Source organism: Dendrobates tinctorius, unplaced genomic scaffold (genome assembly GCF_039654945.1).
Source record: "Dendrobates tinctorius isolate UK_male_01 unplaced genomic scaffold, ASM3965494v1 ptg000114l, whole genome shotgun sequence".
NCBI classification, from domain to species: Eukaryota; Metazoa; Chordata; class Amphibia; order Anura; family Dendrobatidae; genus Dendrobates; species Dendrobates tinctorius.
This window is the reverse complement of record NW_027361782.1, coordinates 9,776,568-9,848,656: the sequence shown is the minus strand read 5'-3', so window position 1 is coordinate 9,848,656 and position 72,089 is coordinate 9,776,568. Positions and strand designations below refer to the sequence as shown.

Below are 72,089 nucleotides of genomic sequence, written 5' to 3'. Positions count from 1 at the left end.
TACAGCCTGTTGACGCTTGGCTAAGGCAGTGCTGCAGTGCCTCCAGCTTGTGACTGATGTGGTCATTTCGGAGATGGAGGCTGAACCGGAGGAGGTGCAGGAGCCGTTGACTGTGAGGGCATCAGCGAGATGTACCATCCCTGCCCACAAGCACTTGTCCACGTGTCTGGTTAGGTGGACTTTCCCAGTAACAGCATTGTTGAGGGCACGGCTAGTGTTATGGGATATGTGCTTGTGTAATGCGGGAACGGCATATCAGGAGAAATACTGATGGCTGGGGGCCGAGTACTGAGGGACGTCTGCCACCATCAGGTTGCACAAAGCTTCCGTCTCCACAAGCCTAAAAGGCAACATTTTGAGCGTAAGCAGCTGAGAAATGTGTGAATTTAGTAGTATGGCCTGTGGGGCGTTGGCTGCGTATTTGCGCTTGCCTTTCAAGGACTGGGGTAAGGACAACTGAACGCTGTGCTGGGACAAGGACATGGACGTTCTTGCTGATGGTGCTAGTTGAGTGTGTGCAATGACAGATGCAGTGCAGGAGGCATCTTCGCATGGACAGGGGATTGGCTTGCATGCACAACAGTGGAAGAAGCAGTGGTGTCACACACAGACACTGTTCGTGGACCCTGTGGTTTGGCCCACAAAGTCGGGTGCTTTACTGCCATGTGCCTGATCATGTTGGTGGTGGTGAGGCTGGTAGTTTTGCCACCCCTGCTGATGCCGGTATGGCAGGTTGTGCAAATGGCCTTTTTGCGGTTATCGGTAGTGTCTTTAAAAAAACAACCAGTCTCAGGAAGATCTAATAGTTGGATAGGTAACTTACGTCCTGCCTTCTGTCTGTGGCCACCACATTGCTTCTTCCTGCCTGTTGGGGTGCTACTCCTCCCTCTCCATGTGTGCTGCTGTCTTCGCTCTGCATGTTCTCCTGCCAAGTTGGGTCCATTACTATATAATCCACAACCTCAGATTCCACTTACGCACCCTGGTCCTCCTCCTGACTTGCTGGCAATTGTGTCTCATCATCGTCCAAATCTTGTGACACTTTCCCACCGTCGCCTTCGTGTGACCGTTGCTGTTCAAATATTTGGGCATCGCTACATGTGAGCTACTCTTGCCCTGCTTGAAGTGGGCTGGGCACAAGGCCAGATTCTATAAATGTAAAAGTGAACAGCTCTTCGGAGTGTCCAAGTGTGGGATCAGTTGTTTCTGGGCACTCGGCATGGTGGTAGGAAGGAGGATCAGGTTGAGGAATATGCAGTCCAGACTCACGGCTACTGATACATGACCGTGTGGAAGACAGGGTGGTGGTGGTGTTGGCAGCAAAGTGACTGGAAGCATTATCCGCTATCCAACCAAACAACCTTATAACACTGCTCTTTGTTCAATAGCGGTGTGTTGCTGTGGTCTCCTAGCAATTGGGACAGGAATGTCGGGCGAGAAGATGTGGTTGTTTGTTGTGGCCCAATTTAAGCTTGCCCATGGCCTCGGCCTCTGCATGCACCATCACTATCACGTCCAATTCCCCGTCCCTTGCCCATTTTAAATGGAGTGAAATATTTTCCACGTTCAGTACAAATGGCTGAATTTGGAGCAAACTTATAGGTGATCCGTGTGCGGGAAAACCACAGTTTAAAATATCTGGCATGTAAGTGGCACTTTTTTTGGCAGCAAACTGGTGCCAATAAGTAGGCTAAGACACAGCAAAAACAGTTTTATGGAGCCCCAAAAAATGCCACAATTTTAAGCCCCCAGATAGGTGAGGTGTGTGGCAGAGATACCCGAATTTAAAATATCTGGCCTGTATTTTTTTTTCCACAGCAAAATACTGTCAATAACTAGGCTAAGACACAGCAAAAACAGTTCAATGGAGCCCAAAAAATGCCACAATTTTTAGTCCACAGATAGGTGAGGCGTGTGACGGAGATACCTTACTTTCAAATATGTGGCCTTTATTTTTTTAACAGCAAAATAGTGTCAATAACTAGGCTATGACACAGCAAAAACAGTTTAATGGAGCCCAAAAAATGCCAAAATTTTTAGTCCCACAGATAGGTGAGGCGTGTGACGGAGATCCCACACTTTTTAATATCTGGCCTGTATTTTTTTTTCACAGCAAAATACTATCAATAACTAGGCTAAGACACACAAAAACAGTTCAATGGAGTCCAAAAAATACCACAATTTTTAGCCCACAAATAGGTGAGGTGTGTGATGGAGATCCCCCACTTTTTAATATCTGGCCTGTATATTTTTCACAGCAAAATACTGTCAATATCTAGGCTAAGACACACCAAAAACAGTTCAATGGAGCCCAAAAAATGCCACAATTTTTAACCCACAGATAGGTGAAATGTGTGAAGGAGATCCCCCACTTTTTAATATCTGGCCTGTATTTTTCTTTCACAGCAAAATACTGTCACTATCTAGGCTAAGTAAGTTTTAAGTAAGTGGTGTGTGTTCATACAATAATATTTTGCACTTTCACCTACTTTATTTATGAGCTGTTTTTGTTCTCCTTCCCTTAGCTTTTGTGCATCTATTATTATTATTTTTGATTTGAATGCCTACATATTTGTTCCAACCTTTTTATGACACATGTGCCATGGTACTTGCATGCTATTCAATTGCCAGCATGCACTGTAGGTTTTTTTTGATTTATATATGTGGTCATTCTTACTAGACATCAATCTCTATTGCGCCAGCGCTATCTGAGTTTTGTCTATGGTCATGTCCTCAATGGACTGACCTTTACTGTGCCTTTGTTGCATAGTTCATGCCTCATTTGTTTTCTGTATGTTGCTACATAGGTTGTTCATTCTTCTACTTATTTATGGACATATTCACTAGGTTTAGATTTGCACTGCAACCGCGTCGCTTAGGGTCACATCACGCCTGCAAGACATCAATCTCTATTGCGCTAGCGCCATTTGAGTTTTGTTTATGGTCATGTCCTTAATGGACTGACCGTTACTGTGCCCTTGTCGCATAGTTCATGCATCATTTCTTTGTTGTATGTTGCTATATGGGGTGTTTATTCTTCTACCTATTTGTGGATATATTCACTAGGTTTAGATTTGTATTGCAACCGTGTCACTTATGACCTTATTTGTTTCAACATATATGGCGCATGCGCATCATCTAATTGTTATTTCATTACAAGGAGCCTATATTGCGGCCATATGTCCAGATTGATCCCTGCTGTATATATACATTCAATGCCTCTGTGGCTGTAAATCATAATGCAGGTTATTTGGGATTGCCTGCTATTCATTTTTACTGCGCCTGCATCATTTGTGTAGTGCTTGTGATCTTGTCCGTCATAGATTGGCTTCTACTGCGCTTGCGCTGCACACATTCTTTGATTGCAATCTACTATATAGGGTGTTTCCCTTTTCACTTGTATGCGTCTAAGATTGTCTGGTTGTAATGGGTCACCCTCCCAGGGCTGTGGGGTACTCCCGGGCCGGTGTCAGGGGGATGTGTCACAGCGGCGGTGACCCGGTCCGTGCCCCTGGGCGCCCAAATCAATGGTGGTTTATGATGTAGTTTATATGGATAGTTCATGACGCCACCTGTGGTGTTTGACAAGCAAGATGTTAGGTCAACGCTGCATGCAGATCCACTGGGACTGATGATATGGTGCAGCAAAGATGTAAAAGCTCCCCACAGGTGAAGCTATAGTCCCAGGGCAGTGTAGATGTGGTTGGCATGGGGATGTAGCAGTGCCGACAAGGTAGGAAGCAGACAAGACACAGCGGGGTGCAATTTCTGTACCTTTACTTGATAACTGCAGTCCAGGGTCCTGATTACAGATGGTATTGGAGCAGGCTAGCCTGGAAGCAACTCAGGGATTCTCTCTCACAGACGGGCTGTGCAGTCTCCTTCCTAGCGCTTTGTGGTGTGAAGCACTCCAGTCCTTAGTTACTCTAGAGTTCCTCCTGTAAGATGTTCCTAGAACCTCACTTGCATGGCAGACAGCTGTAGCCTATCTCGGGGACGCCTCGCTCTCGACTCTCTATCCACTTTGCTGTTGTGCCTCAAGTCTTAGATGGGAGCAGGGAATTTACAGCCTCCTACTCCTCTGGTATCTGTGGCAGGACCGTTAGTATCCGTACCACCGTGGAGACCAGGCTCCAGTTCTTGCGCTCTCAAGCTGATGGAGCTCACCTTCCGCAGCTCAACCTCCAACTCCACTCTCCACGTCTGCACACTTCACCCTCCGCAGACTAACTGACTAACCACTCCTCTTGGCCCTCAGAGGGCACTCCTCCCCCTCTTCCTGGTTCAGAGTTCCCCCTGCTGGCCTGGAGTGGAACTGTGTTGCATGTATGGATTGACTGTGAGAGAGACCCTTCATTGCCTCGAAGTCTGGCATTACCCTCCCCTGGAGGAAAGCAAAGCCAGTGTGGCGACCATACAACTGGGGGTGCCACATTCCCCCCTAGTGCAAGTCAGCACTCCTGGGCTGAACAAAAAGAAACACAAATAACATACAAACATTTGAACAATAATAATTTGTACAAGATTTAAAAGGAAAAATTTACAAAAACCAAGAGCTCAAAAATGGTCCTGTGATGATAAGTCCAGTATCAATGTCCATGGTCCATTCCTGGCAGATGGTGAATTATATACAAAGAAAGTTTTTGACCACACACAAGTCCTGTGGTTCAGTGTCCATGGAACAAAACTGGTAACTTTCAAAGGGAACTCTTACAGGTTACCTGTAGGTACAAAACTTGGAAAACAGTTAAATATTTATATTCAATTTCAATATTCACATTTACTTTATTTGCAGAACCTAACTGGTAGTATTCCCTGTGTGGTACTAGTAGATCTATGTAACACTGGTGTTGTAGTGGTCCCTTCCGATTGTCTGGTTCTAACTACCGGTGTAGTGTGTGAGGTATTGGGTACACTACTGGGGATTCTACATGGCACAGGGGTACGTGATTGTCTAGTAACTCTTGGACTCACCAGGGGCACAACAGGTTCACCTCTGGCAGGGTGAGGGTTCTCTGGCTCCACTGCTGGTGTGGCTTCTGCTACCCGATTTTCCTGATCCTCTCGAGTCACGTCCTCCTGTGCTTCCACTTGGGGAAATAACAACACTGGCACCACTATTGCATCATTAACTCTAGTACAATTCGCAGTGAACTCCCCAAGCACTGTGCTGACCTTCTCTTCTGCCTCTATGGGTTGGATGTTATCTGACTCTTCCGCTCTTTCTCTCAACTGTTCAGGGCATAACTTCAAATGATCCCTGGATACCGCTGTTGAGGTCTCTCCTCCATCTTTACTAACAAGGCATACTTTAGTATTATCAAAGTTGGAGGGCAGAATGGTATAAGGTTCAGCCTCCCATTGATCATCCAGCTTGTGCAACCTCCTCTTCCTTTTGAGGACTTGTTCTCCCAGCGAAAAGGGGGCAGCAGGTGCATTCTGATTGTAAAGCTTCTCCTGCTTTTGTCTTGCCTGGGCCAGACTCTTTTCCACACACTCCTGTACTCTTCTGTACTGCTGCTGCCTCTCCTTGTCCCAGTCAGCATCTGGCGACGTTACTTCAAGCACTAGGACTCCCATGTCGAAATCCACAGGCAGCCTACCTGGCCTTGCTCTCATCAGGTATGCTGGAGTACAGTTGGTAGAGTTCACTGGAATATGGTTGCAGAGGTCTACCAGATCTGGCAACTTTTCAGGCCACAGATTCCTCTCCTCCAAGGGCAGTGTCTTCAGTAGGTCAATCACTACGTGGTTCATCTTCTCGCACATGCCATTGGTCTGTGGGTGATAAGGTGTTGTCCGGATCTTCTTACAACCATGCAAGTTGCAGAACTCATGGAACACTTCTGCCTCGAAAGCTGGACCTTGATCTGTGAGTACTCTTTCAGGATACCCATGTGGCCTACAGAAGTGCTGTTTGAAGGCTCTGGCTGCTGTCCTGGCAGTTAGATCTTTGACAGGCACAACCACCAGGAATCTTGAGTAGTGGTCCACAATGGTAAGAACATAGATGTAGCCCGACCGGCTTGGAACCAGCTTCACATGGTCCAGGGCTACCAACTCGAGGGGGTGTTTGGTGATGATTGGTTGCAGGGGAGCTCTCTGGCTGTCTCGATCCTTTCTGCGCAGGTTACATTGTCCACACTCTCGGCACCACCTCTCAAGGGTTTTCCTCATACCAGCCCAATAGACTCTCTCTCGGAGCAATGCTTCCAACTTCTTCCATACGAAGTGTCCAGCTCCATTGTGGCATGCTTCCAGGTCCATTGATGCCTCTCTCTTTGGGACTATTACCTGCCAGACCAGCTCATGTGTGCGGGCATTGATACTCCTCCGACACAGCTTCCTTTCGTAGATAAACAGCCGGCCTCTCTCCTTCCACAACTGCTGGGTTTCCTCAGGAGCATCTGACTCTGGACGTGAGTCAGCTCATATCAACAGCTCCTTCACCAGGCGGACCGCAGGGTCACTATCTTGCGTTTCTGCCCAGTCATGATGGGGCAATGGGTTCAGGGTGACCTCCTTCAAGCCAGACCATTTGTTTCTCACTCCTTGAGCACGTTGGGCTGCAAGTGGCCGGTGGAAGGGAGGTAGCTCTATCTCTTCAAGAGCTTCAGGGTCTTCTTCTGCATCTGGTAGGTTCGGCATTCTTGTGCCCTGCACGGTACTTGATAGTAAACTCATAGTTAGATAACCGAGCCATCCATCGCTGTTCCAGTGCACCAAGCTTTGCAGTGTCCAAGTCGGTCAACGTATAGTTGTCCGTGAAGATAGTAAACTTGGCGGAAGCCAGGTAATGTTTGAATCTTTCGGTGACAGCCCAGACTATGGCAAGGAACTCCAACTTGAAAGAACTGTAGTTGTCAGGGTTCCTTTCAGTGGGGCGCAGCTTCCTGCTGGCGTAGGAGATCACTCTCTCTTTTCCATTCTGTACCTGCGACAGTACCGCTCCTAGTCCCACATTGCTGGCATCTGTGTACAGCACAAAGGGTTTCTCATAATCTGGGTAGGCCAGAACGTCGTCACCTGTGAGAGCCATCTTCAATATGGTGAAGGACCTCTCCAACTCTTCAGTCCATTCAAAGGTGGAATTTTTCTGCTTGTTCTTCTTGGACTGCCCCACCAGAAGGTTTTGCATAGGGGTGGCTATCTCAGTAAAGCCCTTGATGAATCTTCGGTAGTAGCCTACCAGTCCAAGGAATTGGCGGACTTCATGGAGGTTGCTGGGCTTCGGCCAGTCCCAGATGACTGTAACCTTATCAGGATCTGGTACCACACCTTCTGCACTGACCACATGACCGAGGTACTGTACCTTGGGCTTCAGGAGGTGGCATTTGAAGGGCTTCACCTTCAGGCCAAAATTGGACAAAGCTTCAAACACTTCAGCCAGATGTTCCAGATGATCTTCATAGGTTTTGGACAAAATAATGACATCATCCAGATACAACAGGACTGTTTCAAAGTTCATGTGTCCCAGGCAGCACTCCATCAGCTGTTGAAATGTTCCTGGAGCAGTGCAGAGCCCAAATGGCATATAATTGAATTCACAGAGACCCACTGGAGTGGTAAATGCGGTTTTCTCCTTATCTGCTTCTGCCACGGGAACCTGCCAATACCCACTGGTGAGATCCAAGGTGGAAAAGTAATTAGCAGTTTTAAGTGCAGCTAATGATTCCTCAATCCTAGGTAAGGGGTAGGCATCTTTATGTGTAATGCTGTTAATTTTCCTGTAATCAACACACATTCTCATGGTACCATCCTTTTTCTTTACAAAAACTATTAGAGCTGCCCAGGGGCTACAACTGTCTCTGATAAACCCAGCCTCCTTCATCTCTCTCAACATACTCTTAGCATGCTGGTACTGTGTTGGGGGTATAGGTCTGTACCTCTCCTTTATGGGTGGATGGTCTCCAGTGGGGATATGATGTTGTACCCCTTTTGCCTGCCCAAAATCTAGTGGGTGTTTGCTGAATAAACGCTCATACTCTTGTGTCACTCTGTAGACCCCATTTCTCTGGTATGAAGGTGTAGAGTCAGTTCCCACCTGCAGTTGCTGACACCACTCCTCTGGCTGTTTCACAGAGCCATTGTCCTCCACCTGATCAGATGAGACCAAGAGTTCTGCTGCCTGCAAAGAGTTGTTATTAACTGTGAGCAGCTTAGCAACTGTGGCATACCGAGGTATTGTGGCCTCCTCTTCCCCACAATTCAAAAGACGTACAGGTACTCTCCCTTTTCTGACATCAACCACCCCTCTGGCTGTCAGGACAGTGGGACTGCTTTCGGAGTATACTGGTTCTACCAATGCCTGGTAATCTCTCCCTCTAAGGCCTATAGCTGCCCGACACCATACCAACATTTCACATCTGGGGGGTATTGCAATGGGGAAAGCATCACTCACTCTGACGCTGTCAATCTCTCCGCCAGAGAGTTCTACCTGTTGCCTTTGCATCAGGGCTCGGATCTCCTTCTGCAGGACTCGTTGTTTTCCGGAACCAGCAGTCTCAGCCACCTGTTGCAACAAGACAATAACCTCGGACAGACAGATTTCAATTACATTTGTGCCAAGAGTCATCATGGGATTGCATTCATATCGATCAATATCAACAATTATCAGACCTTGAGACTAACTCCACCCGCCCCACTTTAACAGTAATCTCCTTACATCCAATCTGCGATAAGGTCTGACCATTACTAGCAACTACTGTCAGTTCATCAGTGAAACCACGGGTGAGTTCAGAATCAGTCCAATACCTCTTGTAAAGAATATAGGGCATGGTGGTCACCTGGGAGCCAGTGTCCAGCAAAGCGTTCATGGGGATACCGTCAATCACCACTGGAAGGATCGGTCTCCCTCCAACATACTTGGCTCTCCAGTTTCTTGGGCCTGGGGATCCTACTCCTGGGGGTTGGCCCTATGCCCCAGGGGTTGCTCGTTTAAAGGACAGTACCTTGCAAGATGACCTGCCTTGTAGCAGCGCTGACAGAAGCGACGCCCGTCCTGGTCATAGCGATCGTTGTTCCTTCCTCGAAGCGGCGGGGTTCTCCTCCTCCGGAGCCACGGGACATCCTCTGGACTGGAAGCAAGCTGGATCTTTTCTTTGGAGGACACCTGCAGGGACTGCACGGCTTTGGTAAGTGCAGCCATCCCTTTGGTCAACTCCTGGACCTGAAGACGCAGCTCCTCAGTTGGGTCTTTATCCAGAGTCTGTGCATCAGCCTCCACAGGGATGGAAGGAAAGGATGTTGCTTCCTGATGATAGGTGATCGCTGGGCGCCTAGGGGGCGCTGGACGGCTGTCAATGGATTCCTGCAGTACCCGAATAGCCCTGTCCTTGAAATTAGCGAAGTCCAGATCAGGGTCTTGCAGGGTTATGATGCGCAACTGTCCCCTGTGGGTACTGGACAGGAGCCCTTCGATGAACGGCTCCTTTAACAGCTTATCTTCCTCCTTCACACTGTCAGGGTCAATTTATTTAACTGCTTGCAGCACCTCCTGCAGGTTGAGAGCATAATCCCTGATACTGTCCTGTGCTCTCTGCTTACAGCCAAAGAACCTCATCTTGATTTCAGCTGCAGGCGGGTGTCAAAGGTGCCTCTGAGCTTGGCCAGGATCTTTGCAACAGTCTCTTTATCAGTGTCCTGCCAGGCTTTCACCTCTCTCTGCGCTGCACCCGTTAGCTGTCCAATCAAGATATTCACTTTCTGGCTTTCAGACAGGGGGTAAACTTTAAACAAGCTGCAGTCTCTCTTTAAATTCACTCAGGGTATGTGACTCACCCAAGTACTGCGGTAGCCAGGCCGCTCCCAGTATGTAGGGCCTAGACAGCGGAATGATGGGGACCACTGCGGCGGGTGCTCCTCCTGGCGGGGTCACGGACATTCTCTCTCCCCCCTAGTTAACGTTAGCTAGGGCCGGGGGTTATGGGAGCTCGCCGGCAGCCGCTTCACAGGCCCGACGCTCCGGGCTGTAGGCCTCAGCTCCTCTTCCTCTCACGTGCTGTCCTCTCTTCCTGTGCGGCACTTCACTGCTTCGTGCTCTGTGGCAGGCTCCGCCCACGAAGGCCCGGCCTCTTTCTTCCCGCGCATGCCAAGCAGCGCGGCAATGGCGGCAACTGGCGCCAAATTCACACAGTCTTTTTCACATACACAGTCTATGGCACACAGGATCCGGGGATACCGGGCTCCGTAATCCTGTTTGTGACGCCAAATTGGGTCGCCCTCCCAGGGCTGTGGGGTACTCGGTACCGGGCCGGTGTCAGGGGGATGTGTCACAGCGGCGGTGACCCGGTCCGTGCCCCTGGGCGCCCAAATCAATGGTGGTTTATGATGTAGTTTATATGGATAGTTCGTGACGCCACCTGTGGTGATTGGCAAGCAAGATGTTAGGCCAACGCTGCATGCAGATCCACTGGGACTGATGATATGGTGCAGCAAAGATGTAAAAGCTCCCCACAGGTGAAGCTATAGTCCCAGGGCAGTGTAGATGTGGTTGGCACGGGGATGTAGTAGTGCCGACAGGGTAGGAAGCAGACAAGACACAGCGGGGTGCAATTTCTGTACCTTTACTTGATAACTGCAGTCCAGGGTCATGATTACAAATGGTATTGGAGCAGGCTAGCCTGGAAGCAACTCAGGGATTCTCTCTCACAGATGGGCTGTTGTTATGATGAGTCACCGAAGGAGGAAAAAACAAAATACCAGCTAAGTCCAGAAAAACCAGAGAGGTTGGCAGCTATCGGATTGCAGACCCCTGAACCTATCCACAACAACTAGCAGTAGCCGTGGGGGGGTTCCTACGGTGCCCTAGACCCCTCGATCACAGCCGGAGAACTGTATAGCCTAAAGACAGAAAGGGGAAAAACTAAACTGCCCCAGAGCAGACCCCAAAGCAATAGGCAGCCCCAACATATAATGACGGTGAAGCAAGATGAAAACACTAACACAGATAGAAAGATAGGTTGAGCAAATGATGGGGCCCAAGCTAACTATATAGGACAGGATAGGAAAGCTGCTGTCTGCCATCCGCAAAAACCCTATCAAAATGAGCCAACCGACTGATAGGAAAAACAGGCCCTGAAGTCGCTAGGCTTCAAAAGACTATATCAGCACTCAGGTATATTCTGAAGACAGAGCAAAATATCAACAGATCAGAGGCAAAAAATGGAATTCAGCTCACCCCCGGCCGGGGATGGCAGAACTCCCCAAAAAACAAGGCAAAACAAAAACAAAACTGAAGAGTACAAAGCAGAGCAGAAAAACTTAGCTTTGAGATGCAGGAATCAGACTGGTCTCCAAGAATCCAGCAGGAAAATCACCAGCCAGGAAGAAGGGCGTCGGCAGCCTTATATCCAGTCCTCGATTCCAGCCACCCAGTCATCATCTAGCTGCCCATGTGTTTGGTAATCAGCCTCACTACCTTCCTTCACCAGAGGAGGGAGTTCATCAGACCTCAATGGTGAAGGGAAAAATGAACTCACAACAGTACCTCCCCCTTGTGGAGGGATCAATAAACCCTCATCCATGCCACCAGGGCGATCCGGGTGAGCCCGATGAAAGGCGTGCACCAATCTTTCGGCATGAATATCCTGACCATAACCCTTCCACTTAACCAAATACTGGAGTCTCCGTCTAGCCAGACGGAATCCAGTATCTTCTCTACCTCATTTTCCATGTTACCTTCAACCAATATAGGGTCAGGAGGTGCCACCACAGGAACTACCATCAGAGCACGCTAGGGTTGTAAATCCAAAAGTTAGGAAAGAAAAATTAAAAGAGGTAGGAAGTAACCAACTTTAACGACCTTCTGACAAAAGATGAAGAACAAAAGCAATATGTCCTGCAAGTTGTAAGCAAATGCAGAGCATTATATTCTGACGTTTCAAAAACTACTTTAACAAAAGCTCTAGAATAGATTAGATAACTATGTAAAATTATCAACTCATGTAGGATAGCGTGCTCTGATGGTTCATCTGTGCTACTGAGCAATTTATTAGCCATTAACAACTTTTCATTGTCTGTAATGGTGGGATCAAAAAACGATAATCCCACCAACTCTGCATTCAAATACCACAAATGGTTCGAAAATGTGGTCAGGGCTATTTCTGCAATGTTGTTGTCACATTCTTTATAGTCTAACAGACTATGCAAAATACCTAAATCTTAAAATACCTCAATTTGAATTTTTTTAAACTTTGAGCGACGAGCGGCACGGGTTAACGTCGTTTGATCGAGCTCAAATTTTGGCTCTCTCAATATCTGGAAAGGGGAATCGTTTTGTGGGGTCCAGACGAACAAGATTCTGACATTTTTTCCCCCCCATATGAGATCCGGTCACCCTAATGACCAGCCAACGCGGAGCAATGAATTTCAGACATTATTCTTTTCCTCCACTGGTCAGGGACATACAATTTTCCCAAAGGGCAACATTCAGGTTTGTCCTCCTGAAATTCCTCCAGGGCACGTCTCAAATCGGGTGAAATGGCGGAAAGAACTACACCCTCATTTAGAATGGTAGTAGGCTTGGTCACATCAAGAGAATCCGCAAAGAAACTCCTAGAAAGGACGTCCGCCTTAACATTCTTAGTGCCCGGAAGAAAAGAGACCACAAAATTAAAACGCGTGAAAAACAAGACCCACCTAGCCTGTATAGGATTCAAGCGTTTGGCTGATTCAAGATAAATCAAATTCTTGTGGTCGGTGAGGACCACAACTTGATGTCTAGCTCCCTCCAACCAATGATTCCACTCTTCAAATGCCCATTTCATGGCCAACAATTCCCGATTTCCTACGTCATAATTACGTTCAGATGGGGAGAATTTTTGAGAAAAGAAGGCACAGGGATTCATCTTAGAAGTCATCGGATCTCTTTGGGACAAAACGGCTCCTGCACCAATCTCAGAAGCATCTACCTCCACCTGAAATGGGAGTGAGGCATCATCGTTTTTCCGTAGAACGGGAGCAAAAGTGAATCTCCGCTTAAGCTCCAGAAATGCCAAAACTGCCTCTGGAGACCAATTCACCACATCAGCACCCTTTTTGGTCAAATCAGTCAGTGGTTTAACTATACCAGAAAAATTACTTATAAATTTTCGGTAGAAATTAGCAAAACCCAAAAACTTCTGCAGAGCCTTCAAAGAAGTGGGCTGAACCCAATCATAAATGGCCTGTATCTTGGCCCGGTCCATTTCAATAGCAGATGGGGACAAAATGAATTCCAAAAATGAAATCGTCTGTACACCAAAGAGGCATTTTGATCCCTTAACAAACAGGGAATTCTCCCTCAAAATCCGGAACACAGTCCGGACGTGTTCCACATGAGAATCCCAATCACTAGAAAAGATCAAAATATCATCCAGATAGATGATCAAAAACTTATCCACAAAGTCACGGAAAATATCATTCATAAAGGACTGGAAGACAGAAGGGGCATTAGTGAGCCCAAAAGGCATCACCAGGTACTCAAAATGTCCCTCTGGAGTATTAAACGCCGTCTTCCATTCATCCCCGTGCTTGATGCGAATAAGATTATACGCCCCCCTGAGGTCAAGCTTAGTAAACCAGCAGGCACTCTTAACTCTGGAGAATAAATCAGACATCAGATGTAACGGGTACTGATAATTAACCGTCATCTTGTTAAGGGAATGATAATCAATAGACGGTCTTAATGAACCATCTTTCTTGGCCACAAAAAAAAAAAAACAGCACCTAAAGGTGACGAGGATGGTCTAATATGACCCTTCTCCAACGACTCCTTAATATAGGATCGCATAGCATCATGTTCGGGTACTGATAAGTTGAAAAGCCGACCCTTGGGAAATTTACACCCAGGCATCAACTCAATTGCACAGTCATAAGTCCTATGAGGAGGCAAAGACGCAGACTTGCTCTCACTAAATACATCAGAAAAATCGGCTAGATAATCAGGAATATCATGAGACTGAGGAGAGGTGGAGAAAACAGGAGCGTCCCTAAGAACACACTGACAACCCCAACTCACCACAGACCCAGATTTCCAATCCAAAACTGGATTATGAGTTTGCAGCCAAGGAAAACCCAGAACAATAGTATCATGCAAATTATGCAGCACCAAAAATTTACAATTTTCTTGGTGGTCTGGGGCAACTCGCATTGTCACCTGGGTCCAAAACTGAGGTTTATTCTCCGCCAAAGGAGTAGCATCAATACCCCTCAAAGGAATAGGCGTCCGCAGATGCGTCATGGAAAAACCACAACATTTAGCAAAGTCCAAATCCATCAGATTCAACGCTGCTCCTGAATCCACAAAAGCCTTCGTGGAAAACGTGGATAAGGAGCAGATCAGAGTAATTGCCAAAAGAAACTTAGGTTGTATACTGCCCACAGCAAACGTGTGTGCAAAGCGTTTCTCTCGTTTAGGACAGACAGAAATAATATGCAAGGCATCTCCACAGAAAAAACACAGCTTATTACGCCTTCTGAACTCCTGACGTTGCGCCTTAGACAAAACACCATCACATTGCATAGGTTCAGACGTTTGTTCAAAAGGTGGCAGCGCCTCCCGTGTAGTTTTACGCTCACGTAAACGCCGATCAACTTGAATGGCTAATGACATAGAATCATCCAGACCAGAGGGAACAGGAAATCCCACCATAACATCTTTTATAGTCTCTGATAAACCCTTCAGAAAGAGAGCTGCCAATGCACTATCATTCAATGTAGTAAGGACCGCCCACTTTCAGAATTTTTGACAGTATAACTCTGCAGAATCCTGACCCTGGTTTAATGCCAACAGGGTTCTCTCAGCTTGATCAACAGCATTAGGTTCATCATACAACAACCCCAAGGCTTGAAAAAATACATCCACTTTAGTCAGAATACGATTTTCAGGTGTCAGAGAAAAAGCCCAATCCTGGGGATCGGCGCGCAGCAAGGAGATGACAATTTTAACCTGCTGCACAGAGCTCCCCGATGAGTTAGGCTTCAAGGCCTATTATCGACCATTTAAATACAAATAAGAAAGGAGGGGAGTGGGAGGGGGAAGGGGGAAAAAGGGGGGAGGAAGGGGGAAGGGTAATAACAAGGAGAGGACCACAAGGTCAGAACAGGCTCTATATAGTGTCTACATTAAACATATAGTCATATAGTCATACAATCAGACAAGCATGTAATCAGATGGTTTGAAATTACCCATGACTATTTCAACAAATATGCCAAGAAATGGGCGAAGTGGCTGGAAACTTATCCAACGCACTGAACTAGTTTATTAATGTGCACCAAACTAATTTCTTCTTTTTTTTAACAACTTTTTCCTGCTTTTGAGTACCCTAGAATCTGCGGTATGGCTGGTGATTCTGTTATGAATGGGTGATAGAGGAGAAAAAAGTAAAACAAGCTAAGTCACAGAAAACCAGAGAGGTTGGTAACTATGCAGATTGCAGATCCCTAATCCTACCACACAACTAGCAGCAGCCGTGGAGCGTACCTACGATGTTCCTAGACGCTTCGTCACAGCCGGAGGACTAAATAAGCCTGAAGCATGAAAAGGGGAAAACTAACTGCCCCAGAGCAGACCCCAAAGGAATAGATAGCCCCCACACATGTATTGACGGTGAAACAAGATGAACACACAAACACAGGCAGGAAAATAGGCTGAGCAAATGATGGGGCCCAAACTAACTAGAGAGGAAAGGAAAGACACTGTCTGCAAAAAACCCTACAAAAATAATGTCCAACACTTCTGATAGCAAAATTAACCCTGAAGTCACTAGGCTTCTCCCACTATATCAGCACTCTGAAATATTCTGAGACAGAGCAAAAAGAGACAAAACTAGTAAGGGACAAAAAGCAAATTGGCAAAATACTGATAAATAAGAGTGGAAATTCATAACAGCCCCCAGCCGGGGCTGGCTGACCACACCAAAAAACTGAATAGACCAACAAAATTAAGTGTGAACATTAGCAGAAAAACTTAGCTTTAGATGACTGGAACAGAGCTGAAAACCAAGAGCTGAAAAGCCAGAAGGAATCATGTTGTGAGTTCATTTTCCCCTCCGTCTCTGAGGTCTGGTGAACTCCCTATTCTGGTAAAGGAAGGTAATGAGCCTGATTATCAGGCACCTGAGACTAATGAGGATGACTGGCTGAGTGGAGTCACTGACTGGATGTAAGGCTGCAGACGCCTTTCTGCCCTGCGGGTGATTTCTCTGTGGACTTCTAGGACACCAGTCTGATTCCTGCTCCTCTAAAGCTAAGTTTCTGTTTTGCCTGTTAGCTTTTTGTTTTGTTTTTTGTTTTCCTTGCTTTTCAGTATTCTGCCATTCCCTGCTGGGGTGAGCTGAATCTCCTTTTGCCTGTAGCTCTGACTTCAGTATATTCCTGAGTACTGACATAGCTTTTTTGAAGCCTAGCGTCTTCAGGGCCTTTTTCAATGTCAGTCTGTTGGCTCTTATTTTCATAGGGTTTTTCACGGATTGCAGACAGCAGCCTTCCTGTCCTTTTCTACTTAGTTAACTTGGGCCCCTCTTTGCTCAGTCTATCTTTCTGTCTGTGTTAGTATTTTCATCTTGCTTCACCGTCATTATATGTTGGGGGCTGCCTATTGCTTTGGGGTCTGCTCTGGGGCAGTTTAGATTTCCCCTTTCTTTCTTTAGGCCTATTTACTTCTCCGGCTGTGATCGAGGGGTCTAGGGCATCGTAGGATCCCCCCACGGCTACTGTTAGTTGTGTTGATAGGTTCAGGGGTCTGCAATCCGATAGCTGCCAACTTCTCTGGTTTTCTGGACTTAGCTAGCATTTCTGTTTTTGCCCCCTACGGTGACTCAATCATAACAGAATCACCAGCAACTGAATAGGGCGTCGGCTATCTTAAATCCAATCTGAGACTCCTGAAGTCCAATCGTCATCCTCATTCTCAGGTGGCAGATCTCCACTGATCAAATCAGCCTCACTACCTTCTGTTACCACCAGAGGGAGTCTGGAAGGAGAACTCAACTGGTGAACCAGAGAATGAACTCACAACGAAAGGGGTTCTTTCCACTGAGGGGTCACTGAGGAGGATAGCAGGCGCAGGCTAAGCCACAGAAAACCAGAGAGGTTGGTAACTAAGCGGATTGCAGACCCCTGATCCTGTCCACACAACTAGTAATAGCCGTGGAGCGTACCTACGATGATCCTAGATGCCTCGGCACTGCCGGAGAGCTAACTAAGCCTAAAGCAAGAAAGGGGAAATTAAACTGACCTGTAGCAGACCCCAAAGGAATAGATAGCCCCCAGACAAGACAATATGACAATCACAAACGCAGGCAGAAAAATAGACTGAGCAAACGATGGGGCCCACACTGACTAGACAGGACAGGAAAGGAAAGACACTGTCCACAATCATGCAAAAAACCCTGCAAAAGTCCAACACATCTGATGCACAAAAACACTGAAGTCGCACGACTTCACCCCCACTATATCAGCACTCTGGTATATTCTGAAAGCAAAGCAAAAAGAGACCAATATAATGGGACAAAACAAACTGGCACAAGCAGTAACATATGGGCGGTGATTCAGCACAGCCCCAGCCGGAGCTGGCTGACCCGCACAAAGCAGAGATAGACAAAACCAGATCAAATTCAAACAGAGAAGCAAATGAACCATTTAGCTGAACATGCAGGGACAGAGCAGGAGACATCAGACCTCAGGAGGCACAGGAAGAAAATCACCAGCAGGGAGAGAGGGAGTCAGCTGTCTTAAATCCCAATCTGAAATCCCAGATCTCCAATTGTCTTCCTCATTATCAGGTGGCAAGCCTCTGTCAGTCAGATCAGCTCCACTACCTCCAGTAACCACAAGAGGGAGCCCAGAAAGAGAACTCGCAACCCCTCTGTCAATCTGACCAGCTCCACTACCTTCAGTAATCACCAGAGGGAAGCCAGAGAGAGAATTCACAACAGTCATGTATCTATAATTGCTACTGTGGTTGCACCCCGGCATTATATAACAGGTATATTTTTCAATATCGCGGTGTGCTGGGTGTTGCTTTATTATGAACCGCAGCAGTACTGACAAGAAGGTCGCTCTAAGATGTGGCAGCTCACTACCTGGGCAGATGCCCTCATGTCTGGGGTGAAACAGACAAGGAAACTCCTGAACGTAGTGAAGCTGAACAGGGAAGTTGTTGTGGTACCGGTCGAGACAGGATGACCCGGGTACAAACTGAAGGACATAGGAAAGAGCACAGGGAAAGTGAAGGATGTAAATGGAGCAACCGCCAGGGCTGTGGGAATACTCGGTACTTGGCTGGTTCTTAAGGAGATGTGTCACGGCAGCAGTGACCCGGTCCGTGGCCCTTAGCATCCAATGAAAATGATGATAAAAGGGGAATAAAGTTTCTAAGATATAGTTTGTGACACCACTTGTGGTATTCGGCAAAGAGGAGATGTTAGGCGACGGTGCTTGAGGAGACCGCTGGGGCTGATGGTGATGCAGCAGAGCTTTTACAGTTCTCCACAGGTAGAGCTAAACCCCAGGGCAGTTGTAGTGTTAAAGATGGTGATGATGGTGGTTGTAGTGCAGGACAAGTGATGCAGTAAATAAATTGGAGGGCACAGCAGTGTGCAGTCTTCACAAGTTTTACTCACAGTTCTGATGTTACAATCCCCAGCCGGGGTGCTGTGTCCTCAAAGTCAGTGGTCCAACCAGTTCTCAGGTAATTTGGGGTACACCGTGTCAGAACCCCCATCAGATTTTCCTTTCCTGGCTGTCTCACTGCGCTGACTCCCTCCTATCCTGCCCTGCGCCTTCACACAGTGTCCCAAGCTAGCAGCCTCAGATCTTGTTGGGCAATGTGCTCTAGGTCCCCTGGATCCTATCCAGCTGCCTTTTCAGGGAATGGGTTGGATGTGGCTGCAGCATATGCAGATACTGGAACCTCTGGTTAGCTAGCTGAGTCCTTAGTTTCTCCACTAGTCTGGGGCCAGTCCCCTAACTGCGACCTGGTCCCTCCACCCGACTTTGGTCGGCGTGGATGCGAGCCCCAGGCCACGGGTGGCTCTCTCACTACCCATGCCTCTAGGACCTCTTCTTTCTCTCTACCACTGAAGCTTATCTTTCTCTTCTTTTGTATTTAATTTCTCTCCTTCCACTTTCTGCTGGTCAAGGACTGAGCTCCTCATGCCTCAAGTCCCCAGCACCAACTGCTAACTCACTCTCTTACTGTCACATCCTTCAGCTTCCCCTGCTACTTTCTCCACCCACACCCTCTACCTAGCTCCTCTCGAGCTCTGAAGGGTCTGGTGTTGAATGCAAGTGTGTGAGTTCTGTGTGGTGCCCAATCCTTACTTGAGAGCGGAATACCACACCTCTGGATGAGGTGCAGTACCTCTGTGGTGACTGAACCCTCAGGGGTGCCACAAGAACTGTGCAGAACTCTGTGTTGATGCTGTAACTGATGTGGATGTGCTGCAATTGAAAACAAGTAAAGTTCTGCATTTAAAGTTGGAATTGGACTCTGTCATTTTATGTGCCAGATCAAAGGAAGGAGTGTCTCTGCATCTATGGGAGGCCTCGGAGAGCCAGGCAAATGAGGCAGTGGTATTGTATATATGTTATGCGGGTGGTCAGGGTGCGCTAAAGCAGACACCGATGCGGGCCATGACTATGGCCCTGGCTGCCACTCACACTTGTAAACAAGTGTAACTTGTCTCCAGCAGTAGAGATACCTTCTCTGGGTGGGGGTGGCCTTTGTCTCTCTACAGGAAGATGAGGTCAGGTTTTTTCCTCTCTACAGGAAGTGGGAGCAGGACTGTCTCTCTCTACAGGAAGTGGGAGCAGGACAGTGTCTCTCTACAGGAAGTGGGAGCAGGACAGTGTCTCTCTACCGGAAGTGGAAGCTGAGCTGTGTCTCTCTACAGGAAGTGGGAGCTAGTGGGGATGGGTCTTTGTCTCTGTACAGGAAGACATGGGCAGATCTTTGTCACTACAGGAAGTTGGGGTGAATCTCTATCTCTCTACAGAAAGACAAGGGTGGGTCTTTGGCTCTCTACAGGAATTGAGGCGGTATTGTCTCTGTACAGGAGGACAAGCTTTGGTCCTTGTCTCTCTACATTAAGATGAGGGCAGGTCTTTGTCTCCCTATAGAAAGATGAAGTCGAGTTTGTCTCTTTAAAGGAAGTAGGGACAGTTCTTTGTCTTTCAACTGGAAGATGAGGACAAGTCTTTGATTCTCTCTACAGGACTTGGGGCCAGTCTATCACTCTAGAGGGAGAGAGGAGCGGGTATTTGTCTCTCTACAGGAAGATGAGGGCAGGACATTATCTCCTTACAGGAAGTGGGGATTTGTCTTTGTCTCTCTACAGGAAAATGAAGGTGGGTCTTTATCTCTCTACACAGAGAGAGGGCAGGTCTTTGTCTCTCTACAGTAAGACTAAGCTGGGTCTTTATCTCTCTACAGGAAGACAAGGGCAGGTCTTTCTCTCTCAAGGGGATGATGGCGGGATTTTTTCTATCTACAAAAAGTGGGTGTGGGTCTATTTATCTCTAGGGAAAGAAGAGGGCTTGCATGTCTTTGTCTCTTTACAGGAAGCAGAGGTACATTTTCATCTCTCAACAAAAAGGGGGGGCAAGTCTTTTTCTCTGTACAGGAAATAGGGGTGGGTCTTTATCTTTCTTCAGGAAATGTGGGCTGGTCTTTGTCTTTCTGCTAGAAATTGGGGAGGTCTTTGTTTCTCTACAGGAGGTGGAGGCGAGTCTGTGGCTCTGTAGGAAATGTGGACAGGTCCTTATCTTTCTACAGAAAGTGTGGACTATCTTTGATTCTACATGAAATAGTGGCAGGTATTTGTCTCTCTAATGGAAAAGGGGGCTTTTCTTTGTCTTTCCACAGGAAGTCTGGATGAGTCATTATCTTTTTACAGGAAGGGGGGATGGGCTTTGTCTCTCTACAGGAAGTGGGGGCTGATCTTTATCTTTCTCCAGAAAATAGGGGCTGATCTTTATCTTCCTACTGAAAGTAGGGGCAGATCTCTATCTTTCTATAGAAAGTAAGGGTGGATCTTTATCTTTCTACAGAAAGTGGGGGTGGATCTTTATATTTCTACAAAAAGTGAGGGCGGATCGTTATCTTTCTACAGAAAGTGAGGGCAGATCTTTATCTTTCTTTTCCAAATAATTTTATTGAAGGGTTTTAACAATGATGGGGTAGGGAGATTGGGAGAGGGAAGGGAGGGTGGGGGTGATCTTTATCTTTCTACAGAAAGTCGGGGCAGATCTTTATCTTTCTATAGAAAGGAGGGGTGGATCTTTATCTTTCTATAGAAAGGAGGGGTGGATCTTTATCTTTCTATAGAAAGTGGGGGCAAATCTTTATCTTGCTATAGAAAGTAGGGTTGAATCTTTGACTGTACAGGAAGTAGGGTTGAGTTGTTGCCTCTCTCCTAGTCTTAGGATCAGGCCTTGCTTCCTCTCCAGGTGGTCAGGGCATTTCTTTGTCACTACATGAAGTGGTCTGATCTCTGTCTTTTTGCAGTAAGCAGGGTTGGGTCTTTGTTTCTCTTTAGAATATGAAACTGTTCATTGATAAAAGTGGGTGTAAGATACAGTGCAATTGATGGTCATATCAGATTGATTTGTGCACCAACATCAGCTTTAAAATGTTCTGTGGATGAAGGTAAAAGGACTAACCTTGCTCTCTGGTTTTGGGTGGAGGTATAGTTCCATTGTCTTGGGTTTCTGTATCAGAGATTCAGATTTATGAGCTGAAATATCTCAGTGAATTTGGTTACATTATTGAAAACCGCAGTCTCTTTTGCAATATTCTTTGCATGTTTTTTCCCCAGTTAGCAGTCACCATGACCACATAATACAGTACCACTATGGAGAGCAAGTAATAGCTCCATGTCTGCTTCCTCTGCTCATGGCTTCCATTCCAGGAGCACAGAATACTTTTGTCTTGTTGACATCTCTAGTTTCTGCTTTTGTTTGTGCTACAAAATATCTTGTTTTCTTGTAAGATTTGTCCTCTCATCCAGAGAAACCCATCATTGCCTGCTCCACAATGGAGATAAACACTCGCTTCATCGCTGAAGCAAATTTTCTTGTATTTGTCAATCATTTTTGGAGCGCTTTTATTTTAAAGTGTTTTTTGTTTTTTTTTACTGCCTTTGGATTGGACATTGCCTCTTAGTTTGGTGCATTTTTCATGAGGTGACTTCAAAGACTTCAAAGAAGTGACTGAATTTTCTTTTCTCCCACCAAGAAGTGGAAGAAAAATACTAGAAAGACTAAAAAAACACAAGTTAGTTTACAATTGAAATGAATAAGAAGAGTCTTTCAACAATTTTTGGAGAAGTTTTTCAGGCGTCTCTTGGAGAGGACTCAAAGCTTCTTATGACACAGGTGGGATGTGTTAGGCTCCACATTGTCAGTAGATGTAGCGCTGTTTCTATATGGCTTCTATCAAAATTTGCAGACGTTTCTTTCAATGATGCAGTACGTTGCGGATCCGGTGCTTGGTATTCAGCCAGGTCTCCTCTTAATATAAACATCGCTATTGTCTATCGCTTTCTTCCCAGCTGACACTTCCCCTTTAATCGTTCTTTGATTCCTTTAGCGAGTTCATAATTCACAGACTGACAACCAATCGCATTTCATCGTGTTGTTTTCTTTCTGAATTCCATTTGATCAGCCATCACTTTTGAGTGACTTATGTTCGATATCCACCTGTCCCGTTTCCATTTCCGTCGCCTTCTGCTCGGATAACTATAACTTCTGGCTCTTGATGAATTTGCTCTGTTGTTCTGCATTTGCCTGGAGATTTTATTCTCACGTTCACCTTGAGTGAATAACTTTTGTGAAATAGAATTATAGGATATCGCTCCCAGAAACACCATTAGATTTATATTAAAGTCTTTTCTCGTAGGATAATCCTCATTTTCCATGATTTATAAGGCAGGAAGCTGCAAAGTGGGGAGATTCTTATTAGTATCCGTGTGACCTGGGGATCGATTCTTGGGCCACTTCATATAGACATTTGCTACTTCCTGATAACCTCCCTCTGTGGTGTTTGCAAAGTATTATCCATACCACATGATCAACTTGCAATTTCTTTTATTTTTTGTGGTTTATGAAGTTGAAAATACATTCTCAGGAAATCTTCCCCATAGGAAGAAATGAAAGATCTGTGGATAAATGAATAATGTGAAATGGTTGTTTCTTATGGAAGAGGGAAATACTCACAAATAATGAAAATTACACAGTCTATGTTCACAACCAGGACACTGATGAAGCTAAGAATCAATTGCTTGTTACATAGTATATCATGAATTATACTCCAGAGCTGCACTCACTATTCTGCTGGTGCAGTCACTGTGTACATACATTACATTACTGATCCTGAGTTAAATCCTGTATTATACTCTAGAGCTGCACTCACTATTTTGCTGGTGCAGTCACTATGCACATACATTACTGATCCTGAGTTACATCCTGTATTATACCCCAGAGCTGCACCCACTATTCTGCTGGTGCAGTCACTGTGTACATATATTACATTACTGATCCTGAGTTACATCCTGTATTATACCCCAGAGCTGCACCCACTATTCTGCTGGTGCAGTCACTGTGTACATACATTACTGATCCTGAGTTACATCCTGTATTATACCCCAGAGCTGCACCCACTATTCTGCTGGTGCAGTCACTGTGTACATACATTACATTACTGATCCTGAGTTACATCCTGTATTATACCCCAGAGCTGCACCCACTATTCTGCTGGTGCAGTCACTGTGTACATACATTACATTACTGATCCTGAGTTACATCCTGTATTATACTCCAGAGCAGCACTCACTATTCTGCTGGTGCAATCACTGTGTACATACATTACATTACTGATCCTGAGTTACATCCTGTATTATACCCCAGAGCTGCACCCACTATTCTGCTGGTGCAGTCACTGTGTACATACATTACATTACTGATCCTGAGTTACATCCTGTATTATACTCCAGAGCAGCACTCACTATTCTGCTGGTGCAGTCACTATGTACATACATTACATTACTGATCCTGAGTTGCATCCTGTAGATCTTTTATTATAAAAATGAAAAACAACAATAATAACAGGAATATCAGCCAGAAAATAATCCTCATACTGAACACTGGTCCAGCCACTCATTCTCTCCTGTCACACATATTATACGTATATACAGAATAATATCTAATATTAAGTACTTACTAGTGTTGAGCATTCCGATACCGCAAGTATCGGGTATCGGCCGATATTCACTGTATCGGAATTCCGATACTGAGTTCCGATACTTTTAGCATATCGAATAACGGAATCGGAAGTTCCCATAATGCTATGAGCCAGTTTGATTTGATTCAGCCAATGACAATCCTCAGAAGTGTGGGCACATCCTGTTAGGCATGTAGGCATGTTAACTAATGACATGGCTGTGATTGGCTGCTGAAATGATGCCATGATGCACTATAAAAGCTGCCGCTGCTATTTCAGGTTCACTCTGCTGTGAATTCAGTTAGGGACAGGCTGCTGTTCAAGACTGTGAGGGACAGTTAGAGATAGCGATTTTCAAAATCATATTGTGCTTTACCCAGGCTACATAAAAAACCACTGTAGCTTTCTTTTGCCTTGCAGCAGTGTTCACAGCTGTCTGCAAGGTCTGTGTGAGTGCTGCTCATGTGTAGTGTGTCCTGCAGCCACGTCTGGTTGTAGGCCGCTCAGCGTGCGTCACTGCCTCATACATATTTTTCTTTTTTGGCTGCTCATTTTTCATTCTCCTATTAGTGTGCATCCATCCGTATCCATATACGTTGGTTGCAAACACTATAGGAGTAGACAGCGGAGCCTCTTTGCAGCCTTTCAGTGCTAGTGCCCACTTATCTGCACAGTTCACGGCTGTCTGAGAGGTCTCTGTGTGTGAGTGCAGCTCACGCTGAGTAGTGCGTCCTACAGCTACATCTGGTTGTAGGCCGCCCAGTGTGCGTCACTGCCTCACACATATTTTTCTTTTATTGCAGCTCATTTTTCATTCTCCTATTAGTGTGCATCCATCCATATCCATCTACATTGGTGGGTTGCAAACACTATATAGGAGTAGATAGAGGAGCCTTTTTTCTGGCTTGTGCCCTTCAGCTGCAGCCAGATTAGTATTACCCTATTTTTTGGAGCCTCATCTTTTGCATTGTAGGTTACCTTCCTGCATTGTAATAGCTCCAAAAAGTTTGTGATACTATCGCTTTCAAATCTTTGGTCACATCCTTTTTGTTTTTTTGAAAAAAACAAAACAAAGTTCACCAAACACTCCATTTGACAGTTGTGTAGGCCACATTAGCTCATATTAAAGTGTAGTCCACACACACACACTTTATAAAATTAGTGTTTCTTATACCTGTTAGCAGCCGTTCAGGAATAAGCACACTAAGCCCCCCCTTTGTACTTTTCTGCCTATCTTTATCAGTCTACCAAAATGAAGAAGGCAGGGAGTAAGGCACGTGGGTGTGGAGTTTCAGCAGGGAGAGGACGTGGGGATTCTGTGCCTGCTGTGGGCGCCAGTGAGTCAGCATCCCCTAGTTTTACCAGGCAACAGTCCTTTATGTGCAGCTTTGTAGGACCTCGCCATACCCCACTGCTGCGGGAGGAACAAATTGAAGCCATTGTCAGATGGATGGCAGCTAACGCATCGACTTCAATGACTTCCACGTCCTCTCGGGGCCAGAGCACTGAAGAGCAACCATCTGTCTCTTCACCACTTGCCAAAGTGCCCAGGCAGTCAGACAGCCCTGGACAGGAGCCATCACAGTCTACTTCTGTTCTCTGAATCTGTTGGCTTGGAAAGAGGGGGCCAGCCAAGCAGGATTCAAGAATGTGAAGAAGAGGGAGTATGCAGTGATGCGCAACTTCTTTGTACCTCTGAATCTGAAGAGGCGGGTGGGCCAGTGCCTATGGTCAGCACACCTCAGTACGCATCAGATGATGACGAGACTCAGGTGCCACTTTCTTGTGTGTACGGTGCTGGCGAGAATACCCAGGAGAAGCAGGTGTTTGAAGAGGGGAGTGTAGATGATGAGGTCCTTGACCCATCATGGCGTGAGGAACAGGGAGGTGGTGGGAGCAGCTCTGAGGAAGAGATTCCCCGAACGGCCAAAACAGGAGGGAGAGGGAGGGGGCAGACTTGGTTGCCGGTAGCCTCCACTTCGGCACCCATTAGGAGCATTCCTCTTCCAAAAGCCAAAACGGGCGCTCCCAAGACTTGCAGTGCGTGGTCCTTTTTTGACACAGTTGCAGATGACATTTGCTTTGTCGAATGCAAGCTGTGTCATCAGAAAGTCAAAAGAGGGTAAAATGTCAGCAACCTCAATACCACAAATATGTGGAAACATGCGCGGACCAAGCACGAGCTGGAGTTACACAGACACACTGAAGACATAGGCCAACGTACAGCACCACCTACCACCTCTTCAGCTCGTGTTGGGGCCTCTTCCTCCAGCTCACACACAGCTGGTTTGGCTTCCTCACAGGATCGCCAAGGAAGAACCTCTGGCACTGTTGTCCAGAGACCCAGTGACATTCCACCCACAGCACCACGTTCCCAGTCATCCTCACACTCCCAGGCCACTCTACAGCCATCGGTAGCACAGGCATGGGATAAAAGGCGGCCATACTCGGCAAACCATCCCCGAGCACAGGCTATGAATGCTGGCATTGCCAAACTACTGGCCCTTGAAATGCTCTCATTCAAGCTGGTGGAGACTGACACCTTCCGGAAATTCATGGCATTGGCAGTCCCACAATACAATGTGCCCAGCCGCTTTTATTTCAGCAGGCAAGTCGTCCCTGCCCTGCAAAAGCATGTGTAGGGAAAAATAAAACATGCGCTACTAAACGCCGTCAGTAGCAAGGTCCACCTGACCACCGATGCGTGGACCAGTAACCATGGACAGGGACGATACCTTTCCCTCACTGCCCATTGGGTCAATATTGTGGAGCCGGGTACTGATCTGGAGAGTGGCGCTGTACGTGTTCTGCCAGCTCCACGGATTGCAGGAATCCAGTCTGCACACATTGACACCTCCTCCTACTCAAGTTCCTCAGAATCAGTGCTGCAGGAGCCTGTTACGACCGATATGAGTACAGCTGTTGTGAGCTCATTTTCGGGTTTGCCTCTGGCTTCTGGTGAGGATTATGGAGATGGCTGTGCTGACAGAGGAGTAGTGAGTTCTCTATCTGGACTCCCTCTGTTGGTGAAGGGAGGTAATGAAGCTGATCTAAATGGCAGAGACCGGCCACCTGAGGAAGAGGACTGCGATTGGACAACAGGAGTTTCTGATTAGATTTAAGGCAGCCGACTCCCTAGTTTCTTGCTGGTGATTTTTCCTGACTGTGGCTCCTGGTTTCCAGTTTGGTTCCTGCCTTCCTAAAGCTAAGTTTTCTCTGCTATTGTTCATATGAGTTTTTGTCTGGTTTACTTAGTTTTTGTGTTCAGCCAGCCCTGGCTGGGACAGGGATGAATCCCCATTTTGTCTCTGATCAGTTGATTTCTTTGGCTCTGTCTTCAGAATATACCTGAGTGCTGATATAGGGATTTGAAGTCTAGCGACTTCAGGGCCTTTTTTGCTATCAGACGTGTTGGACATTCTTTTTGGCAGGGTTTTTTGCGTGATTGCAGACAGTTGCTTTTCTTTCCTGTCCTTTCTAGTTAGCGAGGGCCCCATCGTTTGCTCAGCCTATCTTTCTACCTGTGTCTGTGTTTTCATCTTGTTTTACCGACAATACATGTTGGGGGCTGTCTATTGCTTTGGGGTCTGCTCTGGGGCAGTTTAGATTTTCCCTTTCTTTCTTTAGGCTTATTTAGTTCTCCGGCCATAACGAGGAGTCTAGGACCAAAGTAGGCATGCTCCATGGCTACCGCTAGTTGCTGTGGATAGGATCAGGGGTCTGCAATCCGCTAGTTACCAACCTCTCCGGTTTTCTGGGCTTAGCTTGCTTTTTGTTTTTTCCTCTTCGGTGTCTCATTCATAACACACAGCCGTGGCCAAACGTCAACAGGCCATACTGAAATTAATTTCTTTGGGGAACCGAAGCCACACAGCGCAGGAGCTCTGGAATGCCATCAAGCAGGAGAGCGACGTGTGGTTTCTGCCAGCGAATCTCCAGCCAGGCTTGGTAGTGAGTGACAATGGCCTAACTCTGGTGGCAGCTCTGGGCCTAGGCAACCTCACTCACATCCCAAGTCTGGCACATGTGCTGAACTTGGTCATGCAGAGCTTTCTGAGGGACTATCTGGATCTTGATGCACTGCTGCACAAGGTCCGCATAGAGTGCGCTCACTTGCGGCGTTCCAGCACGGCAAGATCGCACATTGCAGCTCTGCAGTGCCGATTACGCCTTCCGGAACATCGCATCATATGTGACCTACCCACCAGGTGGAATTCAACGTTACATATGTTGGAGCGGTTGTGTGAGCAGCAGGCAGCAGTAATGGAGTACCAGCTGCATCAGGCGCAAACAAGTCGCACTGTGCACCGGTCACACTTCAGCCCCACTGAGTGTCTATGAAGGACATCTGCCTCGTTTTGCGTGCCTTCGATGATTCCACGCAGATGGCGAGTGCAGATGATGCACTAGTCAGCATGACTGTCCCCCTTATCTGCCTGCTTCAAAAAACACTGCAAGCACTAAAGGAGAAGGTTTTGGAAGAGGTGGAGGATGAGGAGTCACAAATGCCATCTGCTTCTGGACAGTCTGCGCTACGTGGTTCCTCACAAAGGCCTAGGCAGGGGACACTTTGTGAGGAGGATGAGGAGGAGTCAATGGAGGAGGAAGACATCTCTCCAGAGGAGGGAGGTACACAATGCTCTAGTCAGTATGTACAGCGAGGGTGGGGTGATGCAGAGCAGGCAGAGATGACGCCTCAAGCAGGGGACAGCGCTTCTTGGGCAGTTGGGAGTCTGCAGCACATGGTTGATTTCATGCTGCAGTGCCTGAGAAACGACCGCCGCATCGCCCACATTCTCAACACGGCTGATTATTGGGTGTACACCTTCCTAGATCCTCGCTACCGGGACAACTTACAAAGCCTCATACCACCGTTGAACCGGGAGCGTAAAATGCGGGAGTACCAAGACACACTGGTGCAGTCCATCATGTTCTCCATTCCACCCAAGAGCAGTGCTGCTAGTGCTTTACAAAGCAGCTCTGTGCGTCGAGGCAGTGGAGGAAGCTCTGCACAAAGAGGGAGCAGAGGCAGCGCCTCAGCACAAGGCAAGACCAGTATGGCCCAAATGTGGCAAAGTTTTGTGTGTCCGCCACAAATGTCTACACCATCACAGACGGCTCCAGTCATCAGGAGGCAACGTTTCCGTCAGATGGTGACAGACTACATGTCTTGCCCTGTCAGTGTACTCCCAGACGGCTCTTCCCCCTTCAAGTTTTGGGTCTCTAAGCTGGATACATGGCCAGAGCTTAGCCAGTATGCATTGGAGGTGCTGGCTTGCCCTGCTGCCAGTGTATTATCGGAACGCGTCTTTAGTGCCGCAGGTGGTGTACTAACAGACCGTCGCACGCGACTATCCTCCGATAACGTTGACCGGCTTACTTTTCTGAAAATGAACAAGGCCTGGATCTCGCCAGAATTTGCCAGTCCTCTTCCAGAATAAATAATTGGTTGGCAACAGTATCCAGGTCTCCTGTTGTGCTCATGTTTCTACCACCTGAACTGTAATCCCTGGGCTTCAACACAGCCAGTTGTTACTCAAAAGTGCCGTCTGCACAGAGAAAAACACTAGCTCCTGTGCTAGTGGGGTTCAGTAACGCCAGCTGCTCCCCTGCTGTGTGGACGGCAAAGTCTCCTGTTCCCTCCACATTCAAACTACTACTGATTTTTAACCATGCTCCACTTAGGCCTCTGGCTCCACTGTCACTAGTATTTCCCCTGGCCTCCAACCCTGCCAGTTGCTGCTCTGTAGTGGCATCTGCACAATCCACACTTGTTCCTGTGTTACTGGGGCTCAGTCACGTCAGTTGATCCCCTGATGTGTGTCCGGCAATGTCTCCTGCTTTGTCCACATTCCCATTACTAGTAGTGGGAATGTGGACAGAGCAGGAGACATTGCCGGACACACATCAGGGGAACAGCTGACGTTACTGAACCCCAGTAACACAGGAACAAGTGTTGATTGTGCAGACGCCACTTCTGAGCAGCAACTGGCGGGGTTGGAGGCCAGGGGAAATACTAGAGACAGAGTGGAGCCAGAGGCCCAGTTGGAGCACTTATTAAATCAGTAGTAGTCAACAACAGATATTAAACTTGATGAAATTAGGCCTCAGCCTACAACCTGATTGACCCTGGATTCCAACATTGCCAGTTGCTGCTCAGAAGTGTCTTTGGCACGGGTACTCCCTCCTGCCCATCCTGGTTCCAGCATGCCTGCTGTTTCCGGGTAGTGTCAACGTCACTTTGCCACCAATACGTTGTCCTGTCGTGTTGCGGTCGGGTTAGCCGAGTCTATGGTGCCTGCAGTTTAGGTGCTTCCTATGTGGGCTGCGGGTTCTGGTAATAAATGCTGGTTCCGTAGTGCCAATAGGACAAACACCCCCTGTAGGACTGTGGGTTTCGGTAACTGCGGCCTGCTTGCGGCCTTGCAACTTTGTTTATCATGTGTACCTTCGGCTACCCATCCGGGTTCCAGCACCATCAGCTGGTTCTCGGCAGTGCCTTTGGCCGAGGTGCCTCCTTCTCGGTATCCGAGTTCCAGCATCGTCTGCTGGTCCTTGGTAGTGCTTTGTAGCACAGGTACCTCCTGCTTAGTAACCATGTTCAAGCACCGTCAGCTGGTCCACAGTTGTGCCATTGGCTCTTGTTCCTTCAGCTGCCACTCTGGGTTCCAGCACCGTCAGCTGATTCTCGGTAGTTCCATTGACTCTTGTAGCTTCTGCTACCCATCCGGGTTCCAGCACCGTCAGCTGGTTCTCGGCAGTGTCTTTGGCACGGGTACTCCCTTCTGCCCAGCCTGGTTCCAGCACGCCTGCTGTTTCAGGGTAGTGTCAACGTCACTTTGCCACCGACTCGTTGTCCGGTCGTGCTGCGGTCGGGTTAGCCGAGCCTATGGTGCCTGCAGTTTAGATGCTTCCTATGTGGGCTGCGGGTTCTGGTAATAAAGGCTGGTTCCGTAGTGCCAATAGGACAAGCACCCCCTGTAGGACTGTGGGTTTCGGTAACTGCTGCCTGCTCGCGGCCTTGCAACTTTGTTTATCATGGGTACCTTCTGCTACCCATCCGGGTTCCAGCACCGTCAGCTGGTTCTCGGCAGTGCCTTTGGCCGAGGTGCCTCCTTCTCGGTATCCGAGTTCCAGCAACGTCTGCTGGTCCTTGGTAGTGCTTTGTAGCACAGGTACCTCCTGCTTAGTAACCGTGTTCCAGCACCGTCAGCTGGTCCACGGTTGTGCCATTGGCTCTTGTTCCTTCTGCTGCCCCTCCGGGTTCCAGCACCGTCAGCTGGTCCTCGCTAGTTCCATTGGCTCTTGCAGCTTCTGCTACCCATCCGGGTTCCAGCACCATCAGCTGGTTCTCGGCAGTGCCTTTGGCCTAGGTGCCTCCTTCTCGGTATCCGAGTTCCAGCAACGTCTGCTGGTCCTTGGTAGTGCTTTGTAGCACAGGTACCTCCTGCTTAGCAACCGTGTTCCAGCACCATCAGCTGGTCCACGGTTGTGCCATTGGCTCTTGTTCCTTCTGCTGCCCCTCCGGGTTCCAGCACCGTCAGCTGGTCCTCACTAGTTCCATTGGCTCTTGCAGCTTCTGCTACCCATCCGGGCTCCAGCACCATCAGCTGGTTCTCGGCAGTGCCTTTGGCCTAGGTGCCTCCTTCTCGGTATCCGAGTTCCAGCAACGTCTGCTGGTCCTTGGTAGTGCTTTGTAGCACAGGTACCTCCTGCTTAGTAACCGTGTTCCAGCAATGTCAGCTGGTCTACGGTTGTGCCATTGGCTCTTGTTCCTTCTGCTGCCCCTCCGGGTTCCAGCACCGTCAGCTGGTCCTCGCTAGATCCATTGGCTCTGGCAGCTTCTGCTACCCATCCAGGTTCCAGCACCATGAGCTGGTTCTCGGCAGTGCCTTTGGCCTAGGTGCCTCCTTCTTGGTATCCGAGTTCTAGCAACGTCTGCTGGTCCTTGGTAGTGCTTTGTAGCACAGGTACCTCCTGCTTAGTAACTGTGTTCCAGCACCATCAACTGGTCCACGGTTGTGCCATTGGCTCTTGTTCCTTCTGCTGCCCCTCCGGGTTCCAGCACCGTCAGCTGGTCCTCGCTAGTTCCATTGGCTCTTGCAGCTTCTGCTACCCATCCGGGCTCCAGCACCATCAGCTGGTTCTCGGCAGTGCCTTTGGCCTAGGTGCCTCCTTCTTGGTATCCGAGTTCCAGCAATGTCTGCTGGTCCTTGGTAGTGCTTTGGAGCACTGGTACCTCCTGCTTAGTAACTGTGTTCCAGCAACGTCAGCTGGTCTACGGTTGTGCCATTGGCTCTTGTTCCTTTTGCTAACCATCCGGGTTCCAGTACCGTCAGCTGGTTCTCAGCAGTTCTACAGCCTTCTTGTACCTTCTGCTACTTTTCCAAGTTCGAGCTTGTGGAAATGGTTTTTGGTTCTCACTCTGGATCTCCCTGACGACGACCCTGAAGACGACGACCCTGAAGACCACATGAACAAGAGAACATGAAGACAACCACCAAGATGCAGAACAACAAGAGACAGAAGACCAAGAAGCAAAAAAACGCAGAAGAACAATAAGCATAAGACTAAAAATCAGAGCAAATGTTATTATCTAAATTATAAGCAGAAGAAGACTAAGCAGTGTATGGGGGTGAGTCCGTTCCTCCTCGTGGTTCCCCTGGAAAATGCCTGCTGCTGCAGGCCAAACTGAACGCAGACAAATCCTGTTGTAAATCTTTTGTGACAGGCAGAACGGAAGGTGTAATCTTCAAACTTTTATAGATAACAACTACAGGAATGCCTGTCACAAATAAGAATATGATGATGAAGAAGAAGAATAATAGGAAGATTAAGAAGTAGAATATGAATAATAATAATAGTTGAATAAGAAGAATATGAAGAATGTAAAAAAAAGAATAATAGGAAGAAGATGAATAAGGTGAAGAAGTTGATGAAAAAAATGCTGCTGCTGCTGAGGATCATGAAGGAGAAAGTGTGGGAGAAGTAAAAAAGAAGGTGAAGAACATGGAAGTAGTGAAACATACATATCTCATAAAATAGAAAAGAGGTTAACAACATAGTCAATATCTTTGTAACTCCGAACGTCTTTAAAAAAAAAAAATTAATTCCTGCTATTCCATTTGATTTGGCTAAACCTCTATGGCTTTAATGTCTCCTACACCTCCCCCAATACATTCTACATTATTATTAGTTGTTTTTCTTCATGTAGAATTAACCTACAAGGAAAGAAAGGGTTTTTTTTAATTCCGATATTTCTGTCCCATTGACTTGAATGGGACTTCCTGGATCGGAATTACCAATACCCGTTACTTTTTGGATATCGGCCGATCCAATCTGATCCGATATTTTTCAATATCGGACGCTATCGCTCAACACTAGTACTTACACCTTCTGGTCCGGTCACCAACAAACTAATAACAAAATAAAATAAAGAATAGCAAACAAAAACTATATACATACTTTTTTTTTTTTTAATTTTTAAATAAAATAACCACAAACTATACAAATATATACAAGACTAAACTAAACACCCCACACACAAGCCCACCATTCCCAACCCCCGTATTGACTTGAGAGCTGGTCCTGCGTCTCAAGTCTCAGTCCATGTCCAACGTCCATAGGCCAGATCAGGCAGTGCCAGTGTTTCCCCAAACACTCCAGTGTCCCATAGTCCCACAGGATAAACCCACCTCCCCCCTTTTCCCACCACCCAACCTAACACCTACACCCAAATCTATATCCCTATATACAATATATACAGAAATAAACACTACAACACCCACAAATCACAAAGCCCAAGTTTGGCGCCTGCAGCCCTACATCACTGTATACCGATCACAAAACAAAAATCTACAGTGTCAGCCGCAGCCCACCACCAGGAAAGGAGATGACCAGACCAGGGGACACTAAAAGAAAAGTCCCTCCAGAGGAAAGCGGCCCTACGTGTGCCCAGTCTCTCATACTCCAGAGAGCGCACCTTCACCAGGTCACCGAGTATGGTCCAAAACACATCGTCCACTGGGAGGATTTTCCGTTGCGTCGATACTAAGCACCGTGCGTTCCACATGTGATACCTAACCACTGCGCTGACTAGAAATAATGTGCAGCGGTCCCGGCCACCATGGTCTCTGAATGCTCCATAGGCCCACTCCACATAGGAGAGACCGGCCAGCTGAGACCAGCCAATGGAGGCTGGTGTACACCTCTGTGTTAAAGGGACAATGAAGCAGGAAATGGTCCATGCTTTCCAGCACGGTACCACAATGCTCCTGAGGACAGTTCCTGTCCTCAGAGCTCCTACACTTCAGATTGTCCTTCACACACAGTTTCCCATGGAAGCAGTGCCAAGCCAAGTCCCAAAACTTTGAGGGGATCCTGATAGAATTCAAAAGATGCAAACCCACCCCAAGGTCCCGACTTGGGAAATCCCTGAGCACCAGAGGCCTCTGGAAACTGGTCAACAGAACCCTATTGTCAAGGAGCTTCCTTGGCAGAGTCCTGATCTCCCACATTCCCAGACCCCACTGGCGAATTACCTTCAGAACCAAGGTAGCATAAGCCGGAAGATGTCCATGCGGTGTGCGAAGATCCTTCACTTGCCATCCTGTCTCCCATTCCTGGAAGAAAGGCTGAAACCATCCCCTACAGGAGAATACCCACGGAGGAGCCCTCTCTTTCCAGAGGTTTGCAATATTGATCTTAATGAAGGTATCCACAAGGAATACCACAGGGTTGACCATACCCAACCCTCCTAGTCTCCTTGTACGGTAAGTAACCTCCCTCTTGACCAGGTTCAGTCTATTCCCCCATAACAGTTGGAAGAACAAACTGTAGACCCAAGTCCAGAGAGACTCCGGCAAGATGCACACACTGCCCAGATAAATCAGTAAAGGGAGCAGGTAAGTTTTGATCAGGTTTACCCTTTCCCTGAGGGTCAAAGACCAACCTTTCCATTGGTTGACCTTCTGAGTGGCGATCTCTAGCCTGCTGTCCCAATTTTGTTTGGGGTAATCCTCCTGGCCAAATTTGATGCCAAGGACTTTTGCAGAGACTTTGGGTCCTGGAAAGGTGTCCGGGAGATCAAAACCAGGATCTCCTCCTCCCAGCTAGAGACTCTCATACTTATCCCGGTTGATCTTGGACCCGGATGCCTCCGAGTAGCGATCTACCTCTGACATCAGCCACCCTGCCTCCTCGTGAGAGGAAACAAAAACAGTGACCTCATCGGCATACGCCACCACCCTCAGAGTGGCTTCCGGTGGGTGCTGCCTGGTCCATCCCGATCCCGGCCAACGGTCCACTTTCCACCCTCCTAAGAAATGGGTCAATCGCAAACACGTACAGCAGCAGGCTCAAGGGACAACCCTGGCAAACACCAGATCCAACCTCAAAAGAGCTGCCAATCCAACCTTTCACAAGCGGATAACTCTATGCCCCACCATACAAGGTTTTAAGCCAATCAACAAACCCCCCCGGCAGGCCATATCTCAGAAGGACAGACCAGAGGTACTCATGATTAACCCGTTCAAATGCTTTTGCCCGGTCCAGTGACAACATGTACCCCTTCCAGTGTCCAGCCCTACCCTGCTCCACCGCCTCCCAGACACCGAGCACAGCAGTAAATGTGCTGCGACCTGGAACAGAGCAATGCTGGGCCTCCGAAAGGAGTTGGGGTGCAAATTTCACCAGCCGATTAAACAGCACCTTTGCCAGAACCTTCCTGTCTGCATTGAGAAGCGCTATGGGATGCCAATTCTCAATGCACGATGGGTCCATACCCTTTGACAAGATGATCAGGGCAGACCTCCTCATTGACTTTGGCAGAGTGCCCAAAGAAAGACTCTCATTGCATACCTCAGTCAAGAGGGGAACTAAAGCGTCCTTAAAGGTCTTATAAAACTCAGATGTTAAGCCATCTGGACCGGGCGATTATTTTGGGCAAGTCCTTCAATCGCCAACTTAACTTCCTCTTCCCTGATCATCTCTGTCAAAATGTCAAGAGAGGGGTCTACCCCTGGTTCGGGAACGGCTTCAGCCAGAAAAGCCGACATCTTATCCCAATCAAGATCCCTCTTCCCCAAGAGGTGCGAGAACAAGGATCGGACAACCTCCAGGATCCCTGATCTGGATCGCCTCAGGGACCCCGTAGTGTCGACCAGTCCTGTAACCACTTTACTATTCACTGACATCTTGCAGTTTCTGTAAGGGTCGGGCAAGCGGTACTTCCCGTAATCCCTCTCAAAAACCAAAGATGCGTGTCTATCGTACTGACACCTCATGAGCAAAGATTTCACTCTGGAGATCTCCTCGTGGCTACCTCCAGTTGAGACAAGATGCTCGAGTTTCCTCCTCAGACCCTGATACAGGCGGTACCTGTTCAGACTCCTGAGGCTCGAGAGCTGGCGGATGAATCTCGCCACCCTTTTCTTGAACATCTCCCACCACTCTGACTTACTACTACAAAGATCCAGTAAGGGTACATGGCTCTGAAGAAAATCCTCAAAGGACTGTCTTATATCCGCTTCTTCCAATAGAGATGAATTGAGCCTCCAAAAGCCTCTTCCCATCCGGAGAGTCTCTGTAACATTCAGAGAAAACAAAATTAAACAGTGGTCGGAGAACTCCACCTCAACAACAGACACTGCTGAAGAGACAGCTTCCTCCTTTAAATAAAACCTATCTATTCTGGACCTACAGTTACCTCTATGATAGGTGAACCCCTCGTGGCTTGAGGTGTGCCGAATGTGGACATCCACCAGGCGAGCCTTACTAGCTATACAATTAAGGGCGACGCTATCATAAGTCAGCTTGTCTCTGGAATCTCCTCCATCTCGGAGCCTCGTGACAGTATTGAAGTCCCCTCCAAAGACAACCTGCCGACTTTAAAAAGGTAGGGCTTGATCCTCATAAAAAGACACTTCCGGTCCCATTTAAATTGGGGACCATAGATCTTAATAAGCCGGAGCTCTTGTCCCTTCATGATGACATCTAAGATCAGGCACCTCCCCATTTCTAACTCAATAACCCATCGGCATTCCACCGGTGCAGTAAAAAGGACCACCACTCCGCTATACGGCTCGGCCGCAGGAGACCAATAGGAGGGCCTGAGTCTCCACTCCCTCTTGTCTTTGAACACATCTGCCATGTTTGGCAGTCTGGTCTCTTGCAAAAAGAAAATGTCAGCTTAAACACGCTGAGAAAATCAAAGGCCGCAAATCTGGCTGTATTTGACTTTATGCTAGCGACATTAATGGACGCCAGCGTCAATGGAGTGGGTACCGCCATCATTGGTGATTGAGTTAGATGGCTTTCTTGTTCCCACTCCCCTTATCATCTGCCTCAGAGGAGGAATCCTTCCCCCTCTTTAATGGCACAGAGGTGTCCATTCCCACTTGATTTTTCGTTTTGTCGTCCTCGTCTCCGGACTCTGGGCCAGTCCCTCCCTCCAGGGACCTTACATTCCCAGAAGAAGGAGACTCGGCACCCCCTGTAAGCTCTGCCGAAGCCGGAACCTCACCCTCAGCTTCTTCCTCAGAGGAAGAGATGTTCTCAAGGGCTTGGAACCAGTTAGAAAGACCAACCAGAGGGGAGTCAGTTTTTCCTTCCTTAGGTACCTTGGTCAGAGCGGGAGAAGATGTTTTAGCTCCCTTCTTTCTCTTCTTTTTGGTGCCGAGCTTACGCTTGTTCTCTAGCCACTGCCTATTATCCTCATCCATACATTCATAATGGGTGGATTCGGAGGCAGTGGCAGTTTCCTCCCTGTGGATCCTCCTGACCTCCTCATCCAACTCATCATCCCTCGGGGCCTCAGCAGCAAGACTGGCATCCAGGACAGGGGTCACCGCAGTAGCCCAGGGCTCGCCCAGATCCCTCTCCTGTCTGCGCTTGTCTAGACGCCTCAGCTGGGCAGGCGTCTTTTTATTGCTTTTCCTCCTTGGCCCCTCAGCTCCCTCACCCATGCTAGTCCCTTCCCCAGCAGAATCAGCCTCATGGCTTTCTCCCACCAGGGTCACGACTGCATTGGCGAAGGAGCGTGGACAACGGCTGAATGGGTGACCCAAGTCACCACACAGGTGGCACCTAATCTCCACACAAGATGCAGCAAGATGGCCGATATCCCCACATAATGCACATTTCTGCACAGTGCAATTTGCACTGAAGTGTGTGGGGTCGCTGCACTTGTGACAGAGCTTCGGCTGCCCCTGGTAGAAGACCTGGATACGATCTCTACCCAGGAAGGCAGATGATAGAATGTGGGCAACCGTACCACCTGAACGCTTAAGTTTTACCATAAACGCCCAGGCCCCTGACCAGATACCATACTCATCGCGGTTTTTCTTTGGCATTTCCACCACTTCTCCATATCTGCCAAGCCACGTCATGATGTCATATCAAGAAAGCGACTCGTTACAAGTCATCACGGTCACTTTCTTGATTTGATTTTGGCGCGACACCTCCTGGATGGCAAAGTCTCGCCAGCCGGGCCCATTTTTTGCCAACTCATAATTCGACCAGAAGAGCTCAAACCCCTCTGGCCGAACAAAGCTAACATCAAACTCAGGCATGGAATAGGGATGTATCAAGGCGTAGATGTCAATAGCCTTGAAGCCCATCTTCAGCAGGAGCTCCACAACCTTAGACCTTGGAGGACACGCATCACTGCTCCTCCATCGAAGACGGACCACATTCCTACGCATACTACCTGGCCCGGCTGTCGGTAGGGACCACATTGTATTTCCCCCATTTTGCTCTCGGAAGGCCCCGAGGCCATGCCTCTCTATCCAGAAGGATAGATCAACCTCTCGACCCTCTACCATTAGTGATCTCTCCCCCTTTAGAGCCTCCAGGAGACACCGCTGCAACATGCCATCTCCAGAGGCCAGAGTTGAGGAGGATGCTCTATTTCCCCCTGAGGTGACAGCGGCATAACTACTAACGGGTACTGCCACCACTGGGGGGGCAACCGGACCGGTGACCACACCAACAGTATCACTATTACCCACCTCCATAACACCCTCACTCTCCACCAAACCAGCAACCACAATACTAGATAAAGAAATTTCCTCATCCACACCTCCCACCACATTCTCTCCTGCTGGACCAGTGACAACAGGGGGTGACATTTTGACCTCCGCATCATCAGGCACAAGGGGCTCAGTCTCTTCCACAGAACTGGAGGCGACCTCACCCCTGGACTTACGGGTGCCCTCCGCATCATCAGTTGGTAATTTCCGCTGCTTATCTTGGCGCCGCTGATCTTTTGCCGCCGTGAGACGCCGCTGATCCTTCATATCAAGATCTTGCTGACCAGTGGCGCCAACACAGAACAGGATTTTGGGAGGATCAGAACGCCCAGCCCCGATAGCCCCCCTCACCCTGCAGCTGCTTCTCAAATAAGTGATCAGCGGCAACAGCGTTCAGGGGCACCGAGGCTACCGGAGCTGCCCCCGATACTGGGCCGCTCCCCCCTCCCACTGAGGAGCGTATCGCAGTATCGTGGCCTAACCGTATGCCCACCACCGGGCCGCCCTCACAGTCCAGCCTCTCGGCTGATGCACCTGCTGCTATGTCCCCGCTACTACAGAGACGGAGCTCTGCGCCTCACTACCGTGCTCTGTACTCTCCCCGTGCCTTTGCACCAGATCCACAGCAGAACCCGAACTGTGCTGGGCAACGGGGCTTATACAGCGAGCTGACCCTGCAGCTGACTCAGGGGGTACAGAGAGAGGGCATATACATAACTCACCACTTCCTGGAGCTATGGTTTGGTGGTCTTTGTCTTTTTCTTCTGGCCCCCAGGTGTCTCCTCTGGTAAATCATCACCAAGATGGAAGTTCTGATGGCACACTGGGGACTCCAGGAGCTTTATCTCCGCCATTAGCGCCCCTCCCTGGCCGCTTTTGTCACTGTCCTCCCCAGAGCCAGCAGAACTGTGACCAGATGCCAATGTCGCCTGTCCGGCAGGGAGCTCGCTGCACGAGGCCTGCGGGTGACTTTGCAGGCTGCCAGGTGGGGCTTTCTGCTGGTCATCATCCTCCTCATCATCATCATCATCATCCACCTGGCTCTCAGGCTGCAGCCCCATCTGCCTTTGCTCTCTGTTTTCAGCCATTTCTCTGAATCTGTCCTCATTCATGTTTTTCATTAAATGGCCACTTTTCTCTCTTAGGAATGCTTTCCTCACCTCCAGCTCATTAATATCAGGTTCTTCCTGGGTCTGGAGGCACCTGCAGCTTTGGCGCATGTGCAGTGCAGCTCCTCCCGAAGCCTCCAGATGTTCTTACTCACCTCTTCATACTCATGGAGGTGGCTCATGACCCGGGAAACATAGGTGGACACAGGCTGCTTTGGTTTCTACAGCCCCCAACCCTCCTCCGTGAGGTCTGTTTTACCTCCGTGATCACTCAGCTTTCCTCCGGAAGGACCGTCATCTTGCACGCTGCTAGTAGGCTTCTCCTCCATGTTGGAAGCCTTGTGGCTTCTCTGGGTCTCTGTAGACTTGGAGGGGGTAGGAGCCACATTGCTGTGACTCCTGGTGGAGCGTCTCACCCCCAAGTCCTCTGATGTACAGGCCGGTTGCTGTTTCTTCTGTTCCCCGCCGGCCTGGACCGGGAAACAGAAGCCTGGTACTTGGCTCCTTCACTCATCCCAGGAAACCCCCACTCTTCCCTGGATAGGAGAGAGAGCAGGTCCTTGGGTGGAGAGGTGTTGGTTCTCTGGAGCTCAGGAGCACACAGCAGGATCAGTGTCGACCGCACCCACAATCACCACAATGAGCAGCAGCTGAGCAGAGCTGCACTCACTATTCTGCTGGTGCAGTCACTGTGTACATACATTACATTTCTGATCCAGTACTGATCCTGAGTTACATCCTGTAATATACCACAGAGCTGCACTCACTATTCTGCTGGTGCAGTCAATGTGCACATACATTACATTACTGATCCTGAGTCACATCCTGTATTATACCCCAGAGCTGCACTCACTATTCTTCTGATTAGGTCACTGTGTACATACATTACATTACTGATCCTGTACTGATCCTGAGTTACATCAAGTAATATGCCACAGAGCCGCACTCACTATTTTGCTGGTTAGGCCACTGTGTACTGATCCTGAGTTACATCCTGTATTATACCCCAGAGCTGCACTCACTATTCTGCTGGTTAGGTCACTGTGTACATACATTACATTACTGATCCTGAGTTACATCCTGCATTGTACTCGGGAGCTGCACTCACTACTCTGCTTGTGCAGCCACTGTGTACATGCATTACATTACTGACCCTGAGTTACATCCTGTATTAAACTCCAGAGCTGCACTCACTATTCTGCTAGTGCAGTCACTGTGTACATACAGTACATTACATTGCTGATCCTGCACTGATCCTGAGTTACATCCTGTAATATACCACAGAATCGCACTCACTATTCTGCTGGTGCAGTCACTGTGTACATACATTACTGATCCTGTACTGATCCTGAGTTACTTCCTGTATTTTACCCCAGAACTGCACTCAGTATTCTTCTGGTTAGGTCTCTGTGTACATACATTACATTACTGATCCTGAGTTACAGCCTGTCTTATACTCCAGAGCTGCACTCACTATTCTGCTGGTGCAGTCACTGTGGACATACATTACATTACTGATTCTGAGTTACAGCCTGTCTTATACTCCAGAGCTGCACTCACTATTCTGCTGGTGCAGTCACTGTGTACATATATTACTGATCCTGTACTGACCCTGAGTTACCTCCTGTATTATACTCCAGAGCTGCACTCACTATTCTGCCGGTGCAGTCACTGTGTACATACATTATTGATCCTCAGTTACATCCTGTATTATACTCCAGAGCTGCACTCACTATTCTGCTGGTGCAGTCACTGTGTACATACATTACTGATCCTGTTCTGATCCTGAGTTACTTCCTGTATTTTACCCCAGAGCTGCACTCACTATTCTGCTGGTTAGGTCACTGTGTACATATGCTACATTGCTGATCTTGAGTTACATCCTGTATTATACCCCAGAGCTGCACTCACTATTATGCTGATGCAGTCACTGTGTACATACATTACATTACTGATCCTGAGTTATATCCCGTATTATATCCCAGAGCTGCACTCACTATTATGCTGGTGAATTCACAAATCATTATATTCAAGGTGTCCATGTTTATCAGTGAAAGAGCACTTGAATGTCTTCCTTGTTTGGTCCAATTGGATACATTTTTTTCTTCAGCCTCTTTGGGAAGAACCAGTGTCACCCAAGTCTTTGCTGAAACGGGAGATATTGGATCTAGTCCTGTCCATTACTTCGATCAATATCCCACAACGTCCTCGGAGGGCCATAAAGGTTCAGTTTCTGTATCCACAAAGGTAAAACCATTTATGCTCTTCATTGAGCACAAATGGATTAGTGAGAGCCACATCCCTCAAATTATGGCAATCTGTCAGCATGATTTATGAAGACGTGGTGAAAAAATCTTGGGTCACATACATCATATTGATTTTCCCTTCATGCATTCCCAGTGACAGAACCTGATGAAGGACATCGTGTCCAATCCTCCTGGTGGTTGTGATATGTCCAAAGCTCTTCATGAAGAATCCCACATACCTGTCCATAGAAAGCAGTCTTCATAGATAACAATTGTACAAAGCCGTCTTCATAGATAAGGCTGTAGGCACACTAGTTAATTCATGGCATTAAACACCTCCACATACGCTTTGCTCACTGAGCTCTAACTGCTCCCCATATAGAATATTGCTCTAAAGTCTTTGATACAGGTAATTGGCACTTTGAAATTCGAGTTCTTCTTGTATCTCAAAACTGCGAAGCCTCCAAATGCTCTAAAAAGACATATCTTACACCCTGAGGAGACCTAGGACCATGTATAACACTTTTCATATTATTTAAAACAAACACAGCCTTATCAAAGTGACCTTCCATAGAAAGGGATGGCAAACATGGTGTAGCAAAAATCATGTTAAAGGTAGTTTGTTATCTGATTCATGCTGTCTAAATTGCGCAATAAGAGTCAGATTTTTTTCTCTCAGAAACGCTCCGGCGTTTCAGAGAAATTATATTTTAAAGATCCAGCTGGAGATGTAGAGCAGTGAAGCACTATGGAGAGGACGGGTAGGTGTTAGACAGAGATGATGAGGAGATGTAGCACAGGACAGCATAGTGGAGAGGACACCTAGGGTGGTAGACAGAGATGAGGAGGAGATGTAGGGCAGTGCAGCACTGTGGAGAAGATAGGTAGGGTGGTAAAGCGCCATGGAATAAACGGCGCTATAAAAATGAATAATAACAATAATAATAGACAGGGATGAGGAGGAGATGTAGAGCAGTGCAGCACTGTGTAGAGCAGTGTTCCCCAACTCCGGTACTCAAGAGCCACCAACAGGTCATGTTTTCAGGATTTCCTTAGTATTGCACAGGTGAATTGCATCACCTGGACAGGCAAGAATTCAAACACCTGTGCAATACTGAGGAAATGCTGAAAACATGACTTGTTGGTGGCTCTTGAGGACCGGAGTTGGGCAACACTGGTGTAGAGGATGGGTAGGGTGGTAGACAGATGAGGAGAAGAATTAGGGTGGTGCAGCACTGTGGAATAGATGAGGGGATAGTAGACCGAGATGAGGAGGAGATGTAGGGTAGTGCAGCACTGTAGAGAGGACAGGTAGGGTGGTAGACAAGGATGAGGAGATTTAGGACCATGCAGCACTGTGGAGAGGACGGGTAGGGTGGTAGACAGAGATGAGGAAGGGATGTAGGGTGTAGTAATGAGCGAGTGTGCTCATTACTCGAGTTTATTGAGCATGCTCGGGTGTTCTCCGAGTATCTTGGGTGTGCTCGTAAATTAAGTTTGAGTCCCCGCAACTGCTTGATTTGCGGCTGCTAGAAATCCTGAATATATGTGGGGATTTCCTAACAAACAGGCAATCCCCACATGTATTCAAGCTGTCTAGCAGCCGCAAATCATACAGCTGCGGGGACTCAAACTTAACTTACGAGCACGCCCAAAATGCTTGGAGAACACCAGAGCATGCTCAGAAAACTCGAGTAACAAGCACAATCGCTCAACACTTGTAGGGTGTTGCAGCATTGTGGAGAGGAAGGGTAGGGTGGTACACGAAGATGAGGAGGATATGTAGAGCAGTGCAGCACTGTGTAGAGAACAAGTAGGGTGGTAGACAGGGATGAGGAGATGTATGGCAGTCTAGCACTGTGTAGAGGACGGGTAGGGTGGTAGACAGGGATAAGGAGGAGATGTAGGGCAGTGCAGCACTGTGTAAAGTACGGGTAGGGTGGTAGACAGGGATGAGGAAGAGATGTAGGGCAGTGCACCGCTGTGGAGAGAACAGAGAGGGTGGTAGACAGAGATGATGAGGAGATGTAGGGCAGTGCAGGCCTGTGCTGTATTGTAGTAGTGTTGAGGTAATGCCGTGAGAAGACGTATATATTTGTGTGTCACCAGAATAGATATGGTACTGAAAACCAAATCTGCTGATAATTTGTTCCATAGAAGCACTGTAAAGAATAGAGAAAAGGGACATAGTGGCAGAACCACAAAGAACCCCTGCAGTGATGTGAGACTTTGGGGTTCACATGTCAGGTCTTCAGATACAGATACAGCTATAAATCTTGTTTTTCTTCATGCTGCCCTATTGGCAGGAGGTTACCCCATGTGTTCAAATGATCCTCCACTGGCAATCATCTGAATAGTGGATATCTGGCAGCTTGGACAACCTGGGACAGGTCCATGTTATATTGACAAACATTTTATAAAATTATCCAAGAAAGAGTTAAGAACTAGTGATGAGTGATGTGTTGTAGCAATCACTGGCAGTTTGGGTGTCACGATCCAGTTTTGGATCTGTGGCAGATTTGGAGTTTCATATTAAAACTTTTTTCCTTTCAGGCCATCGAGGTTTAATGTCAGTTCTCTCCCCCGGTGGCTGCTGGTGTAATTACATTGCTGCTGAGTTTGCTGATGCAGGTGGTGGCCACTCGCATCTTCCTTCAAAAGGTCACCTGATGCATCAGCTGACTGTTGGTGATACAGGTCCTTTTGGATACCAGCCGTGCTGAAGACAGGAGGTTGCCAGTGCAGTGGTGCTTCAACTGAATGCTGTGATCTGGTGCCTTACTCTGCTGTGTGGTGCATTACAGCAAGGAAAGCTAAGTGCATTTTTGTGTTTCCTATTCCCTGTGGTGTTTGTCTTAACTTACCTTGTGTTGTCTTAGTGCAGCGGTGGGACCAGTGTCTTCACTTGCCAATTCCCTACTTAGGGATAGGAGCAGGGCAAGTGAGAGTTTACAGTCATGGCCAAAAGTTTAGAGAATGACACAAATATTAATTTTTACAAAGTCTACTGCTTCATTTTTTCTAATGGCAATTTGCATATACTCCAGAATGTTATAAAGAGTGATCAGCTTAACAGCAATTACTTGCAAAGTCAATATTTGCCTAGAAAATTAACTTTATCCCCCAAAACACTTTTCAACATCATTGCAGCCCTGCCTTAAAAGGACCAGCTAACATCGTTTCAGTGATTGCTCCATTAACACAGGTGTGGGTGTTGATGAGGACAGGGCTGGAGATCAATCTGTCATGATTAAGTAAGAATGACACCACTGGACACTTTAAAAGGAGGCTGGTGCTTGGCATCATTGTTTCTCTTCTGTTAACCATGTTTATCTCTAAAGAAACACGTGCAGTCATCATTGCACTGCACAAAAATGGCCTAACAGGGAAGAGTATCGCAGCTAGAAAGATTGCACCTCAGTCAACAATCACATCATCAAGAACTTCAAGGAGAGAGGTTCCCTTGTTGCCAAAAAGGCTCCAGGGCGCCCAAGAAAGACCAGCAAGCGCCAGGACCGTCTCTTAAAAGTGTTTCAGCTGCGGGATCGGGCTACCAGCAGTGCAGAGCTTGCTCAGGAATGGCAGCAGGCAGGTGTGAGTGCATCTGCACGCACTGTGAGGCGGAGACTCTTGGAGCAAGGCCTGGTCTCAAGGAGGGCAGCAAAGAAGCCACTTCTCTCCAGAAAAAACATCATGGACAGACTGATATTCTGCAAGAGGTACAGGGAGTGGACTGCTGAGGACTGGGGTAAAGTCATTTTCTCTGATGAATACCCTTTTCGATTGTTTGGGACATCTGGAAAACGGCTTATTCGGAGAAGACCAGGTGAGCGCTACCACCAGTCTTGTCTCATGCCAACTGTCAAGCATCCTGAAACCATTCATGTGTGGGGTTGCTTCTCAGGGAATGGGCTCTCTCAGTCTTGCCTAAAAACACAACCATGAATAAAGAATGGTACCAGAATGTCCTCAAAGAGCAACTTCTCCCAATCGTCCAAGAGCAGTTTGGCGATCAACAATACCTTTTTCAACATGAAGGAGCACCTTGCCATAAAGCAAAGGTGATAACTAAATGGCTCAGGGAACAAAACAAAGATTTTGGGACCATGGCCTGGAAACTCCCCAGATCTTAATCCCATTGAGAACTTGTGGTCAATCATCAAGAGACGGGTGGACAAACAAAAACCTTCAAATTCAGACAAAATAAAAGCATTGATTTTGCAAGAATGGACTGCTATCAGTCAGGATTTGATCCATAAGTTGATTGAGAGCATGCCAGGGAGAATTGCTGAGGTCCTGAAGAAGAAGGGTCAACACTGCAAATATTGACTTGCTGCATTAACTCATTCTAACTGTAAATATAACCTTTTATTACTCATAATTAGAGTTGAGCGATACCAGCCGATACTTGAAAATATCGGATCGGAATGGATCGGCCGATCTTAAAAAAAAATATCGGTATCGCCAATTCCGATACCGGGAACCAATGCAAGTCAATGGGGCCAAAATATCGGAATTAAAAAAACCTTTCTTTCCTTGTAGGTTAATTCTACATGAAGAAAAACAACTAAGAATTCTTCTTCTTCTTCTTCTTCTTCTTCTTCTTCTTCTTCTTCTTCTTCTTCTTCTTCTTCTTCTTCTTCTTCTTCTTCTTCTTCTTCTTCTTCTTCTTCTTCTTCTTCTTCTTCTTCTTCTTCTTCTTCTTCTTCTTCTTCTTCTTCTTCTTCTTCTTCTTCTTCTTCTTCTTCTTCTTCTTCTTCTTCTTCTTCTTCTTCTTCTTCTTCTTCTTCTTCTTCTTCTTCTTCTTCTTCTTCTTCTTCTTCTTCTTCTTCTTCTTCTTCTTCTTCTTCTTCTTCTTCTTCTTCTTCTTCTTCTTCTTCTTCTTCTTCTTCTTCTTCTTCTTCTTCTTCTTCTTCTTCTTCTTCTTCTTCTTCTTCTTCTTCTTCTTCTTCTTCTTCTTCTTCTTCTTCTTCTTCTTCTTCTTCTTCTTCTTCTTCTTCTTCTTCTTCTTCTTCTTCTTCTTCTTCTTCTTCTTCTTCTTCTTCTTCTTCTTCTTCTTCTTCTTCTTCTTCTTCTTCTTCTTCTTCTTCTTCTCTTCTTCTTCTTCTTCTTCTTCTTCTTCTTCTTCTTCTTCTTCTTCTTCTTCTTCTTCTTCTTCTTCTTCTTCTTCTTCTTCTTCTTCTTCTTCTTCTTCTTCTTCTTCTTCTTCTTCTTCTCTCTTCTTCTTCTTCTTCTTCTTCTTCTTCTTCTTCTTCTTCTTCTTCTTTCTTCTTCTTCTTTCTTCTCTTCTTCTTCTTCTTCTTCTTCTTCTTCTTCTTCTTCTTCTTCTTCTTCTTCTTCTTCTTCTTCTTCTTCTTCTTCTTCTTCTTCTTCTCTTCTTCTTCTTCTTTTCTTCTTCTTCTTCTTCTTCTTCTTCTTCTTCTTCTTCTTCTTCTTCTTCTTCTTCTTCTTCTTCTTCTTCTTCTTCTTCTTCTTCTTCTTCTTCTTCTTCTTCTTCTTCTTCTTCTTCTTCTTCTTCTTCTTCTTCTTCTTCTTCTTCTTCTTCTTCTTCTTCTTCTTCTTCTTCTTCTTCTTCTTCTTCTTCTTCTTCTTCTTCTTCTTCTTCTTCTTCTTCTTCTTCTTCTTCTTCTTCTTCTTCTTCTTCTTCTTCTTCTTCTTCTTCTTCTTCTTCTTCTTCTTCTTCTTCTTCTTCTTCTTCTTCTTCTTCTTCTTCTTCTTCTTCTTCTTCTTCTTCTTCTTCTTCTTCTTCTTCTTCTTCTTCTTCTTCTTCTTCTTCTTCTTCTTCTTCTTCTTCTTCTTCTTCTTCTTCTTCTTCTTCTTCTTCTTCTTCTTCTTCTTCTTCTTCTTCTTCCCTGTAGTTGTTATCTAGAAAAGTTAGAAGTTTACACCTTCCGTTCTGCCTGTCACAAAAGATTTACAACAGGATTTGTCCGCGTTCAGTTTGGCCTGCAGAAGCAGGCCTTTTCCAGGGGCACCACGAGGAGGAACGGACTCACCCCCATACACTGCTTAGTCTTCTTCTGCTTATAAATAAGATAATATCATTTGCTCAGAGTATTAGTCTTATGCTTAATGTTCTTCTGCTTTGTTTTTTTTATGCTTCTTTGTCTTCTCTCTCTTGTTGTTCTGCATCTTGGTGGTTGTCTTCCTGTTCTTTGTCCTCTTGAACCAGCTGACGGTACTGGCACCCGGAGGGGCAGCAGAAGGAACAAGAGCCAATGGCACTACCGAGGACCAGCTGACGGTGCTGGAACCCGGTTACTAAGCAGGAGGTACCTGTGCTACAAAGCACTACCAAGGACCAGCAGACGTTGCCGGAACTCGGATACCGAGATGGAGGCACCTAGGCCAAAGGCTCTGACGAGAACCAGCTGACGGTGCTGGAACCCAGAGGGGTAGCAGAAGCTGCAAGAGCAAATGGAAATAGCGAGGACCAGCTGACAGTGCTGGCACCCGGAGGGGCAGCAGAAGGAATAAGAGCCAATGGCACAACCGAGGACCAGCTGACGGTGCTGGAACCCAGTTACTAAGCAGGAGGTACCTGTGCTACAAAGCACTACCAAGGACCAGCAGACGTTGCTGGAACTCAGATACCGAGATGGAGGCACCTAGGCCAAAGGCTCTGATGAGAACCAGCTGACGGTGCTGGAACCCGGAGGGGTATCAGAAGTTACCCCTGAAAAGCAAAGTTGGCATGCCGCAAGCTGGCCGCAGTTACCGAATCACACAGTCCTACAGGGGGTGCTTGTCCTACTGGCACTATGGAACAAACCTTTCTTACCAGAACCCGCAGTCCACATAGGAAGCACCTAAACTGCTGGCACCCTAGCCTCGGCTAACCCAACCGCAACACGACATGGCAACTTGGGGTGGCAAACTGACATTGACACTTCCCGGAAACAGCAGGCAGGGCTGGAACCAAGCTGGGCAGGAGGGAGTACCCGTGCCAAAGTCAGTTATGAGCAGCAACTGGCGATGTTGGAGCCCAGGACAAGCACTTAGCAGGCTGAGGACTGATGTGCTGTCAATTGGGAGGCAGCAGGACAGATTGCCATCAAAACAGCAGGGGAACAGCTGACGTTACTGAACCCCACAAACACAGGAGCTAGTGTTTTACTCTGTGAAGACGGCACTTCCGAGCAACAACTGGCTGTGTTGAAGCCCAGGGACAAGCACGGAGCAGGCTTAGGCTGCATTGAAGAAATTTTAAGATCGGTTGTAGACTACTAATTTGAACCAAGCTCCACTTAGGCCTGTGGATTCACTGATTTTCGTATTTCCCCTGTCCTCCAACCCCGCCAGTTACAGCTCCGAAGTGGCGTCTGCACAATCCACACTTGTTCCTGTGTTACAGGTGTTCAGTCCGGTCAGTTAATCCCCTGATGTGTGTCCGGCAATGTCGCCTGCTCTGTCCACATTCCCATAATGGGAATGTGGACAGAGCAGGCGACATTGCCGGACACACATCAGGGGATTAACTGATCGGACTGAACACCTGTAACACAGGAACAAGTGTGGATTGTGCAGACGCCACTTCGGAGCTGTAACTGGCAGGGTTGGAGGACAGGGGAAATACGAGAGACAGTGGAGCCACAGGCCTAATTGGAGCACGGTTAAAAATCAGTAGTGGTACGACTGTGTAGGCAGCAGGAGACTTTGCCATCCACACAGCAGGGGATCAGCTGACATTACTGAACCCCACTGAGACACGGGAGCAAGTATCTCTTTCCGTGTGGACGGCACTTCCGAACTACAACTGGCTGTGTTGAAGCCCAGGAAATAGGAGGGTGTAGGCAGAGGCCTACTGAATTTTGAATGAGGTGACAGCAGGAGAGACTGCCATCCACACAGCAGGGGATCAGCTGACGTTACTGAACCCCACTGAGACACGGGAGCAAGTATCTCTTTCCGTGTGGACGGCACTTCCGAACTACAACTGGCTGTGTTGAAGCCCAGGAAATAGGAGGGTGTAGGCAGAGGCCTACTGTATTTTGAATGAGTTTACAGCAGGAGAGACTGCCATCCACACAGCAGGGGATCAGCTGACGTTACTGAACCCCACTGAGACACGGGAGCAAGTATCTCTTTCCGTGTGGACGGCACTTCCGAACTACAACTGGCTGTGTTGAAGCCCAGGAAATAGGAGGGTGTAGGCAGAGGCCTACTGTCTTTGTAATGCGGAGACAGCAGGAGAGACTGCCATCTCCACAGCAGGGGAACAGCTGGCAGTGCTGAACCCCACTAACACTTGAACGAATGTGTTTGGCTCTGTGGAGACGACACTTCTGAACACCAACTGACGCTGTTGGAGCCCAGGATTAGGCGAGGAGCAGGCTGGGGCCTACTGGATTTTGGCAGGTGAATGCAGCAGGAGACTTGCCATCTCCACAGCAGGGGAACAGCTGGCAGTGCTGAACCCCACTAACACTTGAACGAATGTGTTTGGCTCTGTGGAGACGACACTTCTGAACACCAACTGACGCTGTTGGAGCCCAGGATTAGGCGAGGAGCAGGCTGGGGCCTACTGGATTTTGGCAGGTGAATGCAGCAGGAGACTTGCCATCTCCACAGCAGGGGAACAGCTGGCAGTGCTGAACCCCACTAACACTTGAACGAATGTGTTTGGCTCTGTGGAGACGACACTTCTGAACACCAACTGACGCTGTTGGAGCCCAGGATTAGGCGAGGAGCAGGCTGGGGCCTACTGGATTTTGGCAGGTGAAGGCAGCAGGAGACTTGCCATCTCCACAGCAGGGGAACAGCTGGCAGTGCTGAACCCCACTAACACTTGAACGAATGTGTTTGGCTCTGTGGAGACGACACTTCTGAACACCAACTGACGCTGTTGGAGCCCAGGATTAGGCGAGGAGCAGGCTGGGGCCTACTGGATTTTGGCAGGTGAATGCAGCAGGAGACTTGCCATCTCCACAGCAGGGGAACAGCTGGCAGTGCTGAACCCCACTAACACTTGAACGAATGTGTTTGGCTCTGTGGAGACGACACTTCTGAACACCAACTGACGCTGTTGGAGCCCAGGATTAGGCGAGGAGCAGGCTGGGGCCTACTGGATTTTGGCAGGTGAAGGCAGCAGGAGACTTGCCATCTCCACAGCAGGGGAACAGCTGGCAGTGCTGAACCCCACTAACACTTGAACGAATGTGTTTGGCTCTGTGGAGACGACACTTCTGAACACCAACTGACGCTGTTGGTGCCCAGGATTACGCATGCCGCATGCAGAGGCCAATGGGCAGCGGTTTTTATGGAGGTTGTGGACTACTACTGATTCTAACCATGCTCCACTTAGGCCTCTGGCTCCACTGTCTCTACTATTTACCCTGGCCTCCAACCCCGCCAGCTACATCTCTGAAGTGGCGTCAGCACAATCTACACTTGTTCCTGTGTTACTGGTGCTCAGTCCCATCAGTTGATCCCCTGATGTTTGTCCGGCAAGTTCGCCAGCTCTGTCCTCATTCCCACTACTGGTTATGGGAATGTGGACAGAGCAGGAGACCTTGCCGGACACACATCAGGGGATAAACTGATGGGACTGAGCCACAGGAACACAGGAACAAGTGTAGATTGTGCTGACGCCACTTCAGAGATGTAGATGGCGGGGTTGGAGGTCAGGGGAAATAGTAGAGACAGTGGAGCCAGAGACCTAAGTTGGGCACGGTTAAAAATCAGTAGTGGTTTGAATGTTGATGGAGCTGGTGACTCTGCCGTCCACACAGCAGGGGATCAGCTGGCATTACTGAACCCCAGTAACACAGGAGCTAGTGTGTTTCTCTGTGCAGACGACACATCTGAGCGACAACTGGCTGTGTTGAAGCACAGGGATTATAGTTCAGGTGGTAGAAAAATGAACACACCAGCAGACCTGGATACAGTTGCCAACCACTAATTTAGTCTGTAAGAGGAATGGCAAAGTCTTTGGAGATCCAGGCCTTGTTCATTTTCAGAAAAGTCAGCCGGTCAACATTATCGGAAGATAGTCGCGTGCGACGGTCTGTTAGTACACCACCTGCGGCACTAAAGACACGTTCCGATAATACACTGGCAGCAGGGCAAGCCAGCACCTCCAATGCATACTGGCTAAGCTCTGGCCATGTATCCAGCTTAGAGACCCAAAACTTGAAGGGGGAAGAGCCATCTGGGAGTACAGCGACAGGGCAAGACATGTAGTCTGACACCATCTGACGGAAGCGTTGCCTCCTGCTGACTCGAGGCGTCGCTGATGGTGTAGACAATTGTGGTGGACATACAAAACTTTGCCACATTTGGGCCATAGTGGTCTTGCCTTGTGCTGCGACACTGCCTCTGCTCCCTCTTTGTGCAGAGTTTCCTCCACTGCCTCGACGCACAGAGCTGCTTTGTAAAGCACTTGCAACAATGCTGTCGGGTGGAATGGAAAACATTATGGACTGCACCAGTGACTCTTCGTACTCCCGCATTTTACGCTCCCGGTTCAACGTTGGTATGAGCCTTTGTACGCTGTCCCGGTAGCGAGGATCTAGGAGGGTGTACACCCAATAATCAGCCGAGACGAGAATGTGGGCGATGCGGCGGTCGTTTCTCAGGCACTGCAGCATGAAATCAACCATGTGCTGCAGACTCCCAACTGCCAAAGAACCGCTGTCCCCTGTTTGAGGCGTGACCTCGACCTGCTCTGCATCACCCCACCCTCGCTGTACATACTGAGTAGAGGTTTGTGTACCTCCCTCCTCTGGAGAGATGTCTTCCTCCTCCATCGACTCCTCCTCATCCTCCTCACAAAGTGTCCCCTGCCTAGGCCTTTGTGAGGAAACACGTAGCGCAGACTGTCCAGAAGCAGATGGCATTTGGGACTCCTCATCCTCCACCTCTTCTGAAACCTCATCCCTTAGTGCTTGCAGTGTTTGTTGAAGCAGGCAGATAAGGGGGACAGTCATGCTGACTAGTGCATCATCTGCACTCGCCATCCGCGTGGATTCATCGAAGGCACGCAAAACGAGGCAGATGTCCTTCATAGAGGCCCACTCAATGGTGCTGAAGTGTGAACGGCGCACAGTGCGACTTGTTTGCGCCTGATGCAGCTGGTACTCCATGACTGCTGCCTGCTGCTCACACAACCGCTCCAACATATGTAACGTTGAATTCCACCGGGTGGGTAGGTCACATATGATGCGATGTTCTGGAAGGCCAAATCGTCGCTGCAGAGCAGCGAGGCGCGATCTTGCCGTGCTGGAACGTCGCAAGTGAGCGCACTCTATGCGGACCTTGTGCAACAGTGCATCAAGATCCGGATAGTCCCTCAGAAAGCTCTGCACGACCAAGTTAAGAACATGTGCCAGACATGGGATGTGTGTGAGGTTGCCTAGGCCAAGAGCTGCCACCAGATTTCGGCCATTGTCACACACTACCAAGCCCGGCTGGAGATTCGCTGGCCCAAACCACACATCGCTCTCCAGCTTGATAGCATTCCAGAGCTCCTGCGCTGTGTGGCTTCGATTCCCCAAAGAAATTAATTTGAGTACAGCCTGTTGACGTTTGGCCACGGCTGTGCTCATATCGGTCGTAACAGGCTCCTGCTCTGCTGTTTCTGAGGAACTTGAGTAGGAGGAGGAGTCTATGTGTACAGACTGGAGTCCTGCAATCCGTGGCGTTGGAAGAACACGTACAGCGCCACTCTCCAGATCCGTACCCGGCTCCACAACATTGACCCAGTGGGCAGTGAGGGAAAGGTATCGTCCCTGTCCATGGTTACTGGTCCACGCATCGGTGGTCAGGTGGACCTTGCTACTAACGGCGTTTAGTAGCGCATGTTTTATTTTGCCCTCAACATGTTTCTGCAGGGCAGGGACGGCTCGCCTGCTGAAATAAAAGCGGCTGGGCACGTTGTATTGGGGGACTGCCAATGCCATTAAGTCCCGGAAGGTGTCAGTGTCCACCAGCCTGAATGACAGCATTTCAACTGCCAGAAGTTTGGCAATGCCAGCATTCAGAGACTGTGCTCGGGGATGGTTTGCCGAGTAAGGGCGCCTTTTATCCCATGCCTGTGCTACCGATGGCTATGATGGATGGGAACGTGCTGTTATGGGTGGAATCTGACAGGGTCTCCGGACAACAGTGGCAGAGGTTCTTCCTTGGCGATCCTGTGAGGAAGCCGAACCAGCAGTGTGTGAGCTGGAGGAAGAGGGCCCAACACGAACTGAAGAGGTGGTAGGTGGTGCTGTACGTTGGCCTACGTCTTGAGGGTGTCTCTGCAACTCCAACTCGTGCTTGGTGCGCACATGTTTCCACATATTTGTGGTATTGAGGTTGCTGACATTTCTCCCTCTTTTGACTCTCTGATGACACAGCTTGCATTTGACAAAGCAAATGTCATCTGCAACTGTGTCAAAAAAGGACCACGCACTGCAACTCTTGTGAGCGCCCGGTTTGCCTTTGGAAGGAGGAATGCTCCTAACGGGTGCCGAAGTGGAGGGTACAGGCAACCAAGTCTTCCCCCTCCCTCTGCCTCCTGTTTTGGCCGGTAGGGGAATCTCTTCCTCCGAGCTGCTCCCACCACCTTCCTGTTGCTCACGCCATGATGGGTCAAGGACCTCATCATCTTCCCTCCCCTCTTCAAACAGCTGCTTCTCCGGGGTTGTCTCGCCAGCACCGTACGCACCAGAAAGTGGCAACTGAGTCTCGTCATCATCTGATGCGTACTGAGGTGTGCTGACCATAGGCACTGGCCCACTCGCCTCTTCAGATTCAGAGGGACAAAGAAGTTGCGCATCACTGCATACTCCCTCTTCTTCACATTCAGGAATGCTGCTTGGCTGGCCCCCTCTTTCCAAGCCAACAGATTCCGAGAACAGAAGTAGAGATTGTGATGGCTCCTGTCCATGTCTCTCTGACTGCCTGGGCACTTTGGCAGGTGGTGAAGAGACAGATGGTTGCTCTTCGGTGCTCTGACCCTGAGAGGATGCGGAAGTAATTGAAGTCGATGCGTTAGCTGCCATCCATCCGACAACGGCTTCAATTTGTTCCTCCCGCAGCAGTGGGGTACGTTGAGGTCCTACAAAGCTGCGCATAAAGGACTGTTGCCTGCTAAAACTGGGGGATGCTGATCCACTGGTGCCCGCAGCAGGCCCAGAATCCCCACGTCCTCTACCTGTAGAATCCCCACGTCCTCTCCCTGCAGAATCCCCACGTCCTCTCCCTGCTGAAACTCCACGCCCACGCCCCCGCGCCTTACTCCCTGCCTTCTTCATCTTGCAAGACTGCTTAAGATAGGCAAAAAAGGACAAAGGGGGGCCTTAGTGTGCTTATTCCTGAACAGCTGGTTACAGGTACAAGAAACACTAATTTTATGAAGTGTGTGTGTGTGGACTAGACTTTAATAGGAGCTGATGTGGCCTACACAAGTTCAAAATGTAGTGTTTGGTGAACTTTTTATGTGGTTTCTTTGTTTGAAACAAACTCAAAGTATGAGAACAAAGAATTGAAACTGATAGTATCACCAACTTTTTGGAGCTATTACAATGCAGGCAGGTAACCTACAATGCAAAAGATGAGGCTCCAAAAAAATTGGGTAATACTAATCTGGCTGCGCCGGCAGGGCACAAGCCAGAAAAAAAGGCTCCTCTATCTACTCCTATATAGTGTTTGCAACCAACCAATGTTGATGGATACGGATGGATGCACACTAATAGGAGAAGAAAAAATGAGCTGCACTCAGAGACAAATATGTGTGAGGCAGTGACGCACGTTGAGCGTCCTACAACCAGACGTAGCTGCAGGACACTCTACTCAGCGTGAGCTGCACTCACACACAGTCAGAGACCTCTCAGACAGCCGTCAACAGTGCAGCTAAGTGGGCACTGGCACTGACAGGCTGCAGAAAGGCTCCGCTGTGTACTCCTATATAGTGTTTGCAACCACCGTAGATGGAGACGGATGGATGCACACTAATAGAAGAAAAAATGAGCTGCACTCAAATAAAAATATGTGTGAGGCAGTGACGCACGCTGAGCGTCCTACAGCCAGACGTAGCTGCAGGACACACTACTCAGCGTGAGCTGCACTCACACACAGTCAGAGACCTCTCAGACAGCCGTGAACAGTGCAGCAAAGTGGACACTAGCACTGAAAGGCTGCAGAAAGGCTCCGCTGTCTACTACTAGTGTTTGCAACCAACGTATATGGATACGGATGGAAGCACACTAGATTGAAATTATTTAAAAAATGCAGCTCAAAAAATAAAAGATGTATGAGGCAGCAGTGATCACACTGGGTGGCCTACAGCCTGACGTGGCTGCAGGACCCACTCCACAGCGTGAGCTGCACTCACACAGCCCTTGCAGACAGCTGTGAAAACAGCGCTGCTAGGGAAAAGCAAGCTACAGTGGTGGTTTATGTAGCCTGGATAAAGCACAATATTGTTTTTAGAATCGCTATTTCTAACTGTCCCTCACAGTCTTCTACAGCAGCCTGTCCCTAACTGAATTCACAGCAGAGTGACCAGAAATGGCGGCTGCGGTGGCTTTTATAGTGCATCATGACATCATTTCGGCAGCCAATCACAGCCATGCCAATAGTTAACATGCCTACATGCCTAACAGGATGTGCCCACACTTCGGAGGATTCCCATTGGCTTAATCAAAGCAAGCAGGCTCATAGCATGATGGGAACTTCCTATTCCGATTCCGATCCCGGAATCCGATATGAAAAAAGTATCGGAATTCCGATACCGCTAATATCGGCCGATACCCGATACTTGCGGTATCGGAATGCTCAACACTACTCATAATATGATTGCAATTATATTTCTGTATATGATAAAAACATCTGACAAACACACATAAAAACCAGAGGGCAGCAGATCATGTGAAAATATAATATTTGTGTCATTCTCTAAACTTTTGGCCATGACTGTAGGTACCCTGCTCGGCGACGGGTTGAAAAAACCCATACAGTGACGGTAGTAAGAGCAGGGCACATCCTCAGGTGCGTGCAGGAGTTGTCCATTTCCCCATTCCCTATCACAGGGGCCACCGTTGTTAAAGCTTCCCTGGTGTTTCCTGGTGTTTTTGCTTTGCCGTTTAGTGACCGACCGATTGGTGGGTCGTGTCACACTGGGCCAGTCACTCCATGACATTGGGGTATACTCGCTTTGAAGCAATATTTGAATACACAGGAGCAGATACTGTTTTAAACAAGTCCAAAAACTGGTTTATTATAGCCTCATAAACCATTCTATAACCGCTGGTAGGGCATATGAACAAGACAGAACCCACAAACAGTCCATTCCAGTCCAGTTCTGTACACAGAGTTCAAATGCCTGACATCCATCAAAACACCATGCCCCAAGCTCTGGGTTACCTGGCTAACAGCATCTCAGGTATTCCCAGCCTGGCTTCATATGGCTTTTGTCAGTAGTCCAGACCGTTGGTGTCTCCTGGACCTTCAGGATCTCCCACCAGCTCCAGTCTCACACATGGACTTTTTCCATGTGCTTCACACAGGAAACAAATAGGACCTTCCTGTCTTTACAGGAGCACACCCCTTGGGAGGTGTGTGGTTAACCAGTCCCACCCATCATTCTGGCTAACCCTAAATCCAGCCCTTTACTAAAAACACAGGTTTGTGGAACTACTAGACCCAGCAATCTGTCCTGGATTCAGACCGCAGCAGACTTCTGTCTGTGTGCTACACACCTATCCCTGAGAATACCACTAATTGGTACATCACAGCAAGCACTAAAATGCTTGGGTGCTTGTTGCTCGGGTCGCACAAATGAGAATGGTTGGGTGTTCGACCTGAGCAACGAGCCCAATGTAAGTCAATGGGAAACTTGAGCGTTTTTCTGGAGGACTCCCCCCCCCCCCCCCGGCGATCTGCAGAGGGACTAGAAATTGTGGAAATCGATATGAACAGTGCTCAAATGACATAGGGACAGCATGGGGAAGACCCCTGGAAGCATTTCTGACTCCCAGGTCAGTGATGTGAACAATGTTGTCAGAGTCTTAGGGTGTGTGCACACATTGCAGATTCTGCTGAGGAATTTTCCACGCGGATTTGTCTAAATCCGCAGGTAAATCCGCAGGTCAAAAGACCTGCAGTTTATCTGCAGATTTTCTGCGGTTTAGCCTTCGGTTTTCCCCAGCGGTTTGACACCTGTCATGGAGCAGGTGCTAAACCGCTGCGGAATCTGCACAAAGAATTGACATGCTACGGTTTTGAAACCGCAGTAAATCCGCGAGGAAAAATCTGCACCGTGTGCACTGCGGTTTTCATTCTCCATTGCTTTTAATGGTACTGTACACCACAGCAGAAACTGCTGCGAATCCGCAGGACCAAATCCGCTGCGGATCTGCAGCAGAATCCGCAACGTGTGCACACACCCTTAAGCCACTTTTACAGACTCACAATAAAACATTCAAAAACTAAACCAAAATGGATTTTCCTGGGAAATATGTTAATATCCTTTCCAGGGTAATGACTTGTATATAAGGAAAAATAACCAAAAAGAAAAATGCTCCTTCACACCTTGGGCTATGATCACACGTAGCGTTTTTGATGTGTTTTTGAACTTTAGCATTGCTTTCATCGAAGACAAATGCATTCACTGGAAAATGTCATTTTAACATTTTACAACCTTATCTGGTCATGTGGTGCGTTACACATCATCAGACACATCCTATTTCATTTATGAAGGAGGGACTCTGAAAGTCACAAAGCTTATTTTTATAGGGCCATCAGGCGGCCCTCGCTATTCTTAGACAGTCATCAGCGAGCTATGCTTTGTTTTTCCCATTATTAAACAGTGGGTCTCCTATACTGTTATTGAGTATGCAACGAGTGTCAGGGCTGCCCAAAATTTGGATGCACCCCAATACCCTTTTGAAGAGAAGCACAGGAGGGCCTCCTGGAAACAATGTTCCCATTATTAGGAAGTGGGTCTCCCATACTGTTTGCCTATGCAGTGAATGCAAGTGCTGCCAAATATTTGGAGGCACTCCAATATCTCTTTGAAGAGACGTAGAGGAGGGCCTCATGAAAAAATGTTCCCATTATTAGGAAGTGGGTCTCCCATAGTGTTTACCTATGCAGTGAATGCAAGGGATGCCAAAAATTTGGAGGCACTCCAATGCCCCTTTGAAGAGACATAGAGGAGGGCCTCATGGAAAAATATTCCCATTAGAAAGGAGCGGGTCTCTTATACTTGTAATGCCCATGCACTAAGTGTATGGGCTGACAAACATTTTCCCCGGCGGGTATACATGAACATACTGTATACCAAATTTTTTTTACAGGCATCATAAACAAACACCCTTTAAAAAAATTATGTGGGTATTGCATCACGTACCACGGTCACCCTGGTGATATGGTGGTGGAGGATGAGGATGACGACAACAGCAAATAGCCAAAATCAGGAAGTGCATATGTGGCGTGCCTGAGGGTTCAGTCGCCACAGAGGTACTGCACCTCCTCCTGAGGTGTGGTGCCCCACCATCCAGGTAAGGTGGAGACACCTGACCACACTCCAACACCTGCATCCCACACCACAAAGAAGTGTAGCAAAGCACCTTCGGCGGCTCCCTGCTTGGAGTGTAGCATAGCACCCCTTGGTGGCTCCCTGCTTGGAACACAAAACGTGCAGGGAGGTGGGTGGAGTTTAGTTTACATAAAAGAGCGGGAAGAGTTGAGTCAGTCGTTCAGTCATTCATTTCAGTCAGTGAGTGAGGATGTAGAAGGACAGAGAGTGAGACAGAGAAGATCCCCGGGAGACGGATGGAAGAAGGAAGTGCTGCAGCAGGCCACAGTGATCTGGGTCTGCTGACACAAGAAAGAGACAGAGAAAGGAAGCTTGATTCTCCATTGGGAAGAAGGATTAGCACGGAAAGTGAGGAGAATAAGAGAACAAGGACTAGGGTTAGAGGAGAACCCTTCTCAAGTTCTAAGCGCAAGGCCTGGGTCCGGTCCCCGAGGTTGTATGGCTACCAATGGTCCTGCAGCAGACACCGGAGGAATAGAAGTAGTGACCACTTTATTCCCACACAAGACTTGGGGCACAACAGCAATGATAGTGAGCTGGGACTAGGTAGTAAGGAGTCCCCGAAGCAGGCTACAGCTATCTGCCGTACAAGTAGAATTCTTAGGAACATCTGACAGGAGGAACTCCAGTGTAACTCAGTACGGTGAGTACTTCACTCAAAGGTGCTAAGAGAGAGACGTTCAGAAAAGGCACATATGTTGGCGGAGTGTTGGAAAGGAGTACTTAGTATCTTGCCTGGAAGTTGGCTGAGCTCCTGACCCGAAGCACACGGCACGGATGCTTGCACCTGTACCTGCAACTGACTGAGTAAAGCTTTGGAACTACATGTCCTGGTGGCCTCCACTCATTCGTGTGTCAACCTGCCCAGTACTGCTACATCCCTTGCGCCCGATACTACACCATCTAAGTGTCACTTCACCTACTCTGCCCTGGGACTACAGCCCTGCCTGTGGAGGGCTACAACATCATTGCTGCACCACACCATCTGTCCCAGAGGATCTGTCTGCAGCGTCGGCTTACATCTTCATTGCCAAACACCACAGGTGGCATCACAAATCATTCATAAACTTTCCCCTTTTACAATGGGCGCCCAGGGCCACGGGCCGGGTCCCAGCTACCGTGACATCTCCCATTGAAGCTCATTGGGCCCGGTACCGAGTACCCCACAGCCCTGGGAGGGCGACCCATATACCCATGTGTGGGTGTGAAGAGGTGCATGAGAATTGACCTCCCAAAAAAAGACACTGGATTTGAGTTTATGTTATGCTGCTATCATTCGGTGGTGTTGAGAAGTCTGGCCCAATCCAGCCCTTGTTCATTTTTATAAGAGTCATCTTGTCAGCATTTTCAGTTGACAGGCGGATGCTCTTATCAGTTATAATTCCACCAGCGGCACTAAAAACCCGCTCTTACAAAATACTAGTGGCAGGGCAGGCCAGGACCTCCAAGGCATAGAGAGCCAGTTCATGCCATGTGTTCAGCATGGATACCCAATAGTTATAAGGCACAGAGGAATCACGGAGGACATTGGTACGGTCAGCAAGATACTCCCACAGCATCTACCCAAACTTTGCACTCCTTTTGAGAGTACCCCGCGCCTCAGGGCCTGTGCGATGGGAGGGTCTGAGAAAACTCTCCCAGAGCTTTGACTGTGATCCCCTGCCAATGCTGGATTGGAGTTGTGTCTCTCATTGGTTGTCCAACAAACTGTGACCTCTGCCGCCAGCATTTTCAGATGGGAGTTTTTTTTAATAATTCCGCAACAAGGACCTGCAGGTACTGCACCATTTTAGTAGACCTGTCTGCCTTGGGAATAAGAGATAGAAAGTTCTCCTTGTAGCGTGGGTCTAAAGGTGTTACCAACCCCTAATGACTGTCACCCAAAATTTTGAGAACGTGAGGGTGACGGGAAAGGCAGTGTAACATAAACTCAGCCATACATGCCAGACTGCTAACAGGCAAGACTTCCATGTCCTCACCAAGAGGATTACTGACCATGCTCTCCTCCTACTCCTCCTTGTCCTCAGGCCATCCACACTGGACAGACAGTATGAAAGTTGTGCAGGTAGTACCGTTTGTATCGTATGAAACTAGCTCCTCTTCTTCCTCCTCCTCTTCCTCATTGTCACCCAATCCACGTTGGGATGAGATGAGGCTGGGCTGTGTGTAATCACCCTGTATGATTCCTTGCTCCGTCTCATCGTGCTCCACCTGCAATGCATCCTCTTTGATTGTGAGCAGAGAGCGTTTCAGAACACAGAGAAGTGGAATGGTGATGCTAATTATGGCGTCATAACTAGTGTTGAGCATTCTGATACAGCAAATATTGGGTATCAGCCGATATTCGTTGTATCGGAGTTCCGATATTTTTACAATATCGAATACTGGAATCGGAAGTTCCCATAATTCAATGAGCCAGTTGTGTTAGCCATGTTAACTAACGGCATGGCTGTGATTGGCTGCTGAAATGATGTCATCATGTTGCGCGGTCTGTGCGGGCCTGCCGTGGGTCTGTATGGGCCTGTCGGGGGTCTGTGCGGGCCTGCCGGGGGTCTGTGCGGGCCTGCCGGGGGTCTGTACGGGCCTGCCGGGGGTCTGTGCGGGCTGCCTGGGGTTTGTGCGGGCCTGCCGGGGTTCGGTGCGGGCTGCCGGGGGTCTGTACGTGTCACGCGGGGCTTAGGACAACTAAGGCAGAAATACCCGGGGCCCCTGTGGTGTCCCTTTCACTAGGGGAAACCCTGTCTGACCCTCAACCCAGGGTTTTTGCTGAAGGTGCAAATGCCTGAGCCTCCACCCTTTCCTTATCTCCTGCTCAGCCCTGCACTTAACCCTCCACCCAGTGAGGAGACACACGACCAAAGCTCCCACACAAATAAGACAGACAGGGAGAACTTAAACTGCACTGCGCCGCACACACACAGGGATATACAGTAATGTGAACAGGGCACAACTAAACACAAATATGGGAAGGAAAAAGGATAACGACGGATCATACGACACCAGATACGAATCTCTCTCTCTGCAACACCTCCACTCCAGACCGGAACCACTTGGTATGAAAACACAAGCTATAATTGGCGACGCCCATATGCCAGTATGACTATTTAAAGACCGTGGGCGTGACTAACCTTCCAATCTGGTCTCCAGCAGGATTAACCCCCGAGAGCCTGAAGATCAAGCCGGCGCCACTGAGGGTATAGTGGCTGGAGGTGGAACTACCTCTGCCTGCCGAACGCTGTGGTGTGAACAGCGTCCGACATGACAGTACCCCGTCTTCTACGAGGGACCCCAGGGCCCTCAAGACTCATAGGACCCGGCTTGTCCGGATGACGACGGTGAAAAGAACTGACCAGCCGATCCGCATGTATGTCTGAGGCTGGAACCCAAGACCTCTCCTCCGGACCATACCCCCGCCAGTGCACCAAATACTGAAGAGTACGGCGTACTACTCGAGAGTCCACTACCTTGCCGACCTCGAACTCTAAATCGCCATCCACCATGACTGGAGGTGGCATCGGCGTCGTGTCCACCAAGCCTACCACCTTTTTCAATAAAGCCCTGTGAAAAACGTTATGTATTTTGTACACCGCAGGAAGTTCCAACCGATAAGCCACTGGGTTAATGATGGCAGAAATCCTAAAAGGCCCAATAAACCTTGGACCCAGTTTTAAAGATGGAATTTTGAGTTTTATGTTCTTCGTAGCTAACCACACCCATTCACCCACACACAGGTCCGGACCTGGCACGCGTCTACTGTCAGCCACCCGTTTGTACCTGGCACTCATGCTCAACAAACGCTGTTTCACCCGCCTCCAGACTGATGACAATTGGGCTCCTAGCTGATCCTCCTCCGGGACACCCCCGGAGTCACCCTGACGTAAGGTACAAAACTGAGGATGTTGACCTTACACACAAAAGAATGGAGACTCTCCTAATGACTCTTGGCGGTGATTATTTAACGCGAATTCGGCCAGAGGAAGGAAAGTAGACCACTCCTCCTGGTTGTCGGACACAAAACATCGTAAATACTGTTCTAGATTTTGGTTCATGCGCTCAGTTTGTCCATTAGACTGTGGATGAAACGCCGATGAATGTGACAACTTGATCCCCAACCTTGAGCAAAAAGCTTTCCAAAACCTCGCCACAAATTGCGTACCCCTATCAGATACTATGTGAGATGGTACTCCGTGGAGTCTGACCACCTCCTTCACAAATACCTGAGCCAACGTCTTAGCATTGGGCAAAGAAGACAACGCCACAAAATGCGCCATCTTTGAAAAACGGTCAACCACCACCAGGATGACCGTGTTCCCTGCCGAGGCTGGCAAGTCAGTGATAAAATCCATGGAGATTTCTGTCCATGGCCTATTGGGTACCCCCAGAGGCTGTAGCGTGCCAGCAGGACGGGTTCGGGGTGACTTAGCCCTAGCGCACGTGATGCAAGCTGCCACGTACGAGACCACGTCCTGCCGGATTTTGGGCCACCAGAAACGATGCGATACCAGCTCTAAGGTGCCCTTCACCCCTGGATGACCAGCCAGTACCGAATCGTGGTGTTCCTTCAACACCTTAAGCCGAAGATGCAGGGGTACAAATGATTTGTTGGCGGGAAGTCCTGGTGGTACCTCCTCTTGGGCCTCGGCAATCTCCGCCTCTACCTCCGTCGTGAGAGCCGAGACCACTACCCCTTTCTGGAGGATGGGTACCGGCTCTTCCCGAGGTTCTCCCCCCGGAAAACACCTAGACAAAGCATCCGCCTTGGTGTTTTTAGCCCCGGGACGGTACGTCACAAGAAAATTGAAACGAGTAAAAAACAATGCCCAGCGAGCCTGCCTAGGAGACAGACGCTTGGCCGACTCCAGATAGAGCAGATTCTTATGGTCGGTGATAACTGTGACCTGGTGAGTCGCCCCCTCCAAGAAGTGTCGCCATTCCTCAAAAGCCAGTTTGATGGCCAACAACTCCCTGTTGCCGATATCATAATTCCGTTCGGCCGGCGACAGCTTCTTGGAGAAGTAGGCGCATGGATGCATCTCGCTCAAGGACGAGCCTTGAGACAGTACTGCCCCCACTCCCACCTCCGACGCATCAACCTCTACCACAGAAGGTTTAGACACGTCTGGTTGCACCAGAATGGGGGCTGAAGCAAAACTATTCTTCAGACGCTCAAATGCACGTATAGCCACCTCAGGCCAGTTCGCCAGATCGGCACCCTTTTTTGTCATGTCCGTGAGTGGTTTGGCGACAGTCGAAAAGTGTTTTATAAATTTCCTATAATAATTCGCAAACCCAAGGAACCGCTGGAGTGCTTTCAGACTCTCCGGCCTCTCCCATTGCAGCACCGCTTGCACCTTAGCGGTGTCCATTTTAAAACCGGCTGCGGACACAATATATCCCAAAAAGGGCAACTCCTGGACAAAAAATAAACATTTTTCCAGCTTAGCATAGAGCTGGTTCTCCCGGAGCAACTGTAACACCTGCCTAACATGCTCCAAATGAGTGTCCCGATCGCTAGAATAAATGAGGATATCATCCAGGTATACAATCACAAATCTCCCCAGGACATGAGCAAATACATCATTAATAAAATGTTGGAAAACGGCAGGCGCGGTGGTCAACCCAAACGGCATAACCAGACTCTCAAAATGACCCTCAGGAGTGTTAAACGCCGTCTTCCACTCATCCCCCTGACGGACCCTTATGAGGTTATACGCCCCCCTGAGGTCCAGCTTGGAAAACCATTTCGCCCCCGCTACCTGGTTGAACAAATCCGGGATCAACGGCATTGGGTAGGGATCACGGATAGTAATCTGGTTTAACTCTCGGAAATCCAGACACGGGCGTAACCCCCCATCTTTCTTCTTAATGAAGAAAAACCCCGCAGCTACAGGCGAGGACGAAGGCCGGATGTGTCCTTTGCTCAGACTCTCCGCGATGTAGTCTTTCAGAGCTTGCCTCTCAGGACCAGAAATATTAAACATCCTGGCCTTAGGTAATTTGGCCCCGGGTTTTAACCTAATCGCACAGTCATAGGCTCTATGTGGAGGCAGTTCTGAGCAACCCTTCTCAGAGAAAACATCCGCGAAATCCTGCAAAGCCTCCGGCAGGCTGGGCGTCACGGCGGACACACATGTGGCCAAGCAATTGTCTTGGCAGAAACCACTCCATTGCACTATGTCCTGAGTTTTCCAATCAATTACCGGGTTGTGCCTGGACAGCCATGGAAAACCCAGGACCATTTGAGCTGGGAGATTACGGAGGACCCTACATGTAACCGACTCAGAATGTAGGACCCCAATGTGGAGTTTTACCTCTGCCACAAACTCAGTAATCTCCCCTTGAGGGAGGGGAACAGCATTAATGGTCACCACCTGTATGGGCTGAGGAAGTTTTTCGATCTTAAACCCGGCGGTGTGTGCAAACTCCTCATCTATGAGATTGGTAGCGGAACCGCTATCCACAAACACTGATATAGGTAGCTCTCTGCCGGCGATAATAACCTTGGCAGGGAGCATACATTGAGATACCATCATGGAGGATATGCATACACTCAGTTGGGTCTCCTCCATACCCTCTGAGCTTAACAGTTTTCCGCCGATGTGACCCTCTTAGGTAGTACCGGGCAAACGTTAACATAATGACCTCTTTTACCACAGTAGAAACATGCTCCGGGCTTCCGGAATCCCGGAGCGCGAGGCTGAACCTGTGCCACGCCAGCAATCTGCATAGGTTCAGGGGACTCATCTACTTCAACCACACCTGCACCTCTGCTTTCCCCCAGAGGTAGCGTCTCCTGTGCCCCCTGACGAAAACGGCGATCAATACATATCACCAAACTCATGGCAGACTCCAATGATGCCGGAGTCTCATACATCAGGAGGGCTTGTTTCACCCTCCCTGATACCCCATGAATAAACTGGCTCCGCAGTGCTGGGTCATTCCACTGTGTGTCTACAGCCCAGCGGCGAAATTCCGAACAATAGTCCTCTGCCAACCGCTCCCCCTGGCGGAGGGCGCGGATTTTAGATTCCGCTAGAGCCAGTCGGTCAGGGTCATCGTAAATGAGCCCGAGGGCAGAAAAAACATTATCGACCGAATGAAATGTAGCAGAGTCAGCAGGTAAGGAAAATGCCCATGCTTGGGGGTCACCACTCAGTAATGACAACACCAGCCCTACTCGCTGGGCCTCATTACCTGAGGAGATTGGCCGCATGCGGAAGTATAATTTGCAGGCCTCCCGAAATACGACAAATTTGCTGCGATCGCCTGAAAATCGTTCTGGCAGCGGAAACTTCGGCTCTGCACCGATACCTGCAGATGCCGTTTGCACCTTTGCTACTACCAGGCCCTGCTGCTGAACTGCCCCTTTCAACTCGGAGACCTGTAAGGACAGCGCCGCCAACTGGCGGGTTATGGAATCCATGGGATCCATGGACTCCTGAAAAAATGTGGGCCGATTATAATGTCACGCGGGGCTTAGGACAACTAAGGCAGAAATACCCGGGGCCCCTGTGGTGTCCCTTTCACTAGGGGAAACCCTGTCTGACCCTCAACCCAGGGTTTTTGCTGAAGGTGCAAATGCCTGAGCCTCCACCCTTTCCTTATCTCCTGCTCAGCCCTGCACTTAACCCTCCAACCTCCACCCAGTGAGGAGACACACCACCAAAGCTCCCACACAAATAAGACAGACAGGGAGAACTTAAACTGCACTGCGCCGCACACACACAGGAATATACAGTAATGTGAACAGGGCACAACTAAACACAAATATGGGAAGGAAAAAGGATAACGACGGATCATACGACACCAGATACGAATCTCTCTCTCTGCAACACCTCCACTCCAGACCGGAACCACTTGGTATGAAAACACAAGCTATAATCGGCGACGCCCATATGCCAGTATGACTATTTAAAGACCGTGGGCGTGACTAACCTTCCAACCTGGTCTCCCGCAGGATTAACCCCCGAGAGCCTGAAGATCAAGCCGGCGCCACTGAGGCTATAGTGGCTGGAGGTGGAACTACCTCTGCCTGCCGGACGCTGTGGTGTGAACAGCATCCAACATGACAGTACGGGCCTGCCGGGGGTCTGTGCGGGCTGCCGGGGGTCTGTGCGGGCCTGCCGGGGGTCTGTACGGGCCAGCCTGGGGTCTGTGCAGGCTGCCGGGGGTCTGTGCGGGCCTGCCGGGGGTCTGTGCGGGCCTGCCTGGGGTCTGTGCGGGCTATGCCAGCTAAAATGACAGTGATTGACACATTAGCAAATGATGGGACAGTAGTAGTCCCATCATCCGGCTAATGTGTTGAATGTAAAAAAAAAAAAACATGCATACTACATATATACAACATTCATACAACATACATACATACTACATACATACTTCATATATACTACATTCATACAACATACATACATACTACATATATACTACATTCATACAGCATACATACATACTACATAAGACATACATACTACATATATACTACATTCATACAACATACATACATACTACATACATACTACATATATACTACATTCATACAGCATACATATATACATACAACATACATACTACATACATACAGTACTACATACATACTACATACAATACATTCATACAATGCATACATATAGACATACAGTACATATAGCATAGAGTACATACTTGTCACTTTGATCCCCGAAGTCAGTATCATCTCACTGTAAAAAATATTAAAATAACAAACAACCAATATACTCCCTGATCTGCAGAAATCCACGAGTGTCCCACAACGATCTCCTGCAGTGCATCACTGAGAGGTTACTATAGTTCACTGGTCTCACTTTATGACAAAAGCTGCGTGGGAAATTTCTCACACAGCAATGTCAAAAGTGAGACTAGGGACTATTTTTTTACAGTGGCGGAGGAATACAGTGCGGAAGGATACCTATCTCCCGTCATTGTATTCCTGGTGCCCCTAGAGAGCGGTCGCATCAGCTGATGCTGCTGTTCTCCATGGGAGATCGTCATGGGACACTCGTGGATTTCTGCGGATCAGGGAGTATATTGGTTGTTTGCTATTTTAATATTTTTTACAGATGACACTGGCTTCGGGGATCAAAGTGACAAGTGATGGTGAGTATGTACTCTATGTTATATGTACTGTATGTCTATATGTATGTATTGTATGAATGTATGAATGTATTGTATGTAGTATCTAGTATGTATGTAGTATGTATGTTGTATGTCTGTAGCATGTTTTATGTATGTTGTATGTATTAAATGCAAGAATATCCCCTACTAATGGGAAACACGTAGTAGCACAACTCAAAACACAATATATATCAATAAATTTCCCTGTCTAAACAATTAAGCAAGAATTAGGGATCCAAAGAGTTTTAGCAAAAAATAGTAAATTTTATTACACAAAAATTAAAAACAGAGCATCGTTGCTAATGCAGGCAGTGATAGGCATAATGTCTTTATGTATACTATACAATAACGGGCTGACCCTTGCTCTGATGGTTGCAGTGGCGGGCTAATCCCTGCTGGTAGCTGCTGGTATTATTTTCATTTTTAGATTAATAGCAGCGGGTCAATTCCTGCTACTATGTGTACCATCTAAATTATGCAAACGTGATTAGCGCAGCACCTTGAAGATTAATTCAATTAACGGGTGTGATTTTTCACCACGCACTGTGTGTGATAAAAATTCTTCAATATTGACTGTATACATTGAGTTACTTATTTAGGTGTGAATTTGTGTCTATTATGCCATTTATTGATATATGTTGTATGTATGTAGTATGTATGTAGTATGTACTATGTATGTATGTATGTATGTTGTATGAATGTAGTATATATGTAGTATGTATGTAGTATGTACAGTATGTATGTATGTTGTATGAATGTAGTATATATGTAGTATGTATGTTGTATGTATGTTGTATGAATGTAGTATATAGTATATATGTAGTATGTATGTAGTATGTATGTATGTTGTATGAATGTAGTATATATGTAGTATGTATGTAGTATGTAGTATGTAGTATGTATGTTGTATGAATGTAGTATATATGAAGTATGTATGTAGTATGTAGTATGTATGTATATTGTATGAATGTAGAATATATGTAGTATGTATGTAGTATGTATGTATGTAAGTATGTTGTATGAATGTAGTATATATGTAGTATGTATGTAGTATGTAGTATGTATGAATGTAGTATATATGTAGTATGTATGTATGTATGTTGTATGAATGTAGTATATATGTAGTATGTATGTAGTATGTATGTATGTTGTATGAATGTAGTACATATGAAGTATGTATGTAGTATGTATGTATGTTGTATGAATGTTGTATATATGTAGTATGTATGTAGTATGACGGCTACCATAACGGCGATTGACACATTAGCCAATGATGGGACAGTAGTAGTCCCATCATCCGGCTAATGTGTTGAATGTACAAAAAAAAAATACATACTACATACATACTACATGCTACATACATACTACATACATGCTACATACATGCAACATATATACTACATGCATGCAACATACATATTACATATATACCACATGCATGCAACATGCATACTACATATATACCACATATATACTACATGCATGCAACATGCATACTACATATATACCACATATACCGGGGGGCTGTGCCGACTGTACGGAGGTCTGTGCCGACTGCCCGGGGGTCTGTACCAGCCTGCCGGGGGGCTGTGCCGGCCTGCCGGTGGTCTGTACCGACTGTCCGGGGGTCTGTGCAGGCTGCGGGGTTCTGTACGGGCCTGCCGGGGGGCTGTGCCGGCCTGCCGGTGGTCTGTACCGACTTTCCGGGGGTCTGAGCGGACTGCCGGGGGTCTGTACTGGCCTGCCGGGGGGCTGTGCCGGCCTGCCGGTGGTCTGTACCGACTGTCCGGGGGTCTGAGCGGACTGCCGGGGGTCTGTACCGGCCTGCCGGGGGTCTGTACCGGCCTGCCGGGGGGCTGTGCTGGCCTGCCGGTGGTCTGTACCGACTGTCCGGGGGTCTGTGCAGGCTGCGGGGGTCTGTACCAGCCTGCCGGGGGGCTGTGCCGGCCTGCCGGTGGTCTGTACCGACTGTCCGGGGGTCTGAGCGGACTGCCGGGGGTCTGTACCGGCCTGCCAGGGGGCTGTGCCGGCCTGCCGGGGGGCTGTGCCGACTGTCCAGGGGTTTGTGCCGACTGCCCGGGGGTCTGTGCGGACTGCCGGGGGTCTGTACCGGCCTGCCGGGGGGCTGTGCTGGCCTGCCGGGGGGCTGTGCCGACTGTCCGGGGGTCTGTGCAGGCTGCGGGGGTCTGTGCAGGCATCGTCTGATGGGACTACAAGTCCCATCGGGAGATGCCTGCTACCATGACGGTGATTGACACATTAGACAATGATGGGACAGTAGTAGCCCCATCATCCGGCCTATGTGATGAATGTAAGAAAAAAAAATACATACTACATACATACTACATGCTACATACATACTACATACATGCTACATACATGCAACATATATACTACATGCATGCAACATACATATTACATATATACCACATGCATGCAACATGCATACTACATATATACCACATATATACTACATGCATGCAACATGCATACTACATATATACCACATATATACTACATGCATGCAACATGCATACTACATATATACCACATATACCGGGGGGCTGTGCCGACTGTACGGAGGTCTGTGCCGACTGCCCGGGGGTCTGTACCAGCCTGCCGGGGGGCTGTGCCGGCCTGCCGGTGGTCTGTACCGACTGTCCGGGGGTCTGTGCAGGCTGCGGGGTTCTGTACGGGCCTGCCGGGGGGCTGTGCCGGCCTGCCGGTGGTCTGTACCGACTTTCCGGGGGTCTGAGCGGACTGCCGGGGGTCTGTACTGGCCTGCCGGGGGGCTGTGCCGGCCTGCCGGTGGTCTGTACCGACTGTCCGTGGGTCTGAGCGGACTGC

The 72,089-nt window shown here is 48.2% G+C and overlaps 1 long non-coding RNA gene across 1 annotated transcript; it reads right to left on the bottom strand.

Annotated features, from left to right (window-relative positions):
- Positions 1–23,055: 23,055 nt before the first annotated feature.
- LOC141101098 (uncharacterized) lies at positions 23,056–58,133 on the bottom strand. Its single transcript, XR_012234888.1, has 2 exons — positions 57,935–58,133; positions 23,056–23,141 (listed from the first exon to the last, which is right to left on the bottom strand). It is a non-coding gene; the product is annotated as an uncharacterized lncRNA (long non-coding RNA).
- Between the last annotated feature and the right edge of the window lie 13,956 nt (positions 58,134–72,089).